This window comes from Arvicola amphibius, chromosome X (assembly GCF_903992535.2).
Source record: "Arvicola amphibius chromosome X, mArvAmp1.2, whole genome shotgun sequence".
NCBI classification, from domain to species: Eukaryota; Metazoa; Chordata; class Mammalia; order Rodentia; family Cricetidae; genus Arvicola; species Arvicola amphibius.
The window spans coordinates 34,200,327-34,272,415 of record NC_052065.1 but is presented as its reverse complement, the minus strand read 5'-3'; the positions used below and the strand labels follow the sequence as shown (position 1 = coordinate 34,272,415).

Below are 72,089 nucleotides of genomic sequence, written 5' to 3'. Positions count from 1 at the left end.
TGGCAGAGGCTTGACTCTAGAGGGGTTCCCAGGTGTCCAGGAAGACGCCCCCAGCTAGGTCCTTGGGCAGCTGAGGAGAGGGTGCCAGAAATGGCCAGATCCTATTGCCATACTCATGAATATCTTGCATATCACCATAGAACCTTCACCTGGCATTGGATGGAGAAAATGACAGAGCCCCACATAGGAGCACCGGACTGAGCTCCCAAGGTCCTGATGAGGAGCAAAAGGAGGGAGATCATGAGCAAGGAAGTCAGGACTGTGAGGGTGCGTTTACCCATTGAGACGGTGGGACAGATCTAACGGGAGACCACCAAGTCCAGTCGGAATGGGACTGATGGAACAGGGGACCAAACTAGACTCTCTGAATGTGGCTGACGGTGGAGGAGGACTGAGAAACCAAGGACAACAGCGATGAGCTTGAACTCTACAGCATGGACGGGCTCACTGTGAGCCTTGTCAGTTTGGTTGCTCACCTTCCTGGACTTAGGGGGAGCTGGGAGGACCTTGGACTTAACATAGTGATGGCTCTTTGGCTTGGAGAAGGAGGGAGTGGGGGTATGGGTGGAAGGGAGGGGAGGGAAGGGGGAGGAGGAGGGGAGGAGATGGAAATTTTTTATAATAAAAATAGAGAATTAAAAAAAAGAAAGAAAGTAAAAGAAAGAAAAAATATATTTTGGGCCTCTCAAACTACATTTTCTAAGGAAAATCTTTGGAAAAAAATTGTATAATCAAGAAAACAGGTAATTATTACAGAAATCTTCAATTTAAATTTGTTTGTGAAAGCAAGTAGCTATCAATTAAAGTGTTTGAGACAGTACATGAATTCACAATAAATAGCTAGTGTAGCTTTTGAAAAATAAATAAATTTTGAATGTAAAGGCTTCTTGGTTTCAGTATCTACAACCTTAGGACTTACTCACCTCCATCCAAAGTCAGTATACCAGAACTGCAAAGGCAGCTCTTTAGACTGCTTTCTCATGCTTAGAGCTGAAATTCAGTAATAAATATTCAATAAGACAAATCTGACATCAAACATTCTACCTCACTCAAAACAATCATGAGTTTATGCAAAGTCAGACAATTAAATCATGTTCTTGTAGTGCCTGACAAAGAGGCCCCAGCTCAGTGAAGTAACATTTATGTTACTGAGAGGCGATGGCACAGTAAATCCTACTTCATTGCTAATAAACTGAAGATCAAAACAATCAACCAAGCTCCACTGGTAATAAATTGAAGGTCAGTGGAGCACAAAATGTATTACTGTTAGAATTAATTTTGGCACAAAATGGGTTGTTGAGTTTTCCCCTTTTCTTAAAGCAAATCAACCCCAAGCAAATAGTTAATAAGCTGTTGAAAAGCAAATCCATTCTGCTAGTGGTATTCTAATGGAATTTGAATTTCATATTTTTTGAGCCCAATGTAATCATTTGGATTCTAGATTATAAGTATTTTGGTAAAGTTTTTCTTTTTTTAATGGAGCTTCCTGATTAAATTGTATCTTGAAAACTCAAAAAAAATGAGTGTCGGAATGTGTATGCACAAGTGTATGTATGTACACGTGCAAGTGTGTCTTCTGATCTCATTCTGTGTTTTAAATTTGAACACATTGAGATTGATAGAGGAGAAAGTGGGAAGTACTCTACAACAAATGGGCACAGGGAACCGTTTCCTATGCATAACCCCAGCTGCACAGACTTTAAGGGCAACATTGAATAAATGGGACCTCCTGAAGTTGAGCAGCTTCTGTAAAGCAAAGGACATTGTCACTAAGACACAAAGGCAGCCTACTGACTGGGAAAAGATCTTCACCAACCCTGCAACTGACAAAGGTCTGATCTCTAAAATATATAAGGAACTCAAGAGACTAGACGGTAAAATGCCAATTAACCCAATTAAAAAATGGGGCGATGAACTGAACAGAGAATTCTCAACAGAAGAAGTTCGAATGGCCAAAAGACACTTAAGGTCATGCTCAACCTCCCTAGCTATCAGGGAAATGCAAATCAAAACAACTTTGAGATATCATCTCACACCTGTCAGATTGGCTAAAATCCAAAACACCAATAATAACCTTTGCTGGAGAGGTTGTGGGGTAAGGGGCACACTCATCCATTGCTGGTGGGAATGCAAACTTGTGCAACCACTTTGGAAAGCAGTGTGGCGGTTTCTCAGGAAATTCGGGATCAACCTACCCCAGGACCCAGCAATTCCACTATTGGGAATCTACCCAAGAGATGCCCAATCATACAACAAAAGCATATGCTCATCTATGTTCATAGCAGCATTATTTGTAATAGCCAGATCCTGGAGACAGCCTAGATGCCCTTCAGTGGAAGAATGGATGAAGAAACTGTGGAATATATACATGCTAGAATACTACTCAGCGGTAAAAAACAATGACATCTTGAATTTTGCAGGCAAATGGATGGAAATAGAAAACACTATTCTGAGTGAGGTAACCCAGACCCATAAAGATGAACATGGGATGTACTCACTCATATTCGGTTTCTAGCCATGATTATAGGACATCGAGCCTATAAGTTTGGGATCCTTGAGAAGATAATAAGAAGAACCTCCACCTGACGATAGATGAAGAAAATGACAGAGCCCCACCTTGGAGCACCGGACTGAGCTCCCAAGGTCCTGATGAGGAGCAGAAGGAGAGAGAACATGAGAAAGAAAGTCAGGACCGTGAGGGAACCTCCAGCTGGCGACAGATGGGGAAGGTGACTGAGCCCCACATTGGAGCACTGGACTGAGCTCCCAAGGTCCCGATGAGGAGCAGAAGGAGCGAGAACATGAGGGAGAAAGTCAGGAACGAGAGGGGTGCGTTCACTCATGGAGACGGTGGGACAGAACTAATGGGAGATCACCAACTCCAGTTGGAATGGGACTGATGGATCATGCGACCAAACCCGTCTCTCTGAGTGTGGCCAACAGCGGGGGCTGACTGAGAAGCAAAGGACAATGGCTCTGGGCTCTGATTCTTCTTCATGGACGGGCTCTGTGGGAGCCTTCTCAGCTTGGTCGATCACCTTCCTGGACCTGGGGGGAGTTGGGAGGACCTTGGTCTTAGCATAGAGTGGGGAACCCTGATGGCTCCTTGGCCTTGAGAGGGAGGGAGGGGAGGTATGGGTGGAGGGGAGGGGAGGGAAGGGGGAGAAGGAGGGGAGAGAAAGGGGAGAAGGAGGGGAGGGAGGGGGGAGGAGGAGGGAAGGAGATGGTAATTTTTAAATATAAAAAAAAAATAAACCATGAGGGAAAAAAAAATAAATAAATAAAAAAAGATTGCTTTATTTGTTTATTTAATGTGTATGACTGTTTTGCCTGCATGTATGTGAGTGTGCCATGTGGATACCTGGTTCCCACGAAGGTCAGAAAAGATGACCTCAGATCCCCTGGAATTGGAGTTAAACATGGTTGTCATGTGGGTTACTTGTAATTAAACCCATTTTTTTTTTCTGAAAGAGCAGTGTGCGCTCTTAACCACTGAATCATCTTTCCAAACTCCTCCCTATTTTTTTAAAAAAAATTGTGTGTACACGTGTGTGTGTGCGCGCGCGTGGTATATGCACTTGAGTGTACACACACATGTGGAGATCAGAGGACACCTTTCAGGAGTTGGCACTCCCCTTCCAATGTGGGTTTCAGGGATCAAATTCAGATTGTCAGACATGCTGAGCCATCTCATTAGCCTATATTTTATAAGGTCACCAGGAGTCAGTCACAGTGACTCCACCCTAACATCTTAATTCTAATCACCTTCTAAAGTCTTTGCTGCTCAGCTCTTTTCCTCTTCATCTGTTCCTCTAGATCTAAACCCCCAGTCTCATTTCCAACACTGTGTCAGAGAACCTGCTGTGGTCTCCCTTTACTCTGTGACCCTATCCCCAAGGAGTCACAGGGATCTTCTCTCCTAACCTTCCTTCCCCCAACTCATCTCATTAACCCAGCCTCCAACATCAGCAGGCATTCCCTGGAGACACAGCAGCTGAGCAGGCTAGGGAAACAGGTAAGCCAATTGAAAACTTCACCATTCCCCTTCCCCTCCAAGTCCATTTCCCAGTCTCATCCCTATCTCAGCAACAAAACATCAGCTGCAGCCTTTCCTGCCCTCCCTGTTCCCATCTCCTGTGGATCTCATGGATCTTCCCCTTCTGGCCTCCCTCCCTTCTCCCACTTGTTGCTTTGTCCCAGCCCCCAACTCCAGCTGGCACCCCGTGCTAACCCACAGGCCATGCCTGTTAGAAATCAAGGTAGGCTGCTTGCAGATCTTCTCTCTCTGTTTCCACAGATCCAATCCCCCAGGACCATCCCAAACTCTGAAGCAGAACACCTGTGGCAGCCTTCCCTGCCCCCTGTTCCCATCTCCTGTGGGTGGCACAGATCATCCCCTCCTTACCCCTTCCCCCCAAACCCACCCCACCCCACCCCACCCCAATTGTTGCTTTGTCCCAGCCCCCAACTCCAACAGGCACTCTCTGCTAGCTCACAGATACCTCCTGCCAGGGAAGCAGGTAGGCTGTCTGTAGATCTTCCCCTCTCCTGCTGTTCCTCTAGATCCAACCCTCCAACCTCATCTCCAGCACTAGAGCAGATCTTCTGGGCTGACCTCTCTTCACTGTCACCCCCCATTATAATGACACAAAATAAGCATATCAAGGTGGAACACTCTGCTCTCCTCCCTCATGTGAACCCCTTCAAACCTCTAATCTATCCCCATTCCTAAGTGTCCGCTCCCAATATCCGGGAACACATTTTGTCTGGAACCCCCAGTGATCACAACTCTCAAGTTCAAAGAGGATTTCCTACCAGATAATTCACAACTATCACACTCTCTAAAAATTCAGAAATAAAAGAGAAACCAGGGAACAAAATACTCACCCATCAAAGACAAACCCAAAAATCAGCACCTAGACCTATAACCATCCAAAATTACATAATAGTGAAAAAATACAATTAATAGCAGCCAGGGCAAAATGTCTAAACCAAAGCACAGCTATCTGACCACAACAGGTCCTGAATGGTCCAACATAGCTGAAGCACAAGAAAAAGACCTTAAAACTGACTATAAGAAGATAATAGAGGTCCTTAAAAGAGGAAATTAAGAAATCCAGGAAAACAGAGACAAATACTTATGAGGAAATAAAGAAATGTAGGAAAATATAGTGGAAGGAAATGAATAAAACTGTTCAAGACCTGAAAGTGGAAATAGAATCAACAAAAAAAACCCAAACTGAGGCAATTCTTGAAATGAAAAATTTAGGAATTTGAATATAAAGTGCAGAGGCAAGCTTCACCAACAGAACAGACAAGATGGAAGAGAGAGTCTCAGGTATTGAAGATACAATAGAAGAAATGGATCATTGGTCAAAGAAAATGTTAAGTCAAAAAAAATCCCGACACAAAACATCTAGGAAATCTGGGACACCATGAAAAGAAAATAAGGATCCTAAGAAAAATAAGGATGGAGGAAGGAGAAGAATCCCAGTTCAAATGTCCAGAAAATATTTTCAACAAATCATAGAAGTTTCCTAACCTAAAGGAGATGCCTATAAAGGCATCAAATCCCTCCCCTCAGAGCTCAGGAAACCCCTCTGAAGCAGAAGCAGGAGTGTAAAAACCAGAGGGAATGGAAGATATCAAAACAAGGCCCTCAAAATCAACTGAGCAAGGTTCATATGAACTCATAGAGACTGAAGCAGCAAGCAAAGGGCCTACAAGGGTCTGCACCAGGTCCTCTGCATACATATTATAGCTTTCAGCTTATTATTTTTATGGGACTCCTGAGTGTGTGAATGAGAGGATCTCTGATTCTTGTGTCTGATCTTTGGACATTTTTCCTTCCGTTGGGTTACCTGGTCCAGCATCAATATGATGGTTTTTGTCTTATCTTATTAAACAGGATATAATAAATGAGAATAAGAATCTATTTTCAATAATAAAATAAAGTCTTCACTCTAAATAATGCTGTTAGATTAAATTTTCACTCTCGATGAAAATTAAAATTCAATACTTGAAGCCTTGGGAGATACTCACAAACTTCATCTAAATGACAACAATATGTCATTTTTGAAATGTCTTCAGTTATGGGTTGCCTATGTTGCCCCTTTCTTTTTGAGTTCCTTGTTTATATACTGGTTTGCAATTTTACACTGTAAATAAGAGGAATTTTATTTAATTTTTATTTTATTTAATTTTGTGCTTTGCCTCTTGATTCTAATGGCAGTATAATTTAATGAAGAATATCAATATAGTAAAATAAATCACCCCATTTTTTGAGACAAGCTAATACAAAAGTGGAGGATGGGAAGAGCTTGGGGGAATAGGATGGTTGGGATATAGGAAGGGTGGATATGGGAACAAGGAATTATATATCTTACTTAAGGGAGCCATTCTAGGGTTGGCAGAGGCTTGACTCTAGAGGGGTTCCCAGGTGTCCAGGAAGACGCCCCCAGCTAGGTCCTTGGGCAGCTGAGGAGAGGGTGCCAGAAATGGCCAGATCCTATTGCCATACTCATGAATATCTTGCATATCACCATAGAACCTTCACCTGGCATTGGATGGAGAAAATGACAGAGCCCCACATAGGAGCACCGGACTGAGCTCCCAAGGTCCCGATGAGGAGCAAAAGGAGGGAGATCATGAGCAAGGAAGTCAGGACCGTGAGGAGTGCGTTTACCCATTGAGACGGTGGGACAGATCTAACGGGAGACCACCAAGTCCAGTTGGAATGGAACTGATGGAACAGGGGACCAAACTAGACTCTCTGAATGTGGCTGACGGTGGAGGAGGACTGAGAAACCAAGGACAACAGCAATGAATGTGAACTCTACAGCATGGACGGGCTCACTGTGAGCCTTAACCTTCACCTGGCGATGGATGGAGATAGAGACAGAGCCCCACATTGGAGCACCGGACTGAGCTCCCAAAGTTCTGATGAGGAGCGGATGGAGAGAGATCATGAGAAAGAAAGTCAGAACCATGAGGGACGCGTTCACCCACTGAGACGGCAGGACAGAACTAATGGGAGACCACCAAGTCCACTTGGAATGGGACTGATGGAACATGCGACCAAATCGGACTCTCTGAGGGTGGCTGATGGTGGAGGCTGACCGAGGAGCCAAGGACAATGGCGATGGGCTTGGTCTCTACGACATGGACGGTCTCTGTGTGAGCCTTGTCAGTTCGGTTGCTCACCTTCCTGGACCTGGGGGGAGTTGGGAGGACCTTGGACTCAACATAGTGTAGAGAACCCTGATGGCTGTTTGGCCTCAAGAGGGAGGGAGTGGGGGTGTGGGTGGAGGGGAGGGGAGGGAAGGGGGAGGAGGAGGGGAGGAGATGGCAATTTTTAATAAAAAATAAATAAACTGGAAAAAAATGATAATGTTAAATAAGAATTTAAAAATGTTTTAAAAAGAATTAAATGTTATATTCTCTTAAAAAAAAAGAATACAGTTTCCATGTAATTATTTGGGGTAAAGCTAGCCGGGTGGCGGGAAGCGGCCTGCCACCTCCACACAACAGGAGCTGGCCATAAATTCAAGGATCTACCTTGTCTAATAGCTCATGGCCCTCATTCCTGAGATGTCCTACACCTGGAAGGAAGAAATACTAAATATATATAGAGAGAGCCCAAAAAAATCTGGACAGACCTGGCTGAGTCCTTCCTGCTCCAGCTATGCATTAGTCAGTTTTCTATTACTGTAAAACATGCACAAATGAGCGTGCATAATACCCCTCCCCCCACATTTCTGAGCCTTAAGGAGAGGAAAGTCTTAAGCTGGGTTGATGGTACATGCCTATTATCCCAGCACTTGGAAAGCTGAGGCAGGAAGGTCATGAGTTCTAAGCCAGCATGGTATATACATAATGAGACCTTATCTCAAAACAAGACAAAACAAAACAAAAATAAAAGCAAATTATGATGAACTTAGTTATAATCTGTTCAATTTACTTATGAAGTGTTTCTCATTGTACATTCACTAAGCATTTATATATTGTATCTTTTTAATATGTTTTTCTAAGCATTTCAATATCTCTATATCTTTTCAGTATATTTTAAAATGAGAATAGGAATAAAAGCTGCAACAAAAATTACTTTCAACATAATAGGACTCCTCTTCCCAAGCCACTAGTTATTCTTAGAAACCCCACCATCTCTGCCTCCATGACAGAAAGGAAGTGCAGACACCATCTGTCCCAAAACTCAGCAGCTGGAACTGGAAGCCGGCAGCCTCAGCCCTGTGGGTGGAATGTGGGAGGACAGCAGTCCTCACTGCTGATTTGCTGATTGTTGTCTGCAGTGACTTTTGTGTATGCTGGGATGTCACTCAGAAAATGGAAATGGGGCCCTCTGCTGGGCTATGCATAAAATTCCTTCTAGGAAATTTTCTGGACAGAAGTAAGCCATAGTGAAGGGCTCCTAAGAGCCAAAGAAAAAGAACCAAGTATTTATCTGAATTTGTATGCCAGTTGGAAACAGCTTAGATTTATTTGGATAATCAAATTAGAAAGCTCAGTCTCTCCCTCTTTTGTGTTAGTAACACATTAGTTGTATTAAATGTAAGTTTGTCTCTTAAAATGAATGAGTAAAATAGTGATTAAAAACATCATTCTGAAAAGTAAAATGGTGATTTTTAACACACTTAACTTTTTATCTTCAGAATATCAATGAAAATATGTATTTTGATGTTTAATAAATTTATTCATTTATTTATTGTGCATGTGTGTGTGTCTGCACATGCACACCATTGGGTGTATGCGGAGGTCAGAGGACAACTCCATGGAGTCAGCTGTTTCCTTCCACCAGGTGATCAGGCTTGGTATCAGACACCTTTACCCACTGAGCTATCTCCTATTCCGAACATTTATAGTTTTGCTTTTTTTTGTTTTTTTTTTTTTTTAAATATCAGACTTCAAATCTACCTGGGTAGCATACAACATGTTCTGATAGTTTTCTTCTCAGAGCCCTTTGTTTCCAGCCATATTTTGATCCAGGATGTCATAGAAATAATTGGATTATGAGTTTGAATCCTTTTGATACAGATATTTAGATATTATTAGTGTCAGTGTAAGGCTGATTCTTCACTCCTTACATATGTTATTAGTTAAAAAGATTAATAATTAAGGAATAATTGTGTTGAGTTCCATACGCTCATTAAACACATTCATTAAAAGAAATGCATTAACTTGGAAAAATGTTGTGTTATTTCCAAGTGAAGCCATGGGTAGCAAGCTAGTAAGCAGCATTCCTCCATGGCCTCCTGCTTTTATCCCTCTAAGATTCATATTCTCATTTTAAAATACACTTAAAAGATACAGAGATAAAAAATTCTTAGAAAAAACATTGAAAAGATACAGATGTATAAACGCTTGGTGAACATACATTGAGAAATAGTTCATAAGTTGAACAGATTTACACTACATAAACATCTCTGCCCTTGTTTTCGATTTAATTCCATACATCCAAGTTGCCTTTTCCTTCACATTTTGTGTTTTGGTTTGCATTTAAAGCTTTTATCCTTGTGGAGTTTTATTTTGGTGTGAGGACGAATAAGATACATAACACACATTTTCCTGGTTTTTTTTCAAGCGACTACTCGAGTAGCCTAGAAACATTTGGAAGCTATTTGAATTTCTCAGGGAAAGAACACAGGGAGAAAATAGTAGGAAAGTGTTTTCATGTCTAAATGCTGAGGAATGAAACCTTAGCACTCAGAAATTCTAGACAAATCGTTATACCACTAAGCTATGTGTCTTCAACCTCAGTGACAACTTTTAATGGAAGAAAATCTTCAAAACTCTTAGAATGATTCTGTTCTATAAGTAGGAAGACTATAGAACAAAAGACTATAGAACAAGCAATTAATCTAATCATTACCAAAAATAGACCTGTCTCAGGACATTACTTGAATAAAGAAAAGACACAACAATATGGCACCTTTTCTATCTTTCTTTCTTTCTTTCTTTCTTTCTTTTTCTTTTCTTTTCTTTTTACAATATGACATTGTAATGCATGCTATTTTAGCATCCAAAGTTCCAAACTGGTAAGGCAGAAGAAAATGGCATTGCCTTTATCTTATATTGGTAAGATAAGCTGGGAAAGGTAATAAGCACTGAGGCAAAAGGTAGATAAAGAGAAAAAGTTTAATTTAAGTTAAGAGAATTATCTAGAAAAGACCTAACCTAGACTGAGCATTCAAAACTAATATTAAGTATCTGTGTCATGATTTGGGAGATGGTTGGTGACCTAAAAGAAAAAGCCAGTAAGCACATAGTTAATATTAACAGAGCTGTCCTTTTCCAGAACTTTCTCAGGACAGACCAATTTAAACACAACTGTCTGACACATATTATAGGTTATATCTGGGAAAACACAAAATCAAGGAAGAAGGCCATATCCTGATTCGGAACACACTAAGGAAAGCACTCAGCATATTCTTTCACTAGATTGGGTTCTATAGCTGTGTTCCAAAATCCAGTAAAAATAAACATGTCTTATAAATTGAATGTAAATGTTTGTCTCTGGAGGCATGAAATCATGTCCAAGAACAATCCAGGGAACAAGATGTACTTGAGGTAAAAGGCCCTCCGCAGTTTTTAATAGAGACTCCAAGGCATTGTTCACCATGCATCATGTTCTGACAGCTGTAAACTTCCATATGGGTGCTGGGAACTGGGCCCAATTCCTCTGCAAGTGTAGCAAGTGTTCTTCACTACTAACCTGATATCTCCTGTTCCGTTCTTCTACATATTGAAACTCTTAGCAAAATATCAGTCACAATTTTTGTATATATAATACCATCCTAAAATATACATACAGAGCTTGACAAGACTTTGAATGTCTGCAATCCCAGAACTCATAAAGCTGAGAGGCAAGAAGTTTACTGTGAGCTCAAGGTCAGCTTGGACTACATAGTGAGTACATAGTCCAGCAAAGCAAACCCTCCCTACCCCAAAATATAAATTATAAAAAAGTTTTAATTTCTAGAATAACTAAAACAATCTCTAAAAACAGAAAGAATTTCTGTCCCCAAGGCTTCAAAACAATGTGTACCAGAGAAAAAAAGGGACACAGATGAATGGAAAAGACTAGAGAACTCAGAAATTGCCCCACACAAACATGACTGATTTTTGACAAAAGTGCAAAAGCCATTCAATGGAAGAATAGTTTTTTTTCCACAGAATTATGGTGGACATTCCATCAGCAAAGAAAACAAAGCAAAATAGAAAAAGATGGACCCTCTGAGCACTTTATACAAAAATTGACTGAAAGGTATCGTGGACTTTATTATAAAGCATGAAACAATACATTTTCAGGAAAGAGGTGAACTTAGGAAGCTACCTTGGAAATTAGAAACATTCCTGTGGTAAGATAAGTATCTTCCAAAAGTCAGGGTATGAACTGATGACAGCCTGTGTTGCTATTGAGAAATGGTGCAACATTATAAGGTGAGGCCTACTGGGAAGAAGCTAAGCCACCAAAGAGTGTAGCCCTGAAGGGGATATTGAGACTTCAGTCCCTTCCTCACTATCTGCTGCCTCTCTCTTGGTTTCTCAGCAACCGTTTGGTGAATAGTCTTCCTCCACCAAGCCCTCATGCCATGATGTATTGCATTGTCATAGGACCAAAGAAACAGAATGAAAGGAAGTGCTATAGATAAGATGGGGATTTGTAACCACACATTAGCAAAAGCTCTCTAGAAGAGTAAGCGTTCTCAAAACATGGCAGTAGTTGAGTGTTGTGGTGCACATTTGTAATTGAGACAGGGGAGCTGTAAATTCCAAACCAACCTGGGCGACATAGCCACTATTTGATAAAAGTCAGCCAAACAAATAAAATTAACAGTAAAGAGACAGTTGCAGAAAATAGTGGACAAAAGGAAGCGTAGAAGATATGAAAGGACATTTGCCAAACAGGACCTTCAAATGGCAAAGAAGCACATGAAAAAGATGGTTGATGGAATTTGATATTAAGGAAATATAGACTGCAGTCACAATAAGCTAAAACTCCTGCTAGAAGTCCAAACTGAAGAACAGTGACAATACTGGCTGCAGAGAAACTGGAGCACACAAACATGGCAGGTGACAATGGGAGATTAGTCTGGTTAGTCTGACTGAGCCAATAGCTTCCTCCTAAGGAGGGAATGTAGTTCATCCTCGATTCTTTTTAATGAAAGGTTTTGCAGTTTATTGATCCTTTCCTTAGAAATTGGTACCATCATGGCAGATGATGTCATTGCAGAATCTTTCCTTTTTTTACTGTTATCCAGTCCCAAGCTCACTTTTTGCCAGCACTATGGTTGGCCTTTGCTAGTCCCTTGACCTCCATCATTCTGTTCTTATGTTTCCTTTTGCTTTTTTCTTATTCTTTTTGCTGTCTTTTTTATTCTTGTGCAGTTCATGTCTCTCTTATGTCCATGTCTGGGCGTAAATGATCCTGAAGTCAGTTGTCTTGCCACCAACAAAATGGGTTCTGACTTCCAACTACAAAGCTGACATTTGGTGTAGTAGTACTTTCTCAGCAAAACTGCTGTCTCACAAATAATAACACAGAGACTTATTAATTACGAAAGCTTGGCTATTAGCTTAGGCTTGTCCTACTAGCTCTTATTATTTAAATTAGCCTGTCTATATTAATCTAAACTCTGCCACGTGGCTTGATTACCTGTTATCTGTTCTGTATGTCCGACTTCTTCAGAGCCTTCTGGTATCTCCCTGATACTTCCTCTTCCTCTCTCCCCCTGGAAATCCCGCCTATCTCTCCTGCCTAGCTAGTTGCCATTCACCTCTTTATTATTAAGCCAATCACAGTAACACATCTTCTCACAGCGTACAAATATCCCACAAACTATCTGGTGTGGTCATGCACATTTTGCCTAGTCTTCCCAAATTTCTGTCTTTTGTACTATTGCCTTCCCAGGGTGAAGGACATCAGTGACCATCTTTTCCCTCTGAAGTAGATGAGTGGTCATGAACTTCTTGGTCCAGACAGTGGTTAACTGTGTCATTCATGATAGTAATGATCATCAAGTAACCAAGGAGAAAAAGACCAATCTGGCTTCTTAATATTTATACCCATGAAAACATTTATTTTTCTCTAAGGTCTTCTGGTGTAGGACAATTCTGTATTCTGTCAATTATGTTTTAAATAAATGCTGACTGGCCAGTAGTCAGGCAGGAAGTATAGGCAGGACAACCAGACAGGAAGTGTGGGCGGGGGAATGAGAACAGGAATATTCTGGGGAGAAGGAAGCTCTTCCCACATTCCTGTCCAGACACCAAAGAAGCAGGATGTGACCTGCCCTGCTGAAAAAGGTACTGAGCCATGTGGCTAACATAGATAAGAATAATGGGTCAATGTAAGTTATAAGAGTTAATAAGAAGCCTGAGCTAATGGGCCAATCAGTTTATGATTAATGTAGACCCTCTGTGTGATTTTTTTGGGACCTAAAGACTGTGGGAACTGGGCAGGACAGAAACCCCAACTAACAGGCCTTCATATTACAGTCTTCTACCTCCACATTTAAAATTTAAAGTATTAGCTTTAATTTAAAGATTTGTTTTTTGCAGTTTTTGCCCTTTTCTACTCCTCTTCCTTTAGAAAAACTTGTGTGTGACTCCAGCTTGTCTGCTTGATTTAAAATTAGCTAATCTTAGGGACTGCTCACCAATCAATGTCTGTGAGTGACAGTCCTGAAAATATTACTCATCCTTACAAATGACATCTGCCAAGAGGCCAAGACAGGAGCATCCTTCTCTCCATTCTCCACAGAAATGGTTTTTCCAGAGAGCCAGGATTCTCTCACCAGTCCCAAAATCAATTGCCCCAGTCCTGCATCTAGTGAGCACAGTGAAGATGGCAGGTTGCTAAGGTCCAGGGCAAGAAGCAGAAGATGCAGAGTGTGCTCTCTCAGACACAGTCGTATGCACTCAGTGGTAGAGTTCAGAGATACAAGAACCTCAGACACCAACAGATGCAAGATCTTGCCAAGATTCTGAACCTCTGCTACATACAGGTTAAGATCTGGTCCCAAGACTATAGAAGGAAATGGAAAAAAAATGGCAAGAAAGCGAGTGGCCAGGTGACTTGGGAGCTCAGCAACTCCAGGATCCCCAGGTCTGGCATTATTATCCTCTGAGAAGTTGGCAAACACATCTGAAAACCTTCCCATGTAGAGTACCCAATTTCAAAACAGCTTAATTTGCATCAGTCAGATCTGCAATGGCCATTCCTGGAAGACTCAGACCCTGTACACCCAGGCTTGGGACAACCAAGCCCAGAACATCCCATTCCACCATCACTGCAGAGAGTAATTTCCAATCTCATCTGTGCTGCAGGACAAATGTCATCACTGGTTTGGAAGCCATGGTGTAAACATGTGGGGGAAACCCATCCAAATCTAATAGTGTGGATTCGTTTCTATATTCCTTAGCACATACACAGCCTGGTAGTGCGATGAGTACATTGTTCATTTTCAGACAAGCCCAATTCTTTTTTTCCTTCTTTTCTCCCTCCCTCCCTCCCTTTCTCCCTCATTCTTACAAATGTAGTACTTTCTCATCAAGACTGCTGGCTCACATTTCCTTTCTTCCTCTCTTCATTTCTTTTAGGACTTTGGTTTGGTTTGGAAGCCTGTATTTCCTCAACATCCTGCATCTCATTGTGCCTGCTGTGTCATTTTGGTGGTTGGCACATAACTAAATATGACCAAGTAGGTTTCAAAAATCTCTCCTGCTACAGACAGGATGTTTCTGACACCTACAAATTGGTAGGTCTCTTACAAGTTTGGGTGTCTTTAGGTATAGGTGCTAACTCCAAGTGTCTCAAAGGTGTGCAATAAAGGATTAATCATTTCTGTTCTTGGCCAATGAAAAGCTTTATTACTAAAAGACCAGTTGTCAGGTGAAGGGTTAAGTTCTGACATGCTTCATTGATTTACTCTACCCTTGAGGGCTCTGGGCTCCTCTACATCCACTATTTTGTTATTTTAAATGTTTTCAAAAATTACATTCAAGCTAGAACTGGTGGACTCCAGAGGACAAGCACAGCTCTGCCCCAGATCTAGGGAATTTCACCCATGAGTCAACCCTGCTGGGCAGTCAGGTACCATTATAGTGAGTGAGTACAGGGTGGCAAAATGGGAGAGACAGAGAGACAGAGAGACAGAGAGAGAGAGAGAGAGAGAGAGAGAGAGAGAGAGAGAGAGAGAGAGAGAGAGAGAGAGAGAGAGAGAGAGAGCATGATTCATGTGCATTCATGTGTTGGGGAGAGAGGCTGATCTGAAAACACAAGGGAGGTAAGGAACAAGTTGAGATCATAGATGCCCTGCTTGCCACCCAGGGCTGTGGTAATGTCTGGGCCTGAACTACTGACAAGAGCCATGACTTGGTTCGTGACTCTGGTGCATCTGTGGGGATCTGTGTTGATGTCAGTAGCTCCTGTTACCACCGAGGACCTTGTGGACACCTGCAGTCTGGGTCACTACCTGTGACCAAGTTGATGTCTAAGGGATGTGCCCCTACAGGGCCATGCCAATCCAGGATTCCTATGCTGCCACCAGTACCATGGTGACATCCGGTCCAGACTGATGCCAGGGTTCATGTCTGGGTCTGTAACCCTTCTGTAGCTGGGTTCTGAGTTGAAATCCATGGCTCTTGTTGCCATTGAGGGCTACGCAGAGTCCAGGCCAACACCTGAGACCATGTTGTTCTTAGAGGGTCAAGCTGCCACCAAGGCTATACAAGCCTGGGTGGCCAATGCTGCCACTCAGGACCATGGCGTCATCTGTTCCTGAACTGTGCCTGTAAGTCTTGTCTGGGTCTGTGACCCTACTGCAGGCAGGGTCTGTGTCAATGACAGTGGACTGGATCTTGTTACCATCAAAAGTTGAGGGATATCTGATTGGCATTTAGAGGCCATGCAATCTGCAGTGCCAACAAGGGCCATGGTGACAACTGGTCCCAAGGGTTACCAAGGACCATGTCTGGGTCTGTGGTATTATCACAGCCTGAGTCTATACTGATGATGACTATGGCTCATATTGCCACCAAAGGCCACACTGATGCCCAGGATCTGGGCCTTCACCTGTGGCCATCTTGGTGCCTAAGGGCTGTGCTGCTGCCAGGCTCATATATAGACCTGAGTAACATGTGTTGCCCCCCAGGGCCAGGGCATTGTATATGCCTGAGCTGTAGCCAGGACCACCTCTGGTTCCATGGCCCTGCTGCAAACAGGACCTGTGCTAATGGCCAAGACTTCTGTCACCATCAAAGGCATTGCAGATGCCCGGAACCTGGGCCCAGACCCAGGGTCATGTGGGGGTTTAAGGATCACACTGCCATTGGGTTCATGCCAACTTAAGTTACCTGCATTGCCAACCGGGACCATGCTGAAATCCGAGCTCAGGCTGCTGCCAAGAACCATGTCTGGGTCCATGGTCCAGCACAACTGGTGTCTATAGTGATATTTATAGCCCACATCCTTCGCACCACTAAGGGCCACATGGACATCAGGGGCCTGGGCTGCCACCTAGGGCCAGGTTAGTGCTCAAGTTTAAGCCTCTGCCAGAGCCATGAAGATCTGAGTAGCCTATGCTGCCACCCAGGGCATGGTGTCATACAGGCCTGGGCTGCTGCCAGGGCCCGTGTCTGGGTCCCTGGCCCCACCACAGCCACAGTCTGTGTTGATATCCATGGCTACTGTTACCTGCCCCTCACTACTGGCAGCATTAGGGATAACTGACCCTGCCCCTCATCAATTGCACCAGTCTGGAGAGAGCAGTCCGTGGACCGCCCAAGGGCAGCACAGTAGAGCTGTCTCTGCTGGCAGGGGTGGGGGTGTGCTGGACCTGAATACACAGAGTGGGAGAGCTGGCCCCATGGTCTGTCATGCGGTGGCATAGGTGAGGCAGAGATACCCCCTTGCTCCTCGCCCCTCACCACCTACTGTAGGCCGGAAAAACTGGTCCCAGGGTCAAGAGAGTGGAAAAGCTGATCCTGCCCCTCACTGGCTGCAGCACTCAGGAAAGTTGGCCTTGCACCTAGCCTGGGCAGCATAGTAGAGCTGACCCCATTGACAGAGGCGCAGGTGATTAGAGGTACAGATGATCCAGTGCAGCAAATGTGCATGGGAGATCTCTCCCTAACCTTCATCTGCCATATGGTGGAATGGGGAAGAGAGAGATGACCTCCTCTCTCCCACGCTGTTTACTGCCTTTGGTGGGTGGGAGAGCTGGCCCTGAGAGTTGGAGAACTGGCACTGTCCCCACCAGCAGCAGCACTCAGGAGAAAAGGTCCTGCACCTCTCTTGGGCAACACAATAGAGCTGACCCTGCTGACAGGGGTGCAGGTGAGTAGGCCCGGAGGACATGATAGTGGAACAACTGACCCTGTCCCCCCCTTGTCTGCCATGTGGTGGCATGGGTGAGGAAAAAAATATCCTCCCTCACCTCACCCTTTGCCACCCGTGGCAGGTGAGAGAGCTGACCCCAGGGCCATGAGAGTGCGAGAATTAACTCTGCCCCTCACCAGCTGCAGTACATGGGAGAGTGGGCATGACACTTTGCCTGGGCAGCACACCAGAGCTGACCCTATTGGTGGGGGCACAGGTGAGCAGGGCCTTAGGCATGAGAGCAGGAGAGCTGCCCCAGCCTCCTCCCCTTATGTCATGGAATGGCAAGGGTAAGGGAAATATGCCCTCCCCTCAACTCCTTGCCCCCTGCAACAGGTGGGAGAGCTGACTTCAGGAACATGAGAACAGAAGACCTGGCCCTTCTCCTCAGCAAGTGCAGCAATCCAGAGAGCAGGCCTTGCACCTCACCTGAGCAAAACAGTAGAGCTGGCCCTGGTGCTGTGAGTGCAGATGAGCTGGACCAAGTGTGTGAGAGAGCAAGAGAACTGGACCTGGCCCTTGCTGTCTGCTCCACTGGGTGAGCAAGCCAGGGCAGTGCTGGAGAGCTTACCTGGGTGGTGACAATGAGGGAAGTTGACAGGCTGACCATCCCAGCTACCACCCAGGCCCAGAACCAGGACTATGAGATAACCCACCTAACAGGGTTCAATTAAGGGTGCCATGAATAGCTAAAGGTGGGCTAAAAATCTGAGAGTAAAGATCTGAGGGGTAAGAAATCTACTCACAACAGGTTCTGTCTATCCATGTTTCTTTATTCTTTTCTCTTCAATCCATCATTTCTCATTGTTCCTTCTTATTCTCCCTTGTTATACATGGTTCTCAGTTCTACATCATTCTACCCATTACAAACATTCCCAGTCATATATACCCTTAAAATAAGCAATTCCTGAACCCTAGCAGGTTTCAGGCCAGAATTCTTGCTCCATAGACAATCAGACAATCAGATAAGGGTTTTCACACACACACACACACACACACACACACAAACACAGATCCAAGGGAGCAGCTAGTACACATCTGGTGCACTGGAAAAAGTTAGTTAAGAAAGGAATTAAATCACCAGGGATTCTAGAGGGAAGGTTAGTGTGCTGTGCTACATTTTTAGGTGGTAAATAAAAGGTTAAAGGGTTTATTTTCAATAAAATTATGAATAGGGCATGGATTGCTTAAATCAGTGCGTCACTTTTTTTCTCCCAGTATATGAAAAGAATCAGGTAACCAGGCAACCTACATAAGCAATACAGGAAGAAGCTGATGGCTCTTGATCAGATAGTACATATACCGGACACTGCAGTTTCTACAGGCCTAGGTCTGGAGTGAGACTTAACTGCTCTAAGCAAAAAAGAGACCCAGGCCTCTAAATGATTAGTTCCAGGCTGTTCTGTTATCAGCCGGTCTGATCACAGGTGTTGTGAGTTGCAGTTAATTATCTCTTCTGCTGTCCTTGACAGTCCTGACCTAAAGTCACCAGTAAGCTGAGGTGAAAGTGAGCACAAGGAGTTAAGAATCTTTTGAGTGGGATAAAACCAGAGCAGCAACTTAGGCAGGTAGTAATTCTCTATCCTTGGAGATCTGTGAATATCTTAAGTGAAATGCTCTATGCCTGGACCCTAAGCCCTGACCAAATGCCTGCTGATAAAGATAATTGCAGGAAGGCAGATCTCTGCGCTTACCTAGGAGAGAGGAATGAGGCCTGGCAGAGGGAAACTGTTCTGAACTGGGAATTAATTTCCAAATATGTAACAGAAAGGGAGTTCAGCTACAGTGAAAAATCTACAGCAAAGACACTTATTCACAAAGCAATAACTCCAAAAGCCTTGCTTTTTAGTAGCCTTTACCAGATCCCTTGGTTCTGATAAGTTGCTTGTGAAAAGATGACTGAGCAATTGCTTTATAATGTTGAGTTTGTAGCACCCACCCTAACTCCTACCTCATCTATGAACTGGTAGAGCCTGTGGAGGGGCCAGACCTGCAGTCCCAAAGGTGCAGGATCTCCATGACACAGGGCAACATTAGAATATCCAAGAGTAGTCCCAGTGATGGCCCAGTGAGGAGAATCCAGAGGCCTCGAACCAGACCAATGATTCATTGCAATGAACACTTATAAATAAAGATGTAAAAACTAAAAGGTACACCGTGTGACTCACTGGGCCACACTACAGCTTCCATGTCGAAATTTGTTGTTATTGTTGGTCTATTTGTTTGTTTTGTTTTTTGACTTTACTTTTAAATTTTGTTTTGGGGGACAGGTTGCAAAGGCAGAGGGCGGAAGCAAGAGAACAGGGAGATGAGTGGGATCTGGGTGCATGATGTGCAATCCACAAAAAAATCAATACAAAGTTTTTTTAATTACATTCAATTAATTATTACATGTGTTGGGGTAGGCATGTGGGGATCAGAAGATAATTCTGGAGAGTCAATTTACTTCTTCCATCATTTGAGTCCTGCGGTTTGAACTCAGCTTGCTAGGCTTGGCAACAAACCCCGTTACCTATTGCCCTTCTTGCCAACCCTGCTTGTTCAACTTGTTTCAAAAGAAGACTTTGAAAATGATGTTTTAAACTTGACTGTATTGTGATGAATCGGTACTGGTTTGCCTGAAATACAGTTGAATGAATTACAAATCTGACCTTGAGAAGAGGAGAACTTTGGGCTTTGAATTTGAAGGCTGCCATCGATGAGTACAGGAGATAAAAACTGGTTGGGCAGTTTTAGGCTGTCTTGGCAAACATTCTTGTCTTTGTCCTTAGCCAGAAGCCAAGGCCTCGGTTCTGTCCTGGGCAGAGGCCAGACATTCCAAATGTATTTGGGGGCTCTGGCTTCTGGTCTGGTTTCTCCTTATATGTCCTCTTTTGCATAGCTGCCTGGAAGCTGTACTTGATGATGTGACCAAATCTCCAGTTCAGACACCCATCCTTTTTGGTGAACAGCTTTGGAATTTGATCTCTAGATTTTCAGAGACAGCTTACATACATTAGAATGTTAGAAGTGACACTATTAATCTTGAGACTTTGTAACTGCTGTCTTAATGCTATCTCCTCTTGGTTATAGTCAACCTGCTGCATCCTTAATCTATCTGGATGGCTCCCTTTGATTCCACTTCGAAGGCCTGACAGCTAACAAGAGTAGAGACCCTAAACCTTTCCATGTCCCGCTTTCAGTTCATCTCCTAAGTTATTTTAGAGCCTCAACTTGTTAAAATTTTTCACTTGAAAATTTTAATTTATTTGTCTGCTTAGAAATTTGCACTATCATAGTTGATGAAGTCACCCCAGAATATTTCTTTTGTTTTCTACCAACACCAACATTGGCCTTTGCAGTCTTCCTGGCCTTCCTCATTCTTTTCCCATGTTACGTTCACTATTTTCCTGAGGCCTTTTTCCTCTCATAAAAGTCATGTCATGCAAGTCTGTGTTTAAGCTCATTTTTTTTTTTTGCCTAATCCAAAGGATCGCCGATTATGCCAAAGCCAGTCATCTTGTCACCACCCAAATTATTTCTGAATCCAAATGCAAAGATGACATCTGGTGTGGTTTTGTACACTTTAGCTAGCTTTTTCTAAAATTCTATCTTTGGTATTGTTGCCTCCCCAGGATAGTGGACATCAGTGATCATTTATTGCCTCTGAACTAGATAGTCATGAACTTCTTGGTCAGGATCCTCACTGTGTCATTCTTGATGGTGTGTTGCGGGGGGGGGGGAGGGGGCTAAAAACTGCCAAGGGACCTCAATTCTTGGTGTGGGTCGGTGTTATAAGAATTAGATTCAAAAAAAAAAAAAAAGAATTAGATTCGGAGGCTACTGAAGATGAATCGCTCCCTTATGATCTGCTTTGGTCACACTTCCTGTTTCCCTGGTAACACTAGAAAGGGAAGCTTCATACTTTCCCTTTAGGATTTAAAATACCATATGAAAAGATGGGAGTGTCAGGGCTTTACTGAGGCTCATTCAGGGAAAGTTATTTTCTCCTCGTCAGAGGAATGGAATTTGAGTTCTACCTCTGATCCTGAGACCCAGAGACAAGACACTTTGATTTGCTCCAAAGATAATATTATAATATTATATGCTATTATTGTCTTCTCCCTTAAGAGTTAATCCAACTGAGCCTGTCAATCACCTGGCCAGGAGATCATGCCTCAAGAAAGCTGATTCATCAAAGGGCATGGTAAGGAGATAGAAAGAACAATTTGAAGTAATGTACATACATTTCCCAGAAGCCTGTCCTCTGGTGTAGCTGTTCACAGAGTTTCTCCTATGCACCACTAAGCCTGCCTTGCTTAAAAAGCATAACTCCCCCTCATCTCTAGTTCTTTTAGGATACTGGCCAAAAGCCTAAGCATCTTTCCCTGACACTGGGTTTTCTTGCTTGCTCTCTGAAATTCCTTTTATTTGCCATGCTAACTTTCACTAATGAGCATGCCAACTTTCTTGAACTCTGACTCTTCCTTCACTTGGTAGCTGGCAAGATTGCAGCTCACCTGCCTTGTTGTGTTTCTTTTAAATTCTAATAAAATGGCCATTGAGCTTCCTTCTCAGTCTGTTTTAAAATTCTTTTATTAAGGAGACTAAGAATCCAAATGGGACCCCAATTTCCCCAGTAGCACTGAATCAAGTGTCTTGGCTGGAAGCCATAGCCTCAGCATTAGTAGGTTCCCTTCTCTCCAGGCAGCCCCCCAGGTGACCTGGCCCTACTTCGTAGGTCTGCAGGGTCTCTAGAGCAGCAGCTTGGTGCTTTCTGGCATCAGTCTTCACATTTGTCTGCTGAGGGTTATGTCTTCTGCCTGAAAACCATTCCTGTGGTGGCAACAGAGATAGTCTGGTGCAAGCAAACAGAGGCATGGGGAAGGATGACTCTAGGTGAGATGGACGCTAATTGCTTCCCACTTGGGGTGATTTCCTACCGGATTTGTGCAGCACTGGTGGCAGTGTGTGAGCGTGTGTGTGTGTGTGTGTGTGTGTGTGTGTGTGTGTGTGCGTGCGCGCGTGGAGTAGACCCTGGGACTCTAGACCGGCTTGGATTTGCGAAAAAGGAGAAAGGGGATGCAAAAGGAATAGGGAGAGATATTAACTGGTGAAAAGGACTTGGGAAGGAGACTGCTTCCTAGCACCAACAACCCCCCACTGCTGGCTCCTGAATCTTGTCATTTTGAGATGCCATTTAGGCATTTATGGGACCTGAACCAAGTAGTGGCAAGTCGCAGCGCTCAGAGACCTGAGAGTTTTGACCTTCCCTCAAGTCCCAATTCCTCTGCACGCATATAGGAAAATGGAGTCGATGACCCTGCAAATGCCACAATCATCAAACCCCCAAATGTTCGGTTCTTCTTGGCACCTCCTTTTAGAACCAGAATGTAGAGAAAGCTGCTTCATTCCAGAGGTTTCTGTCCGGAGGTTTCCGGGCGACAGCTCCAGATTAACTCCCACTGCTGAAGTACCCAGAGGGGTCTGGAGCCTTGGCTCAGCTGGCCAGCCATTCCGGGCTTCTCTTGGTCTGTCCATTCCCTCTAGGCCTAGTGACACCACCCAGTTCCGCAAAGACGTTCACGGGAGAGGACTTTGAAAGTAACACGCGGGAGGGCTCGAAGGGGCAGGGTGGGGAATGGACAGGAGAAAGCCCTGGAGACGCAAAATGGAGGAGGGGCGGAGAGAGGGGACCAGAAACTGGGGGGGGGGGGGGGGTGCGGCGTGAACGGCAGGGGGCGACAGAGACCGCTTTAGGCCAAGGCCAAACTCCGCAGCGGCGAGGGCGTGGCCAAGCAGTCTGCAGTCCCAGGGAGGGGCTTCCTCCCCGACTCGCCCTGCAGTGGTAGCGACAATTCTGCCGGCCTAAGCACCACGACCAGGTTCTGCTTTTGCTACGCGGAGTAACCTTCTGTTCCCTTTCCCATCTCTTAACACCTTCTCCACCTACTTTTCCATTCTCGTCTTCTCTTGATAAATATAGGTAGATAGATGATAGATATTAATTGGTGATAGATAGTTGAAAGGTATTTAAAAATACTTGTATTTGTAAAAGAGGAAACTTGAATTTCAAGCATCATGTGGAAAAATTTGGACTAAGAAATTAAGGAAACCCATAGTCTCTCTAGAATGCTATGAAACCATTAAAATATTACGAACACTTTGTAACAGCATAGGAAGATTTTTTTTATTAAAAAATTTCCACTTCCTCCCGCCTCCCCTCCCCCTCCCTCTACAGTCCGAAGAGCAGTCAGGCTTCCCTGCCCTGTTGGGAGTCCAAGGTCCTCCCGCCTCCATCCAGGTCTAGGAAGATGAGCATTCAAACAGGCTAGGCTCCCACAAAGCCAGTACATGCAGTAGAATCAAAACCCAGTGCCATTGTCCTTGGCATCTCAGCAGCCCTCATTGTCCTCCATGTTCAGGGAGTCCGGTTTTATCCCATGCTTTTTCAGACCCAGTCCAGCTGGCCTTGGTGAGATCCCATTATATCAGCCCCACGTCTCAGTGGGTGGGTGCACCACTCAGGGTCCTGACTTCCTTGCTCATGTTCTCCCTCCTTCTGCTCCTCATTAGGACCTTGGGAGCTCAGTCCAGTGCTCCAATGTGGGTCTCTGTCTCTATCTCCATCCATCACCAGATGAAGGTTCTATGGTGATATGCAAGATATTCATCAGTATGGCTATTGGATCAGGCCATTTCAGGTTCCCTCTCCTCAGCTGTCCAAGGAACTAGCTGGGGACATCTCCCTGGACACCTGGGAATCCCACTGGAGTCAAGTTTCTTGCCAACCCTAAAATATATAAAAGATATAAACTTCCCTGCTCCCATATCCACCCTTCCTTTATCCCAACCATCTCATTCCCCCAAGCTCTCCCCATCCTCCCCTTCTCACTTTTCTCTCCCCATCTCCTTTTACCCCCATCCCACCCCACCCCCAAGTTCCCAATTTTTGCCTGTCAATCTTGTCTACTTCCAATATCCAGGAGGATAACTATATGTTTTTCTTTGGGTTCATCTTCTTAATTAGCCTCTCTAGGATCACAAATCATAGGCTCAATGTACTTTATTTATGGCTAGAAACAAATTATGAGTGAGTACATCCCATACTCATCTTTTTGGGTCTGGGTTACCTCACTCAGGATAGTGTTTTCTATTTCCATCCATTCACATGCAAAATTCAAGATGTCATTGTTTTTTAATGCTGAGTAGTACTCTATATATTCCACAGTTTCTTCATCCATTCTTCCACTGAAGGGCATCTAGGTTGTTTCCAGGTTCTGGCTATTACAAATAATGCTGCTATGAACATAGTTGAACAAATGCTTTTGTAATGTGATAGGGCATCTTTTGGGTATATTGCCAAGAGTGGTATTGCTGGGTCCTGGAGTAGGTTGATCCCGAACTTCCTGAGAAACCGTCACATTGATTTCCAAAGTGGTTGCACAAGTTTGCATTCCCATCAGCAATGGATGAGCATGAGTGTACCCCTTACTCCACAACCTCTCCAGCAAAGGCTATCATTGGTGTTTTTGATTTTAGCCATTCTAACAGGTGTAAGATGTTATCTCAAAGTTGTTTTGATTTGCATTTCCCTGATTGCTAAGGAGGTTGAGCATGCCCTTAAGTGTCTTTTGGCCATTCGAACTTCTTCTGTTGAGAATTCTCTATTCAGTTCAGTGCCCCATTTTTTAATTGGGTTAATTAGCATTTTAAAGCCTAGTTTCTTGAGTTCTTTATATATTTTGGAGATCAGACCTTTGTCTGTTGCGGGGTTGGTGAAGATCTTCTCCCAGTCAGTAGGTTGCCTTTTTGTCTTAGCAGCACAGGAAGATTATTTTAAAATTCTATTAAAGTATAAAAGCAGGTGGTGGTGGCATAGCCCTTTAATTCTAGCACTCAGGAGACAGAGGCAAGCGAATCTCTGGAGTTCGAGGTCAACTTCACAGACAAACCTTGTCTTGAACCCCAGCCCCCAAAGAGGGTGGGGAATGCAGGGTACACACAGATCTCCTTATAAAAATGTCATCTACACAAAGAAAAGTGATAGAAAGCTTAATATAGTTTATCACTCCTATAATCCTCTACCTAGGGAGACTAAGGCAGGAGGATCACAAATTCCTGGCCAGCCTGGGCTATATAATGATATCTAGGCTGACCTGGGCTACAGAGACCCTGGACAGTACTTGAATTGTGTCAGGTATCACATACAATGCAAAAATGATTTAAAGTGTTTCAGAGGATGCATGTAGGCCACAGCAAGCATTATAACTTTCTATATAACAAGAGATTTGAGGCTCCTAGAACCCATTCCCTATGGACTGTACCCCTCGGCCTTAGGATTCAAATTTGCAGCAGTATGCTCTTTTACTTTATGAGTTTTTGATCATGAGTTGACATTTGTACTTTTTATTTTAATATTTTTATAGCTATTTTATTGATTCTTTGGAAATTTTCACATCATGCACCCCAATTACACTAATTTCCCAGTGTTGGGAACTGCAGAACCTCAGACCTTGACCTTTCTATGACCCTTTGCCTGCTGGAGTGAACAGCTGGTTTTCCTGTGCTTGCAGCTGCTCTGAGCACAAGACCCTCATGAATTCCTGATGGCAGGCAAGTGGTTTCTGGTGGGTTTGCAGCTGAAAATCGCAAGAGCTGGGGCATGGCCATTAGTTAAGGAGAATCCTATATAAGCTGCTCTGAAACACAATAAAATTGGCATTCTTGTTTCAATAATGACCCGAGTCTCTGTGTGTTTTTCAATCTTCAGCCCCTTGCCCAATTCGCGAACTGTCCCGTAGTGCAGGCGCTACAGCTAGGTAGTGTAAATCTGTAGGTTAGCTTTTGCTAGTCTGAAATAGATCATTATAACCTTAACTTTTTATTACTATGCAAAATATATTTTAAAGCAGGGTTGAATCACATAGACAGTATGTTGTAATAGATCTAACCTTATATTGTTTATCATCATTTAAAAGTATATACCAATTTAAAATATTTGAAACTTGTTTTCCTTGTATAGGAGATACAATGAACAGAGTTTATTGATACTGTTTAAAATATTTTAAACAATAATTATATGAACATATATGCACAGTTGGAATTTAAGTTGCATATATAGATACACATAGAGAGTTAAAGCTAACTTGTATTTACAGAGATAGGGTTAAATCAAAAGTCACATGCATACTTAGTGAAAAGAAGCTGGCTTTTTCATCTTTGACTCACAATTTGTAACAAACAGACATGGCATTGAGAGAGAGAGAGAGAGAGAGAGAGAGAGAGAGAGCAAGAGAGAGAGAATGAAAGAAATTGGAAAATCAAAGCCGCCAGTGAATGAGAAAGCAGATTTGTTGTAGGTGGGAGAGACAAGATCCACTGTAGCCGTGGGGTTCCTGCGTGAGAGTAGGGTCCCTGCATGAAGAGGATGCTGTGGTGGGTCCTGCCTAAAAGCATGGCCATGTGCAAGCATGCCACATGCATCAGAATCAGCATAACAGGAAATTAGAGGCAGAGACATAAGTAAAAGATGAGACAAGATAAAGCATAAAGGTATCTTGTGAAAGGTCATGGAAGAGCTCTGGCTGTGGTGGCAGCCTGCTGCCAGTTCTGTTTGTCTAGGGGCAGAACCTCAGGAGTCTGTGACTCCTCTCTGTCCCAGTTGCCACCTGGGGCTGAGTGGCTCAGGGGCAGTAGTCATGTGGCTACCCTTAGCAAAGACGGCAGTTAAGACATCTGACCTGTCCTTAGCTAAGATGGCACCTACTCACATGTTGTAACTCCTCCCATTTACACATCTGCTGGCAGAAGATAGAAAAGTCCTGTAAAAATTTGGGATATGGTTTTGTTGCCTTGTTTCCAATGGGTGAGGCAGAAAGATGCTAGCTAGCACAGGTCGTTAATTCATTCATCAACAAAATAACAGGGTTTCGTGAGGGCACAAAACCCGAAGGACTCAGTCTGAAAAGGCACAAAGCTGAAAGCATAAAGCCAAATTAGGGCCATATCACAAAGGCACAATATCAAAGGCACAAAGCTGAAGTAGGGCCATAGCCCAAAAGGACCTGTAGGTCTGAGAAGCGAAGGCGCTGCTCAATGAGAACAGTGCTAGGGCACTAGGCCTGAAAGTGTCACTCATGGGAAGTTTGCCAGAGGTGATAGTAGGTGAAAGGGACAAGATGTAGTCCTGGTGGTGGTGGCTGGGGGGAGGGGAACTCACCCATTGTAGCTGGTATTGTGCAGAGTATCCCAGCAGATGGGGAGTTGGATAGTGGTCTGTCAGTCTGTGTATAGGATCCCTGAGTGTCTCAGGCCAGGAGGGAACATGGAGAGAATCTGGTTGAGTCAGGCACCAAAGTTATGATTATGGCTAATTAGGACTTTGGCAGGTGATAGCCATGGGCAGGAGACATATATACCATGCAGACAGAGCCTGAGTGCAGAGTTAATTGATAGAAGGGTGAAGGAGAGGAAAGAGAGAGAGAAACAGAGAGAAAAGGAGAGAGGGAGGGAGAAAGAGAGAGGGAAAGACCAGCTTGCCTCTTCAGAAGAGCAGCGGGAATAGGGAGCAGGAACAGGCAGGGCTTGTCTCGTAAAGGGGCCTTTGCACCTGCACACAGTCAGGGAATACTTGCCATGTGCAGAGGGGTGACACATTGTGCCAGGTTCCCAAGGGGCAGGGCCAAAGTGTGCCTGAATACTAACAGAGCCTCTCAGAACTTCCCTTTTCACTCCGTTCTTACAAAAGCAGTGAGTCTCACTCACTTTCCCAATCATTTTACTTTTCCAGTAGATGGGCATGGAAGGGTGAATGCAAGGAGGCAAGACATATTTTCCTAGGAAAACAACATTAGGCAATTTAATGGTAAAGACAAGAATTGCTCAGAATGAGTCCTGGATTCTTTTTACAATAGATTTTTTAAACTTCTCATTCATTTTGTCCTGATCATTTGCCCAGGGAGAAACCTAAAAAGTACAATACAACCCCTTGTTGTTGATAATCACATTAGGAATGTGTGCATCACAGGAAACAGGGGCTGAGAGGCTACTAGTCCCTTAGTATGAACTATAACTAATCTATAAACAGAACACAAGTCAACAGTGAAGAGATATCTCCAAGAAGAGTCTCAAGTCTGATACATGGGGAGTGGGTACTGTTATGCCCAGGTCACAGAGTCCCCCCAAAACCAACTAGAATACCGAGTCCTATATGTAAAAGCAAAGAGCCTTTATTCTTACACAAGTTTCCAAACTCTGACTCTCCATGTGTCCAACAAATTGGCACAATCAGAGAACCCCGAGCTCAGTTGGAGTGGAGCTTTTATAATAGCAGAGGTTGGGGTGAGGGATTTCTAAGGTTCAGGACTCCTGGTTAACTTACATTTGTCTAGGGGTGTCCTGGTGAAAAGCGAAGGGTGTGTGCTGGCAGGGTGTGATCCTATCTACAATGGTTGGAATGTTAGAAATTTCCTTTAGATGGTCTGTTTCTGGATGGTGCCTGGGTGGTCTCAGTTTGAGGTCTTTCTTAGAATCAGGTATTACCTTAGGATAAACTACTGACGTTATTCTTTTGGTTGGCCCTTTAAGGGGCAAGCCACGCCCACTCCCAGCGACACCTCCCCCACCCCTCTCGCAGCCATCTTGAATCTCTTCTCTTTCCCTGCCCTTGGCATGTGCACGCGTGTCTATCTCTCTGTCCCTCTCTCTCTCTCTCTCTCCTTTCTCTTCTCTCTTTCTCTCCTCTAAGTAATAAATGTCCAGTTCTACGCCTGCCTACTGTGTCTATATGCCTTTTACCCACCGCATGTCCAAACCTCCCCCACCCTCCCCCACCCCACCCCCCCCCCCCCGCCCCCGCTCGCTACATGGCGGGACCAGCTCACCCGGGATGAGCCACTGCTCATAAACCACCTGGGGATCTTGGGCGACCCGCTGGGGACCCATGAGTCTCTGCCTTGGGACTGGCTGCTCCTGGAGCCTGCTGCCTGCCAACAGCTGCCGCCTGGGACTTTATAGCATGTTTTAAAAAGAACAACAGCTGAGACTTAGGTCTCTATTGTCTGTTTGCTTGTTTTCAGATAGGCACTTGCTAACTTGCCCAGGCAGGTCTGGTACTCATTATGTATTTTAGACCAAACTTGCACTCCTCTTGCCTGACTACAAGAATATAGATGTTTACCATTACACCTGGCTTTTTTTTTGTTGTTTAACCCTTTAAGCCTCTGCTTTACCACAAGCCTTGCTATAGTAAGGGAAATTGGTTTTTCTGTTTTCCTTCCAACTGGAGAAGAGAGCAATGCAAACTTGAAATGTTTTCTTTGTTTTTGAGACAGCCTCACTATACAGCTGTAGAGTTAATGAGTTTAGATAAAAGCACTTGAGAAACCAGAATTGCTAAACATACAGGCTTTTTTCTCCAACAGAAGTAATCAATACCTGTTTTCATTCAGAAGGCTGTGAACGGATATGTGTTGATACCAGGTGATCTTTGCTATTCAGTAACTTTCCATCCCAAGCCCCCTTCCCTGGGAGTTGCCTCAATCATCCACCATTGAGAAAGCTCACCAAATGATGACCCCTCCCAGAGATGCTCAAGACCACTCCCACAGGGTATTTAAACTGCCCCCCCCCCCTCGGAGAACAAACACGTGGTTTTCTGGTCTGCCTTCCCTGTCTCCTCTCTGGGGGGCTGGAAGGCCACCCAGGGGCATTGATAACCATTAAACCTGCTTTTTTTAAAATTTGGTTTGATTTTGTCTGATTTGGATTATTCTATCAGCTGAGAGTCCTATGGGGCACTGAAACTTGGAGGTCCCACCAAGGGGGCTGTTTTTTTTTTTTCACCAGCCCAGGGCCACATGTTGGAAAACACCCTCCCTCATACTTGCTCTCCGCCAGGCTGAGATTGGCTTCACCTGGTAGGTTTCGAGTTCCAAGTCATTGCCTTAGAGGCCCAGGGCCTCCTGTGATTTTTTTCAGGCTGTCCTGCAGTGTTGGGGGCTGCAGACCCCTGGCCCCTTGGCTTTCTTTGCCCGCCTCAGACCCTTTGCCTGCTGGAGTGAACTGAGCAAAACAACTTGTTTTCCTGTGCCTGCAGCTGCTCTTAGCACAAGACCTTAAAGGGTTCCTGATGGCAGGGAAATGGTTTCTGGTGGATTTTACAGCTGAAAACTCCAAGAGCTGGGGCATGGCTATCAGTTAAGGATCCCTATATAAGCTTCCCTGGAGCACAATAAAGTTGGTGCTCTTGTTTCAAGGATGACTCATGTCCCACGTCTCTGTGTGCACATGTGCGTATTTTTTTAAATCTCCAGTCTAGTTCCTGGCTTGCGTACCATCCCATAGTGCAGGCACTACACTTTACACTGCAGAAGATGTGGCCGTGCCAGTCACCTGACCTGACTGAGTCAAGGGCCTGCCTTGTCCCTGTGGAATTCCTTTTTCAGGAGACGTCCTATTCTAGGTATTTCTCATACTACTCTTTTATTGATTCAAAGTCTACCACAATGGGTGCATTGTGCTAGGCTATGGGTCCTGGCATAGACTTGCAAAATGGGTACCTACAATTTGAGACCTGGTCCCCAAATGCCCTTGGGCTGCCTTTTACAAAATCCTTTTAAATTGGGCTATCTGACATCATATATCTTGGTGCCTAGAAATTTTGCCAGCGTAAAAACTAATAAACAAACCACCCATATGCCCTTGGTTTCTAGATGCTATGCTCCCACTCCCCTACCCAACCCCCTTCTCTGCTTCTCTCACCATCTGCTGTTTGTCTGAATTCCTGGCATATAATCTGGGATTCTCTCTACCTGGGGATTCCTTCCCCTGCCCCCCAACTTTGAACTGCATAAGTGTTCTGTCCTTATGTTTATCTTCTCCCTTACAGAATCTGCTAATCTGGCTCTCAATGGGATCACCTGTACTCTTGCCTGGCTTTTGCAGCCTACTCCAATATTTTTAAGTTGGTCAGCTGACAGTTTCCTGGAAAAAAGTTTTGTTCATCTGTCTGCTAATATAATGTGGCCATAGTATGCTTGTTTTATGTCTCTGTGTGTATGTGTGCTTGTTTTAAAACCTGTAAAACTTGTAACTCCAGATTACAACAGCTCTGGAAAAATACAAACACATGCATAGCCGCCATTTTGGTTGAGGTCAAAGTAAAAACCTCAGCACCATCTTTGGTAAGAGTACCCACATGTGCTGGCCCTACCAAGGAGACATTCCACCTTCAATATACTTTGGCTTACTAAAAATATTCATTCTAATCTTCTTGCCTCTACTAGCATTGGTAAGCTGTGACTGGGTAAACTATATGTTCAAATTTAACTTATGTCTAATTTAGATATACCTGACAGGTAATGGTACCCAGATTCTCAAGTGCCTTTACAGATCTGAGAGTATGACGTTTATTAACACAAGAGCTTCTTATGACAGAGACATGCCAGCTCCTACAGCATCCTGTAGCTCCTCCAAGAAGATGCATGGTTGCAGGAGACCTTCCACCTGGAAACTTGCCTTTGGATATTGCAAAGCCACCCACACAGCAAAAAGATGTCTTCTACCTCATCAGCTTTCTGGACACTACACTGGGGGATCAATCATCTCATCTTGCCAAGACAGGTAGACTGAACCCTACCTCCACAGGATAATCCATCAGGCCTCCTGGGCTCAGCAGCTAAAGGCAAGTACTGCTTCTAAGACTGGTATTCAGCAAAGACCTTGGAGAGACTTGGAATTGCCTGCATAGCTGAAAAAAAAAGTTGTCTTGCTTCTGCTCAGTTACTTATCCCTTTTAGACCTGTCTAATGGCATTTGATGACTTAGGGTACTGGTAGCTCATTACTTCATTTGTTAAGTTTCCTGCTAAAATTACAGACAGATGTGCCTCTTTCACAGGCTTCATAGTCCAGAATTAACAGGTTTCAGATGTATCTTCAGAAGTTCAGACTTTCCAATTTCCTTTCATTGTCTTCTAAAGTGTTCATGCCTTTTAACCTAAAGCCATAGACTTTTGCTATGACACCAAGATGTAAATCTGTTCCAGCTGTCTTACTGATACCTGCAGGTTCCTGGGAAAAGTTCTGCTGCTGTATTAAGAAATCTGGTCTGGTAAAAACTAACAGTCTCCAGAGCCTATTTTGACCCCACCTATTTTCAAGCATATTTTACAGGTCACTCCTCCTGACTGCAGAGGGTTCTCCAAATAATGCCAGCACATACACTAGTTCACCAGCTTCTAGGACTTCACCATTGGTACCACCTCTCCAGGCTCAAATGGGCACCTATCCAGCAACTGAAATCTGGTTTTAAAGGATGTATCTGTTCTTATCTCATTCATTCACCCTTGCCTCTCCTGTACAACCAGGGCACTTCTCTGTCTTCCCATGGCTAGCCCCGTTCATAGGTCCAATAATAACAATTTATTTTGTCTCCTAGCAACCTGCCTTTAGCAACCTGCCTTCTCAGTTCTCTCAAGAACAGATGCCTGAGGTCTCCAGGATGGCAGTAAGCTCTCCAGCCACACCTCTCACTGAGTGTGAGTGCACCAACTCCAAACTCTCTCTTCCCCCATGTTGCCCCATGCCTGCAGTAAGTACCTAGACTTGAGCCAGCTCCCTTATACCCAAAGAGTCTGGAATGTTTGGGTGGAAACGTCACCTCAGCCTCTGGCATTCATATACCCAAAGATTATGGGATGTTTGGGTGGAAGGGTCACCACAGTCCCTAGCATCCATATATCCAAAGAGAATGGAAAGTTGCGGTGAAGTTCCATCCCAAGCTCCCTCTCCGGGAGTTGCCTCAATTCAGACTCCACCTCAGAGAAAGCCCACCAAATGATGACCCCTTCCCAGAGATGCTCAAGACCACTCCCATAGGGTATTTAAACTGCCCCCCCTCAGAGAACAAACATGTGGTTTTCTGGTCTTCCTTCTTGGCTTCTCTTGGGGGGGGGTGCTGGAAAGGCTTCGGGAGCATTGGTATCCATTAAACCTGGGCTTTTAAAAAATTCTGTTTGATTTGGTCTGCTTTGGATTATTGCATTGGTGAAGAGGTTTATCCGGGTGCAAAGAAACTTTTCACCAGCCCTTGTGAATCCCCCAGAATCCTTAGTGTTATTTCTCAGTCAATAGGACCCATCCTCATAAAAAAAAAAGGTCCTGTGTACTTTGTTATGCTTACCTTTTCTCCCTAGGCCCTGACTTCTATGCCCCAGTTCTGTGTCAATAGAACCCATTCATGTGGGAAAGGGTCACAGGTGCTTTGCTAAAGAGATACTTTGCAAGGGAGTTTCAGTGTAACCATGCCTAAAACTTTGTGAAAATTGTCACGGGAAAACTTTTTCCAAAGTTTTACTATGCTTAAATATATAATAAATACAGTAAATGACTTAGTGTCCGACTCCAGAAGTTTTGGTCCAGCCAATGCTAACTGAAGTCGAGTTGAACGTAGTCGACCTTACCTTTCCTGGATTGGTCCCCTGCCATCTGTGGCACTAGCAGGCACTCCTGCATGCATATTTCACTGGCATGAAATTTTCTATGTAGGCAAGCCTGGCTTCAAACCCACAGATATCTCTCTGTTCTGCCTCATGAGTAAGGGGACTAAAGCACCCCCCCACACACATACTTAAACGTTTCTGATTCTTCCAAAGCCCACCTTTGAAAATTTTTACAAACTCTTCCCCCACAACCCACTGCAAGAAGAAAGCAGCTACTAACACATTTTTATTGCCTCTAGCTCACTGGAAACTTATTTGGAAGGGGCAATAGAGCCCTTTCTCTTCTCACATGAAACAGAGACTATGTGGTGCTTAGAATGAAAATGGTCCCCATAGGCCCGTTGAGAGTGGCACTATTAGGAGGTGTGGCCATGTTGTAGAAAGTGTGTCACCAGGGGTTGGCATTGGGGTTTCAGAAGCTCAAGCCAGGCCTAGTGATCAGTCTCTCTTCTTGCTCCCTGCAGATCCCTACAACCTCTCAGCTACCTCTCTAGCACCATGTCTGCCTGTGTGCTGCCGTGCTTTCAGCTATGACAATAATGGACTAACCTCTGAAACTGTAAGCAAGCCACCCGAATTAAATGTTTTCCTTTATAAGAGTGGTGGTAATCACAATGTTATCTTTACAACAATAAAACAATAACTAAGACAAACTACAATTTAAAGTTATCATTTGAGTTGTATTTTCTCCTCCCTTGAGCTGGCAAGGACAAAAATAGGTGAGGGATCTAGGAAGCCACTGTCAGTTATTGGATTTATTATTTTCATATATCATAGATAAGAGCTGGGTATGGTGGTAACAGTCCTATGGTACCTACCAGCTTCTCAGAAGGCTGAGGCAGGAAGAGCTCTTAGTCCAAGAATTTGGGGCAGCCTGGGCAACATAATAAGACTTTTTACTTAAAACAAAATCTTTGGTAGCTTTTATGTTTATAAAAGAGATTAAAAACAGCTCAGGGCCAGGCGGTGGTGGCGCACGCCTTTAAACCCAGCACTCGGGAGGCAGAGGCAGGTGGATCTCTGTGAGTTCGAGACCAGCCTGGTCTACAAGAGCTAGTTCCAGGACAGGCTCCAAAGCCACAGAGAAACCCTGTCTCGAAAAACCAAAAAAAAAAAAAAAAAAAAAAAAAAAAAAAAAAACAAAAAAAAAAACAAAAAAAAAACAAAAAAAACAAACAAAAAAAAAACAGCTCAGGGGTGGAGAAATCAGCAGCTAAAATAATTGCTGCTCTTGCTGAGGACCTGGGTTCAGTTCCCAGTACCCACATGGTAGCTCACAACCATATGTAACTTCTGTTCCAAGGGATGCAATAGCTTCTTCTGACCTCTGCATGTACCAGGCTCACAGGTGGTTCACATGTATGCAGGCAAAACACTCACATGAAATAAATAGACATTTTATAAACCAGCTTTGTTGCTGATTTATAAGTAACTCCACAACCATTTAGATACCAGGAGTCTTTCATGTCTTGAATCTATTTCTTTATAATTTTTATTGCTTTGTAAATAATACCATTCAAAATTCCCACCTCCTCCCCTCCTCCCATTCCCCTCCTGCTCCTCTACTCACCCTCTCCCCTCCCACTCCAATCCTAAGAGAGGGCAGGGGCAGGGTACCCTGCCCTGTGGAAAGTCCAAGGCCCTCTATAACACCCGATTCTGTGTTACCCTCTCAGTACAGTTCGCACGCCACTGTACCATACACGAACTGGGCACGAACTGGAGATTGAAAGAACACACAAGAGACCTGGGTCATTTGAAAGGAGATCAGCCAAATGCCTTTTATTCAACTTTGGGGAAATCCTTAAATACCTAGCCGCTGCACAAGGAATTCCCTCCAGGCAGGTGGGAAATTGCCACGCCCAAGATAGAGTAAACAATGCCCTACAGCTAAATCACCAGGCTGGGCAGAGGGAGCACTAAAACAAACAATGTTTGAGCAGGCTGACCAGAAACTGTCCTCAAGATGAACCCCAGGTGCAGGGGTAGACCTGGGCCCTACATCCCTCTCTCCTCCATCCAGGCTTAGGAAGGTATGCATCCAAAGAGAATAGGATCCCAAAAAGCCAGTACAAGCAGTAGAGACAGATCCCAGTGCCATTATCATTGGCTTCTCAGTCAGCCCCTATTGTCAGCCACATTCAGAGAGTTCAGTTTGATCACATGCTCATTCAGTCCCAGTCCAGCTGACTTTGGTGAGCTCCCATTAGATCAGGCACACTGTCTCAGTGGGTGGACCAACCCCACGTGGTCCTGACATCCTTGCTCATATTCTTCTTCCTTCTGCTCTTCAACTGGACATTGGGAGCTTAGTCCAGAGTTCCGATGTGGGTCTTTGTCTCTATCTCCATCTGTTACCGGACAAAGGTTCTATGGTGATATTCAAGATAGTCATCAGTCGGACTATGGGACAAGGCCAGTTCAGGCACCGTCTCCTCTACTGCCCAAGGACCTAGCTGGGGACATCCCCATGGACACCTGGGAACCTCTCTAGAGCCAAGCCTCTGGCCAACCACTTGGTTTTCTAATTAAACCATTTGCAAGCCATATGCAGTAACACATGTCTATAATCCTAGCACTTGGGAGGTGGAAGCACAAAGTTATTCCTACAAATTCAAGGCCAGCCTAGCCTAATACAGAATTCCAGGACAGCTTGGGCCACAGAATAATACTGTCTCACAAAAAGAAAAATAAACTTAAGTCATCCATATAAAAATAACCACACAAAATTAAACTGTTTCTGTGATTGAAGGTGCAGAATTCCTGACACTGAAACAGAAGCTCAGGGGTTCAAGATCATTCTTGACTATGTAACAAGTTTGAGGGCAGCCTGGACTAGCACTATACCATCTAAATAAAACAAAAATTAAATTGCTCAGGACAGTCACACGGACAAACAGCATTAAAGTATTTGGAGGTACAACCGCAGATACTACCATGACTGGTAGCTAAAATAATGTAATGAATGACTGTCTGGGATCATCTGGTCCCATCCTGAAGATCCAGAAAATTTTTTTTTTTTTTTGGTTTTTTCGAGACAGGGTTTCTCTGTAGCTTTGGAGCCTGTCCTGGAACTAGCTCTTGTAGACCAGGCTGGTCTCGAACTCACAGAGATCCGCCTGCCTCTGCCTCCCGAGTGCTGGGATTAAAGGCGTGTGCCACCACCGCCCGGCCCAGATCCAGAAAATTTTAATCATCCTTATAACCAGGAAGACCGTGACATATTACAACCAGGGACAAGGAAAGCCTCAAAATACATGAGAGGATTTGTAATACACTAGTGTTGAATTACCTCGGGTCGAGAAGTAACCAGACTAGCTAAAAGATAAAACAATTATATTTTTATTTATTATAAGGGGCAAACCCACGAAACAGGAATGAGAAATCCAAGCTCAGCTGTGCTGCTAGGGAACCACAGAGAGAATGCACCTGGGCTGCACATGCCCATTTTTTCTCCAGGTCCCAGAAAGCCACACCCTAACTTGGTCCCACCTCTTAAAGATTGACAAAGAATCCCAATCACACTGGGTCAAAATTGTAAAAACTAAAGACAAACTTCATGCAGCAACAACCTACAGGTGTCTGTTAGCTAGTACACCTGTGGGATGGAGTAGCAAATAAAATAGCCTTAAATGATCATATAGAGGTCCAGGTGAGGTGAGGAGGAGGAGGCAGTGACAGGGCAAGAAGGAAGGGGAAGGGGCAGAGAGGCTGGGAGTTGGGGGTGGCAGTCCGATGATGACCCTTCTCCCGGGAGCGGCAAGGATAAACCAACAGACATGGCTCTGGAGCAGCAGCCACCACTGCTGCCAGAGGACTCATCCCTGAGCCCCAGCGCCACCCTCCCTCCCCGTGGGCCTGTTGCAACTGGCTGTGCTGTTGCAGTACTATGAGCAGTTAGAGGCTGTCTGCATACAAGAAACTCATCTCAACCTCAAAGACAGACATCGTTTCAGAGTAAAAGGTTGGGGAAAATATACCAATCAAATGGACCTAAGAAACAAGTGGGTGTAGCTATCCTAATATCTAACAAAATAGACTTCAAGCTAAAATTAGTCAAAAGAGACAAAGGACATTTCATATTAGTCACAGGAAAAATCCATCAAGAGGAAATTTCAATACTGAACATCTATCCCCCAAATACAAGGGCACCCTCATATATCAAAGAAACACTTCTAAAGCTTAATCATATATTAAACCCCACATACTAATAGTGGGAGACTTCAACACTCCCCTCTCACCACTGGACAGGTCAGTCACACAAAAAAATGAACAGAGAAATAAGAGAAGTAACAGATGTTATGATTCGAATGGACTTAACAGACATCTGTAGAATATTCCATCCAAACAGAAAAGAATATACCTTCTTCTCAGCACCTCATGGAACCTTCTCAAAAACTGACCACATACTCGGTAACAAAACAAACCTCAACAAATACAAAAAAAATGGAATAACCCAATGTACCTTATCAGATCAGCATGCTTTAAAAGTAGAAGTCAACGGCAATACTAATTCCAGAAAACCTACAAACACATGGAAATTAAACAATGCTCACTTGAATCATCAATGGGTCAAGGAAGAAATAAAGGAGGAAATTAAAGACTTCCTAAAATTCAATGAGAATGACCACACAACATGCCCAAATTTATGGGACACAATGAAAGCAGTGTTAAGAGGAAAGTTCATAGCACTAAATGCCTACATAAAGAAGCTGGAAAAAAAAATCCCACACTAGTGCATTAACAGAACATTTGAAAACTTTAGAATAAAAAGAAGCAAGCTCACCTAAAAGAACTAGATGGCAGGAAATAATCAAATTGAGAGCTGACGTCAACAAAATAGAAACAAAACAATACAAAAATTAATGAGACAAAGAGTTGGTTCTTAGAGAAAATCAACAAAATAGACAAACCTTCACCCAAACTAACCAAAAGGCAGAGAGAGAATATCCAAATTAACAAAATCAGAAATGAAAAGGGGGACATAACAACAGACACGGAGGAAATACAGAGAATCATCAGGTCATGTTTTGAAAACCTGTACTCCACAAAATTGGAAAACTTAAAGGAAATGGACAACTTTCTGGAAAAATATCACTTACCAAAATTAAATCAAGACCAGATAAGCAAATTAAACAGACCTATAACTGCTGAAGAAATAGAAAAAGTCATCAAAAGTCTCCCAACCAAAAAAAAAAAGCCCAGGACCAGCTGGTTTCAGCTCAGAATTCTACAAGACTTGCAAAGAAGAACAATACCAATACTCCTCAAATTATTCCACACAATAGAAACAGAAGGAACATTGCCAAGCTATTTTTATGAGGCTACAATTACCCTGATACCAAAACCACAGAAAAAAAAACAAAAAAGAGACTTTTTACTTTTTATTTTTAAACTATTTTTATGACTGTTTATATGCATTTTTTCTTTTTTCAGCACCTAAGCACATTTTTAATCATACTGTACCTTTTTAGAGGATTTCTGTATCTGGAACTGGCTTTAGTAAGCATCCTATGCATTCTCTGATCATGAGACAAGTCTTAAACTGTTAGCCAGCAGTTAGGCCCTCTGCTTTAAGCCTCTGGTTGCTGGCTTCACTAAGAGCCTAGCCTCATAACAGCAGGTACTGGCAGGAGCTACATTTACTGACAAAGCTCTGGGAAGTTGCTGAGCCCGCTTTCCTTTTCATGAGTTCCCATGAGTGGCAACTGACTGTTGTGAATGCTCACAGAAAGGCCCAGGTGGTGACTGCAATGGTGCCTGCTGGTGTTACTTCTCTGTCTGTGTAGTTATGCCCCATGTTGCAGAGACAAATATAGCAGTACTTTTTCATTGGAACTCTCAGCCCACAAATAATGACATGGAGACTTATTATTAATTATGAAAGCTTGGCCTTAGCTTGTTAGGTTTGTTCCTAACTAGTTCTTTTTTAATTATTTATTTATATTTTTTGTACATTGGTGTTTTGCCATGGGTGTCTAGTCCCCTGAAACTGGAGTTATAGACAGTAGTAAGTTGCCATGTGGTTGCTGAGAATTGAATCCAGGACCTCTGAAAGAGCAGCCAGTGCTCTTAACCACTGAGTCATCTCTCTAGCCCCCGCCCTAACTACTTCTTATAACTTAAATTAACATATTATTTTTTAATCTACATTTTTCCCTTTAGCTCATTACCTCATTTCCATATTGTCCATCCTGTTTCTTCTGTATCTGGCTGGCAACTCCAACTTTCTTCTTCCCAGAGTTCTCTCTCTGCCTGGAAGTCCCTCCTATACCTTCTGCATAGCTATTGGCCATTTGACTTTTTATTACACTAATCACAACAATACATCTTCACACAGTGTACAAATATCCCACAACTGAGCTTTACTCAAAAGCAAAACAAGCTGGTGGTGGCACATGCCTTTAATCCCAGCATTTGGAAGGCAGAAGCCAGTGGATCTTTGTGAGTTTACCAACCTGGTCTACAGAGCAAGTCTCAGGACATCTGGGACTATTACACAGAGAAATGCTGTCTCTAAAAACAAAACAAAAAACAGTTAAAGAAATAACAAGTTCAAGAAAGCAGCATAGTTGTAGAACACTTCTAGAACCTGACTGCATCCCTAGGCTTCAGCCCCAGCACTGAAAAAGAAGAAAAAGAAAAGAAAAGAAAAGAAAAGAAAAGAAAAGAAAAGAAAAGAAAAGAAAATGGAGGAGTACTTCTTACCTCAACTGATCTTCCAGGTTTTTCTGGAATAAAGGCACGAAATCTCTGGGGTGATTTCTCATTCACTGGCATGTTCACCTAGGGTCTCAGCCCCTACTTCCAAAGCTGAAGAGTATAGAAGATTCTGCATCCTCAAATAAAGTTGTAAAGTTCAATGGGTCCACAGAGACACAAGAAAGAAACCCTAAAACAATACCATTCATGTGTCTTAGTTACTGTTCACTTAAAAAAAGAACAAATTTCTAAAGGATGGACTTGCACATTTAAAGAATATTTTTAGTTTGTTTTTTTAATGAACTGTGATGTAGTCCAATGGTACAACATTATCCTATTATACATAGGGCCTTGGGCTTTATCCCCAGCTCAGTTAGTTAACAATTTTGTTTTTTGTTTTTTGAGACAGCGTTCCTCTGTAGCTTTGGAGCCTGTCCTGGAACTAGCTCTTGTAGCCCAGGCTGGCCTCAAACTCACAGAGATCTGCCTGCCTCTGCCTCTGCCTCTGCCTCTGCCTCCCGAGTGCTGGGATTAAAGGCCAACTGCCCAGCTATTTAACAAATTAATGTCCAGGTCAGGCATGGAGGCACATTTTAATCCCAGATCTCAGGAGGCAGAGACAAGCAGATTTCCATGAGTTTGAGATTAGCCTGATCTACACAGCAAATTTTAGGTGAATCGGGGTTGTATAATGAGACCATGCCTCAAAAAAAAGCAAATACTGCAGAATAATCCTTTTGTACACTATGATTATGTGTTGCTCTCATTGATGTAATAAAGTGCTAACTGGCCAGTAGTAGGCAGGAAGCAATTAGCAAAAACTGGGAGAACACTGGGAAGAAGAAAGGCAGGGTCACTAGCTAGAAACAGAGGAAGCAGGAGATGAACATGCTGTACTAAAAAAAGGTATAGCCATAGATAAAGCATAGATAAGACATATAGGTTAATTTAAGTTTAAACAAAGCTAGTTAGTAACAAGCCTAAGCTATCACTCAAGCATTTATGATTAACAATAATTCTCTGTGTGGTTATCTGGGGAGTCAGCTGGTGGGACAGTCTACCTACAAAAACAAAAAAAAGATGTCTATTAGAACTCAACATTGTTTTGTAAGTTCTATATGATATGATCAGAGTAAATACTGAGAAGAAATGATCATTGTAGTTTTTGACAATTATATGGTTTATTTCTTTATTTTACATGTATGAGTATTTATCTGCATGTATGCATGTGCACCACATGTGTGCAGTACCCACAGAGGCTAGAGGAAAGCACAAGAACCCCTGTGTGCAGCATGTGGATGCTGGGAACCAAATCCAGGTCCTCTGCAAGAGTATCAAATGCTTTTAATGGCTGAACCATCTCTCCAGTTCCATGATTTTTCTTTTTTTCTTTTATACAGGGTCTTTATAAATACATAGCCCTGGTTGGCCTGGAACTCACTAATGTAAACCAAGCAGGCCTAAACTTGTGATGATCCTTCTACATTTGCCTTCTTAGTGCTGGGATTACCCAACAGGCTCTGCTGAAAGGTTACTAGGATTCCTAATTTATATTGATAAGGAACTGGATACAAGATAATATTAAAAGAGCATGTTTTGTTGTTATTGTTTTGTTTTCTTGTTTTTCTAAACAGGGTTTTTCCATGTAGCTCTGGCTGTCCTGAAACTCCCTCTGTAGATTAGGGTAGCTTCAAATTCATAGAAATCCTCCTGCCTCTACCTCTCTACCTCCCAAATTCTGGGATTAAAGGTGTGCGCCACCACCTTCCTGGCTAGAAGAACATTTTTTTTCTCTGTAATAGTTATGTAAATAGTTATGAAAATGTAAATGATTTTAAAGTCCATTCATAAAATAGCAATACATGTAGTAAATAATATTTAAATATTATATTATACTAAATAATAAAATACCAATAAACTTGCAGGGCTGAAGAGATGACTCCGCAGTTAAGAGCACTTGCTGTAAAAATGGCTGAAGAGTACTCACTGCTCATCCAGAGAACTTAGAAATCAGTTCATAGCTCAAAATTGCCTGTAAATCCAGCTGGTCTCTGAGAGCACCTGCAGACACATGGCACACACTTAACACTGACAAATATACACAAATAAAAATAAAATAAATATTTTTAAACCTTAAAAAGGGAATAAACTTGCTAAAAGAGTTGGACCTGTGCAATTAAAAAATTCTGTTCTTTAAAAACAAAAATGGGTTGGGGCTGGAGAGATGGCTCAGGGGTTAAGAGTACTGGCTGCTCTTCCACAGGGAGCACACACATGGTAGCTCCCAACTGCCTGTAGTTCCAGTCCCAGGGCACCTAACACCCTCTTCTGGACTCTTCAGGCACCAAAGATGCACATGATGCAAGACAAATATTCAGGCAAAACATTCATAAACATAAAAATAAATTAAGTAAAAATTTTAAATAGGTTGGGGTTGTAGTTGAGTGATACTAGCTTATTATAAGTATGCAAGACACTGCAATTAATTAATGAGTTAATTAATAAATTAATAAATTCATCATGCACATGAATTAATCCACTAATTAACTTAAAAGGTAAAAGATGGTTTAGGGAGATGATTCAGGAGTTAAAGGCACTTAGTGCTAATCCTGATAATCTGAATTCAATTCTGTGCTACAGGGACTAGCATCCACATGCTGGAAGAAGAGAATTGACTCCCTAAAGTTGTACACATACACACATACACACACACACACACACACACACACGCATGCATGCATGCATAAACAAAAATGCAATTTTAAAAAAGAGACTAAAAATAAATAAAAATAAATAAATAAAAAAGAGGCTAGAAAGGACAACTATAGTGGTGCACATGTGCACATCTGTAATCCTAGTACGACAAAACAGTCTGGGGTACATGGAAAAGCCCTTTCTGTTGACCGAGGTTTTCTGTCCTACCTGGTCCTTGTCCTGCCTGGTTAAGTCCCAAAGAATCACACAGAGGTCTACATTAGTTATAAACTGATTGGCCCATTAGCTCAGTCTTCTTATTAACTCTTATAACTTATATTAGCCCATTATTCTTGTCTATGTTAGCCATGTGGCTCAGTACCTTATTTGGAGAGCAATCACATCTTGCTTCTTCTGTGGTGGGGTCATAACTGTGGACCAAGCTTTCCTCTTCTCCTGTTCTTGTTGCCCTGCCTCTACTTCCTGCCTAATTGTTCCACCTATACTTCCTGCCTGGCTACTGGCCAATCAGCGTTTTATTAAAATGCAATTGACAGGGTACAAACCATTGTTCCACAGCACCTTTCTATTAAATTAAATTAAAAACAAACAGGGACATTGGTGGTGGCACATGCCTTTAATCCCAGCATTTGGCAGGGAGAAGCAGGCTGATCTCTATGAGTTCCAGGCCAGCCTGCTCTACAAATTGAGTTTCAGGACAGTCAAGGCTACACAGAGAAACCCTGTCTTGGAAAAAAGAAAAACAGGGGCTGAAGAGATGGCTCAGAAGTTAAGAGCACTGGCTGCTCTTCCAGATGACCCAGGTTCAATTCCCGGCACCCACATGGCAGCTCACAACTGTCTGTAATTTCCATTTCAAGGTGAAAAGACCCTCGTTTTCAAGGGTGGCGATTTCCCCCCTTAACTTGATGACCCAAACCAACAGATGCAATTAGCATGAGGTTATTTTATTAATTTCACAGGCGTCTGTGGGTGAATCAGCAGGTCTCGCCAACTGATCACACCGATCCGGCTTTTTGTTCAGCTTTTATAGGTTTACAGGTTACATGGGCGGGGGCTTAGTAACAGTAATTCTATTGGTAGGGGCTTGGGTCATCTTGGGGACAGTCCCATTTGTCTGTTCCCAGGTTTTCTCGCAAGGTATACTTCATCAATTTGACAGCTGTGATAAGGAGGTCTGAGATCTTAGTCCGGTCAGCTAATCTCTTGACCAGATGTATCCCATAAAATACCCTGCTGTGGTGCCAGTTGTCCATAACGGAGACAGTATCTGACCCAAAGGTCACCTTATCTCTGTCTCCTAAAGGTTAGCTCAGTTCACCTCTGTCGTTTATCAGGACTGGCCAGGACACCATTCTAAATTTATAGGGGGGCGTTCTGGTCTTGTAAATGAAACAGCCAGTCGTAAAATGACCTAAGCTTCCCAAACATCTGAGAAAACAGCTCCCTGTGAGTGAATGATCCTTGATCTGCTGGAAAAGCTGCTGATGGTCTGTTCTCATTCTCCCAGACTTGCAACTATATATATATATATATATATATATATATATATATATTTCTCATTTTTTGGAATCCATATTTATTTATTTCTTGGACTCTTCAAAGGGATCTGCCACCTTCATTCACACTTACATACATGCAGGCAAAACATGAATGAACATATAAAAATAAATATTTTTTTAAAAAAAACACAAAAATTAAAAAGAACAAAATTGACAAACACAAAATAGTCAGATAGACACGGCATAAGTTGATTTGCAAAAAAAAACGTCAACCCTTTGCAAGGCACATGTCTGGAGTCCTACCTACATGGGAGGCTGAGACAAACATAGGAGTATCACTTGAACCACAATAGGCTAGCAAAACTCCATGCTAATAATAATAATAATAATAATAATAGTTGGGGAATAGTTGGGGGCTGGGAACATGGCTCAGAAATTAAGAGCATTATTTATTCTTCCAGGGGTCCTGAGTTCAATTCCCAGCAGTCATATGGTGGCTCGCAACCATATACAATGAGATCTGATGCCAACAGTGTATATATAATAAGTAAATAAGTAAATCTTATAATAAAAAAATAATAGTCAACCCTCCCAAAAGTACATCAAAAATCAACCAGGGTAGGTGAGGGGTGAGAAACGCCTAAGGACCTGAATTTAATATTGAAGCCCATAGAAAGGTGAAAGGAGAGAAACAATTCAACAAAGTTGTTCTCTGATTGCCACATCTACCCTTTGGTAGGAGTTCCCCTCTCTACAGAAATAATAAAAATTTTAAAAAGAATCGGTCAATAAGATTGACCATAAAGCTCAATGATAATAAGATAACATATACAAAATACCGCTAGAGAGACTTTGTTTTATCTCACTGGGTAGCCCGGGTTTGCATCAAACTTGAAGCAATCCTCCTGCCTCAGCCTCCCAAGTGCTGGTATTGTAGGCCAGATTCAAGGAGAAGTAAGTGTTTTTTTTTAAAAAAAAATAAAGGCTGAACATTAATAAATTGACAATTTTAATAAATTGACAATTAATAAATTGACAATTTGTAAGTTAGCAAAAGATAAAATAGTACAGTTAAGAGTCAAAATTTAGGAAAACAGAAAACAGAGGCTTCCCAGACATGGTAGCACTGAGAAACAGTCTCAAAAATAAAGAAAGGAAGGAAGGAAGGAAGGAAGGAAGGAAGGAAGGAAGGGAGGGAGGGAGGGAGGGAGGGAGGAAGGAAGGAAGGAAGGGAGGAAGGGAAGGAAGGGAAGGAGGGAGAGAGGGAGGAGGGAGGGGGGAAGGAGGGGAAGGGAGGGAGGGGGAGGGGGAAGGGGAAGGAAGGTAAGAACTAGAGGAAGGGAGTCAAGATGATAAAGTACACTCTAATCAATCAGCCAGAGCTGCTAGGAAAGATTCCCTCAATCTCCACAACCATGAAAGATAATAACCAAGCAGGGCGCTATTGGCGCTGTTGTACCTGTGTCCTAAGACCCTCAAACCAGACCACCACAGAGCCACAGCTTCCGGCTAGCCTGGACGGAGTTTCAACACCCTGTCTCATGAATGGAGAAAACAGCCCCTGGCTTTAGGGTATGGGGTTTTTTAAAGGAACAAACCACAAAGCAGAGTGGCAAAAGCCTTGGTGTTTTAGGATTGGGTATGCAATCTTTAAAGTTGGATATAGTGGAATTTTAAAATATTAGCTGTCAGGAAGCAAAAATTTCAAGACAAGAGTTTGCTCTGATGCCCACAAGGACATCTGAGTCTATCAGATGTAAGCAGATGTTGTTTGGGTACCCTGATAGGGTCATTCCGACCTGTACAGACATAGTGGGTGACTTTTTCCTGTAATTGTTTGTGACTATGATAATGGTGGTGGTATTTTGTCAGAGTCATATTATTAATTAAAATTAAGAAACTTTGGAGTTTCAATGTAGTAGCAGAATAGCAAGAGAAAGAAATCTGAAATGTCCAGTTAGCACAAAGAGTCGAGGCAGACAGCCAAGCTGCTAGTAATCTCCTGTTGCCTCAAACTGAATTCCAAGCCTCAAGCAGTTTGCGGGTTAACTCTTTCCTTTCCAGTGAATACAAATAGCCATAGAATTCCTGACAGAAAACGACATTGAAATTCAGGACTTAACAATAAGATTTAATGACCTGTGGCATAAGAACAAACAGGAGGACCAATGGAACCGAGTAGAAGACCCGGATATCAATCCACACATCTTCAAACACCTGATCTTTGATAAAGAAGCAAAAAATATCAGATGGGAAAAAAGAAAGCATATTTAACAAGTGATGCTGGCATAACTGGATATCAACATGTAACAGAATGAAAATAAACCCTTATCTATTACCATGCACAAAACTCAAGTCCAAATGGATCAAATACCTCAATATAAAGCCAGCCACACTGAACCTTATAAAAGAGAAAGTGGGAAATACACTTGAATGCATTGGCACATGGAACCACTTCCTAAATAGAATCCCAGCAGCTCAGACACTGAGAGAAACAATTAATAAATGAGACCTCTTGAAACTGAAAAGCTTCTGTAAAGCAAAGGACATGGTCAACAAGACAAAACAACAGCCTACAGAATGGGAAAAGATCTTCACCAACCCCACATCAGACAGAGAGTTCTGATCTCCAAAATATACAAAGAACTCAAGAAATTGGACACCAAAAGATCACATAATCCAACAAAAAAAATGGAGTACAGACCTAAACAGAGAACTCTCAACAGAGGAATCTAAAATGGCTGAAAGACACTTAAGGAAATGTTCAACATCCTTAGTCATCAAAGAAATGCAAATCAAAACAACTCTGAGATTCCATCTTACACCTGTAAGAATGGCCAAGATCAAAAACACTGATGACAACTTATGCTGGAGAGGTTGTGGGGTAAAGGGAACACTTCTGCGTTGCTGGTGAGAGTGCAAGCTGGTACAGCCCCTTTGGATGTCAGTGTGGCAATTTCTCAGAAAATTAGGAAACAACCTTCCTCAAGACCCAGTAATACCACTTTTGGGTATATATCCAAAGGATGCGCAATCGTGCCACAAGGACATGTGCTCAACTATGTTCATAGCAGCTTTGTTTGTCATAGCCAGAACCTGAAAACAACCTAAATGTCCCTCGATCGAAGAATGGATAAGAAAAATGTGGTACATTTACACAATGGAGTGCTACACAGCAGAAAAAAAAATAATGACAGCTTGAATTTTGCAGGCAAATGGATGGAGCAAGAAAACATCATTTTAAGTGAGGTAACCCAGACACAGAAAGACAATTATCACATGTGCTCACTCATAGGTGGTTTTAAAACATAAAGCAAAGAAAGCCAGCCTACAAACCACAATCCCAGAGAACCTGGACAACAATGCAGACACTAAGAGAGACTTATATAGATCTAATCTACATGGGAAGTAGAAAGTAGAAAAAGACAAGATCTCCTGAGTAAACTGGGAGCATGGGGACTGTGGGGGAGGATTGAAGGGGGGGAGGGAAGAGGCAGGAAGGGGAGCAGAGAAAAATGTAGACCTCATTAAATATCAATAAAAAAGGAGAATGGATATGAAAACAGTATCCAATATTCTGCTGTTTACAAGAAGCACACCTCAACCTCAAAGACAGACACTACCTCAGAGTAAAGGGTTGGGAAAAGGTTTTCCAACAGACCTGAGAAACAAGTGGGTGTGGAAATACTAATATATACTAATATCTAACAAAATTGATTTCAATATAAAATCAATCAGAAGAGATGGAGAAGGACACTTTATACTCATAACAAGAACAATTCATCAGGATGAAGTCTCAATCCTGAATATCTATGCCTCTAATATAAAAAGACCCACATATGTAAAAGAAACATTAATGGAACTCAAAGCATACATCAAACCCCACACTCTAAGAGTAGGAAATTTCAACACTCCTCTCTCACCAATGGACAGGTCAGCCAGACAGAAACTTAACAGAGAAATAAGAGAACTAACAGATGTAATGAACCAAATGGACTTAACCCAAACAGAAAAAAATATACCTTCTTCTCAAAATCTCATGGAACCTTCTCAGAAATTGATCACATACTCAGTAACAAACCAAACATCCATAGATACAAAAAATTGTAGTAACCACCTGTGTACTATCCATTACCATTGAATAAAGTTGGAATTTAACAACAATTCCACCCTCTGAAAGCCTACAAACTCATGGAAACTGAACAGTCAACTACTGACCACCCCTGGGTCAGGGAAGAAATAAAGAAAGAAATTAAAGTCTTCCTTGAATTCAATGAAAATAAAGACATAACATACCCAAACCTATGGGACACTATGAAAGCAGTGCTAAGAGGAAAGCTCATAGCACTAAGTGCCCACATAAAGAAAACAGAGAAAGCTCACATTAGAGACTTAACAGCACACCTAAAAGCTCTAGAAAAAAAAGAAGCAGACTCAACCAGGAGGAGTAGAAGACTGGAAATTATCAAACTGAGGGCTGAGATCAACAAAATAGAAACACAGAAAACAATCCAAAGAATCAATGAAACAAAAATCTGATTCTTGGAGAAAATCAACAAGATTGACAAACACCTATCCAAACTAATCACAAGGCAGAGAGAGAACACGCAAATTAATAAGACCAGAAATGAAAAGGGGGACATAACCACAGACACAGAGCAAATTCAGAGAATCATTAGATCTTACTACAAAAGCCTGTATGCCACGAAAATGGAAAAATAAAAGAAAAGGACATTTTTTTAGATAAGTACCATATACCAAAGTTAAACCAGGACCAAGTGAAGAATTTAAATAGACCTGTAAGTCGCAAAGAATTAGAAGCTGCTATCAAGAACCTCCCTACCAAAAAAAGCCCAGGACCAGATGGTTTCAATGCAATTCTACCAGAACTTCCAAGAAGAGCTAATACCTATACTCCTTAATGTATTTCACAATATAGAAACAGAAGAGTCATTACCAAACTCTTTTTATGAAGCTACAGTTACCCTGATACCAAAACCACACAAAGACTAAACCAAGAATGATAGTTACAGACCAGTCTCACTCATGAACATCAATGCAAAAAATCTCAATAAAATACTGGTAAGCCAAATCCAAGAACACATCAAAAATCCCAGAGATGCAGGGCTGGTTCAACATACAAAAATCTATCAATGTAAACAATGACATCTTGAATTTTGCAGGCAAATGGATGGAAATAGAAAACACTATTCTGAGTGAGGTAACCCAGACCCAAAAAGATGAACATGGGATGTACTCACTCATAATCGGTTTCTAGCCATAATTAAAGGACATCGAGCCTATAAATTTGGGATCCTTGAGAAGATAATAAGAAGGTGAACTCCCAAAAAAAGATATAGTAATCCTCCTGGATATTGGAAGTAGACACGATCGCCAGGCAAAATTGGGAACTTGAGGGTTGGGCAAGACTGGGCCAAGGGAAGATGGGGAGAGAAAAGTGTGTAGGGAAGAACGGGGGGAGCTCGGAGGAATGGGGTGCTTGTGATATAGGAAGGGTGGATATGGGAGCAGGGAAGCATATATCCTAATTTAAAGAGCTACCTGAGGGTTGTCAAGAGACTTGACCCTAGAGGGGTTCCCAGGTTTCCAGGGAGATGCCCCCAGTTAGTCCCTTGGGCAGCTGAGGAGAGGGAGCCTGAAAAGGCCAGTTCCTATAGCCATACTGATGAATTTCTTGCATATCACCATAGAACCTCCACCTGACAATAGATGAAGAAAATGACAGAGCCCCACATTGGAGCACCGGACTGAGCTCCCAAGGTCCTGATGAGGAGCAGAAGGAGAGAGAACATGAGAAAGAAAGTCAGGACCGTGAGGGAACCTCCAGCTGGCGACAGATGGGGAAGGTGACTGAGCCCCACATTGGAGCACTGGACTGAGCTCCCAAGGTCCTGATGAGGAGCAGAAGGAGCGAGAACATGAGGGAGAAAGTGAGGAACGAGAGGGGTGCGTTCACTCATGGAGACGGTGGGACAGAACTAATGGGAGATCACCAACTCCAGTTGGAATGGGACTGATGGATCATGCGACCAAACCCGTCTCTCTGAATGTGGCCAACAGAGGGGGCTGACTGAGAAGCAAAGGACAATGGCTCTGGGCTCTGATTCTTCTGCATGGACGGGCTCTGTGGGAGCCTTCTCAGCTTGGTCGATCACCTTCCTGGACCAGGGGGGAGTTGGGAGGACCCTGGTCTTAGCATAGAATGGGGAACCCTGATGGCTCCTTGGCCTTGAGAGGGAGGGAGGGGAGGTATGGGTGAAGGGGAGGGGAGGGAAGGGGGAGAAGGAGGGGAGGGTAGGGGGAGGAGGAGGAGAGGGAGAGGGGAGGAGGAGGGAAGGAGATGGAAATTTTTAAATATAAAAAAAAATAAACCATGAGGAAAAAAAAAATCTATCAGTGTAATCCACCATATAAATAAACTGAAAGAAAAAACATATGACCATTTCACTAGATGCTGGAAAAGCATTTGAAAAAATTCAACACCTCTTTATGATAAAGGTCTTGGAGAAATTAGGGATACAAGAATCATACCTAAATATAATAAAAGCAATATACAGTAAGCCGACAGCTAACATCAAATTAAACGGAGAGAAACTCAAAGCGATTCCATTAAAATCTGGAACAAAGCTAGTTCCAGGACAGGCTCCAAAGCCACAGAGAAACCCTGTCTTGAAAAACCAAAAAAAAAAAAAAAAAAAAAAACAAAAATAAAATCTGGAACAAGACAAGGCTGTCCACTCTCTCCATATCTCTTCAATATAGTGCTTGAAGTTCTAGCAATAGCAATAAGACAACATAAGGAGATCAAGGGGATTCTAATTAGAAAGGAAGAAGTCTTCTTCACAGACCTTGAGAGAACAATGATCAACTTTATATGGAAAAACAAAAAACCCAGGATAGCCAAAACAATCCTATACAATAAAGGAACTTCCAGAGGCATTACCATTCCTGACTTCAAACTCTATTACAGAGCTACAGTAATGAAAACAGCTTGGTACTGGAATAAAAACAGAGAAGTCGACCAATGGAATCAAATAGAAACCCGGATATTCACTCACAAATCTATGAACACCTGATTTTTGACAAAGGAACTAAAAGTATACAATGGAAGAAAGAAAGCATCTTCAACAAATGGTGCTGGCATAACTGGATGTCAACCTGTAGAAGAATGAAAATAGATCCTTATCTATCACCATGCACAAAACTCAAGTCCAGATGGATTAAAGATCAAAATATCAATCTGACCACACTGAACCTGATAGAAGAGAAAGTGGGAAGTAGTCTGCAACACATGGGCAAAGGAGACCACTTCCTACATATAACCCCAGTAGCACAGACAAGAAGAGCAACAATGAATAAATGGGACCTCCTGAAACTGAGAAGCTTCTGTAAAGCAAAGGACACTGTCATTAAGACAAAAAGGCAACCTACTGAATGGGAGAAATTCACCAAGCCCACATCAGAACAAATGTCTGATCTCCAAAATATATAAATAACTCAAGAAACTAGACATTAAGATGCTAACTAACCCAATTAAAAATGGGGTACTGAACTGAACAGAGAATTCTCAACTGAAGAAGTTCAAATGGCCAAAAGACACTTAAGGTCATGCTCAACCTCCTTAGCGATCAGGGAAATGCAAATCAAAACAATTTTGAGATACCATCTTACACTTGTCAGAATGGCTAAAAATCAAAAACACCAATGATAGCCTATGCTGGAGAGGATGTGAAGTAAGGGGAACACTCATCCATTGCTGGTGGGAATGCAAACTTGTGCAACCACTTTGGAAATCAGTGTGGTGGTTTCTCAGGAAATTCGGGATCAACCTACCTCAGGATCCAGCAATACTACTCCTAGGAAGATACCCAAGAGATGCCCTATCATACTACAAAAGCATTTGTTCAACTATGTTCATAGCAGAATTATTTGTAATAGCCAGAACCTGGAACCAACCTAGATGCCACTCAATGGAAAAATAGATAAAGAAAGTGTGGCACATCTACACATTAGAGTATACTCAGCGTTAAAAAAATGACATCTTGAAATTTGCATGCAAATGGATGGAAATAGAAAACACTATCCTGAGTGAGATAACCCAGACCCAAAAGATGAATATGGTATATACTCACTTATTAGTGGATTCTGGCCATAAGCAAAGGACATCAAGCCTATAGTTCGTGATCCTAGAAAAGCTAAATAATAAGGTGAACCCAAAGAAAAACATATATAGATCCTTCTGGAAACTGGAAGCAGATAAGATCGTCAGGCAAATGTTGGGAGCATGGGGTTGGGGTGGGGTGGGGAGAAGGGGAGTGGGAGAGAGAGAAGGGAGAAGGGGAGGACTGGGGAGAGCTTGGGGGAGTGGAATGGTTGAGATGGAGGAAGGATGGATATGGAAGCAGGGAAGAAGATATCTTAATTAAGGGAGCCATTTTAGAGTTGGCAAGAGACTTGGCTCTAAAGGTGTTTACAGGGATGTCCCCAGCTAAGTCCTTGGGCAGTAGAGGAGAGGGTGCCTGGACTGGCCTTGTCCCATAGTCACACTGATGACTATCTTGAATATCACCATAAAACCTTCCTCTGGTGACAGATGGAGATAGAGACAGGGACCCACACCGGAACACTGGACTAAGCTCCCAAGGTCCAGTTGAAGAGCAGAAGGAAGAAGAATATGAGCAAGGATGTCAGGACCGCGTGGGGTTGGTCCACCCACTGAGACAGTGTGCCTAATCTAATGGGAGCTCACCAAAGCCAGCTGGACTGGGACTGAATGAGCATGTGATCAAACTGAACTCTCTGAATGTGGCTGACAATGGGGACTGACTGAGAAGCCAATGATAATGGCACTGGGATCTGTCTCTACTGCATGTACTGACTTTTTGGGATCCTAGTCTGTTTGGATGCACACCTTCCTAGACCTTGATGGGGTGGGAAGGGCCTTGGACTTCCCACAGGACAGGGTTCCCTGCCCTTTCTTAGGACTGGAGGGGGAGGAAGGAGGGTAAGTGGGGGAGCGGAAGGGAAATGGGAGGAGGGGAGGAAGTGGAAATTTTGAATGGCTTGTTTATCTAGGCAATAGGGACTATTTTAGACCACTTTGAGATCAGAGCCGAGGCGATGACTCACCAAATAACATCTTGACTAAGAATTTATTTATTTATACTTTGTGATTTAAAACTTTGCTTATGCTATTAACTAAGAGGCATGTGGACTAACTTTTTAAATTTATATGACCACTTTCTTATAAGCTAGTTTGATGTCAAATAAATAATATAAAAACATAAGCACAGGTAACAATATGTACAATACCCATATACAAAGGCAGATTTAAAAGTCAGTGAGATTGCTCATCAGGTAAAGGCATTTGCTTTGAAAACGTAATGACCTGAGTTCAATCCCTGGAAGCAATATGAAGGTGCAAGGATATAATCAATTCCTTAAAGTCATTCTCTGACTTCCACATGTCTACTATAGTACATGCAACCCCCCACATATACATTATTTACATATACATACATACAACAACAATATAATAAAATTTTATTGATATTTATTGAGCTCTACATTTTTCTCTGCTCCCCTCCCTGCCTCTACCTCCCCCTTCAATCTTCCCCCAAGGTCCCCATGCTTCCAATTTACTCAGGAGATCTTGTCTTTTTATACTTTCTACTTCCCATGTAGATTAGATCTATATAAGTCTCTCTTAGTGTCTGCATTGTTGTCTAAGTTCTCTGGGATTGTGGTTTGTAGGCTGGCTTTCTTTGCTTTATGTTTTAAAACTACCTATGAGTGAGCACATGTGATAATTGTCTTTCTGTGTCTGGGTTACCTCATTCAAAATAATGTTTTCTAGCTCCATCCATTTGCCTGCAAAATTCAAGCTGTTGTTATTTTTTTCTGCTGTGTAGTACTCCATTGTGTAAATGTACCACATTTTTCTTATCCATTCTTCGATCGAGGGGCATTTGGGTTGTTTTCAGGTTCTGGCTATGACTAACAAAGCTGCTATGAACATAGTTGAGCACATGTTCTTGTGGCACGATTGCGCATCCTTTGGATATACACCCAAAAGTGGTATTACTGGGTCTTGAGGAAGGTTGTTTCCTAATTTTCTGAGATAATATTATAAAATTTAAAATGGATTTTTAAAGATGTAGTGTGTGTGTGTGAGAGAGAGAGAGAGACAGAGACAGAGAGACCAAGCAAAGGTGCATGCAGAGATCAGAAGAGGACCTCATACCTCCTATGACTGAAGAACTGAAGTTGCATGTATTTGTGAGCCTGAACTCTGAACCCCTAACTCTATCCTTAACAAGAGTAGCAAGTGTTGTTAACCACTGAGTCCTTTCTCCAACCCCTAAAAATTAGATATAAAAAAACTAACTGGGTGGTGGTGGTGCATGCCTTTAATCCCAGCCCCTGAGAGGCAGAGGGAAACGTATCTCTCTGAGTTCAAGGCTAACCTGGTCTATACAGTGAGTTCCAAGACAGCCAGGACACAGAGAAATCCTGTCTCAAAAAAAGACAAAAACAAACAACAACAACAACAAAACCCCACACCGTGCGGTAGTGGCACACACCTTTAATCCCAGCACTCAGAAAGCAGAGGCAGGCAGATCTCAGTGAGTTTGAGGCCAGCCTTGGTGTACAGAGCAAGTTCCAGGACAGCCAGAGATGCAACACAGAGAAATCCTGCCTTAGAAAAAAAAAAAGACGGTTGCTGTAGTTTTTTCTGAAGTTTATTACTTGTAGCTTTTGGACTGCTTATCTGCCTTTTCTTAGCTTTAAGTATTTTTTCATCTACAATCTATACGTTTTTTTCTCATTTACTCATTACTTGTAATTTTTTCAATTTTTAACTCTTTTTTAAATTTTATTTCATTTAAAACAAACTATCTTTTCTAATTTTACATACCAATTCCAGTTCCCTCCCCTCCTCCCATCACGTCCACTCACACACCCCTACCCCACTCCCATACACTCCTCAGAGAAGGTAAGGCATATGGCTTTGGAGAAGGTCCAAGGCTCTCCCTACTACATCTAGGCTGAGCAAGGTATCCATCCAAAGAGAATAGGTTCCCAAAAAGCCAGTACAAGCAGTGGTGCCACTGCCAGTGGCCCCTAAGTCTGCCTCAACTATGCAAATGTCACCAACTGCAATCTATACTTTTAAAGACATGACTGTGAATATAAGTAGAGATTTTAGATCTCAAAGGCACAGGTCCTCATCTAATTATTATAAGGGTTTTTTTTTTGCCTCAGACTACTTTTTATTTGCAGCTACATGATTTCACGCAATTCTTCTAAACAATGACATAAAATAGTTTTCCTTGTGTATAAATAACTTACATACTATCCATAAAGTCAATGATCAAAGGTGTTAGAACACATTGCCCACTTCTACAGTGTTTTTGTATCCAACAGAGTCAATGCACAATATATAAATACTTAAGTCCAATATTAAAAACTCAGGCATTTGACTAACTTTAATAAAGTTTCTCAAACTATTTCAATATATCTAAAGTGAATATATATATATATATGTACATATATATATATATATATATATATATACTTTTTAAAGAAAGATCATTCTCAATAACTTTTCTTTCTGAGACAGGGTTTCTCTGTAGCTTTGGAGCCTGTCCTGGAACTAGCTCTTGTAGACCATGCTGGCCTCGAACTCATGAAGATCTGGCTGCCTCTGTCTCCCAAGTGCTGGGATTAAAGGTGTGAGCCCACCACCACCCGGCCTAATGTGTTCTTATAACTTAAATTATTCATTTATATTAATCTTCGTTGTGTCACATGACTCATGGCTGTTACCTCTCCTCATCCTGCTTGCTCTGTGTCTCCTGGTATCGCCACCTTTCTGCTTCCCAGAGTCTGTTCTGTCCCCAGAGCTCCTGCCTATACATCTGTTGGACCCTAGAGTCCAAACACTGAGGAGGAGTCGCCCCCAGAGACCACCTCTCACACCACAGCCGATGCAAAAGCATGAGGATTTTATTAATTCTGTCATGACAGGGTCCCTCAGCATTCGGGAAGCCAAGAGACCCCGACTAGCTGGTGCAGGCTACTTTTAAAGGAGAAGGCCATAGAAGCAAGGGGGGTTGTGATTGGCTTATTTGAAAGGGCTATTACCAATAATTGGCTGGAGAGCTGTTGCCAGATCAGATGAGTTAAGAGGTCATTTTGACCCCGTTTCCCAGGGGACTGAATCAAAACATACGTATATGGGTAATTGTTCAGGAACTGAGTACGTGCATGTGTAGCTGTTAGGTCCTTGGTTCCCAGGGGAGGAGGGGAAGCACTAAGGCACGGAGGCTGAGAGGGTTCAGAATTGTCAGAAATGGCTTCAGAATTGTCTTAAAGCCTTACATTCCCTCCTCTTATTTGGTCAAATATCTCAATCTTGAGATATTAGTAAATTTGGAGGACTAATTGGATCTGTATACAGAAATTAGCAAACCAGTGTTGTAGGCCCATCATAGATCCATAGAGGGCACCAGGTCCTGTCGTCCTGGGAGTTGGGAGAGTTTGTTGTCCCCAATTATAGGACGTATGAGAGGCGATATGGTTGAAACTGTCAGATGAGGCGATTTCCTCATTATAGGGAGGTCCTGTTGACAGGCATAGCCAGCAAGACTGTTTTAAGCTGGGGTCAGTACTATTTAGCAAAGAAAAGGCTCCCATTATCAGATTAAACAGTTGCTGGCCTGTATTAGAGCTTGCCAGCAGTGAAGCAGGGGTAGCAAAAGGGTTCTTAGGACTAGGAGTGGGGCCCAGTGCCCTGGCAAGGGGGGCTACCTTGGCAGGGGCTAGCTGGCCCTGGTCAGGTAATGCCGGGTTGGGCCCTAGTACTATGGTCATGGGAGGTGTTACAACTCACAGGGTGAACAGAATCCCTATGTCTTTCCTTCCTGGATCATATAACCATAAACCCCAAGTATTGCTTGTTAACCGGTTAGCTCTTTTTTCCTCCTCAGTGAAAGTGACTGTGATTTTAGATCCTCCTGGTGTGGTACAGGGAAAGAGATTAAGTCCTTTTTGTTAACCTTCAATCAGGAGACATTGACATTGGTTTTACATCCCCAGGCAGCACAATAAAATACTTTAGGCCACCCAGTACTGCAGAGTTTGCTTCCCCTCCTCCCCCCGGACAAATATATCATTCAGAATATTTGCATGCAGGATAAAAGTTTCCAGGGGTTGACTCTAGAGGGGTTCCCAGGTGTCCAGGAAGACGCCCCCAGCTAGTTCCTTGGGCAGCTGAGGAGAGGGTGCCATAAATGTCCAGATCCTATTGCCATACTCATGAATATCTTGCATATCACCATAGAACCTTCACCTGGCATTGGATGGAGAAAATGACAGAGCCCCACATAGAAGCACCGGATTGAGCTCCCAAGGTCCTGATGAGGAGCAAAAGGAGGGAGATCATGAGCAAGGAAGTCAGGACCGTGAGGAGTGCATGTACCCATTGAGACAGTGGGACAGATCTAACGGGAGACCACCAAGTCCAGTTGGAATGGGACTGATGGAACAGGGGACCAAACCGGACTCTTTGAATGTGGCTGACGGTGGAGGAGGACTGAGAAACCAAGGACAACGGCGATGAGCATGAAATCTACAGCATGGACGGGCTCACTGTGAGCCTTGTCAGTTTGGTTGCTCACCTTCCTGGACTTAGGGGGAGCTGGGAGGACCTTGGACTTAACATAGTGAAGGGAACTCTGATGGCTCTTTGGCTTGGAGAGGGGCAGAGTGGGGGTATGGGTGGAAGGGAGGGGAGGGAAGGGAGAGGAGGAGGGGAGGAGATGGAAATTTTTAATAAAAAAAAAGTTTCCAGGGGTTTGCTCAGTATCCTCCCAAGAATCTTTTGCTAAAACACACAGGTCAAAGGTTAGCTGGGGGAACCAGGTATCCAGGGGATGAACTAGCCTTAAGTTCATCCTTAAGGTTGGCCCAGTCTCAAAGTTAGTCAGGGTCCAGGTTGAGTCCTGAGATACAAACATCAGGGCAAAGATCAACAAGCCTGGCAGAATCAGGCCTCCTTGAGAGGATTTTGGGTACACTGAAGCTTTCATTTGGAAGATCCTGGGTCGTCCTGTGGAGGTGTAGGCTTGATGTGAGACACGTGGATCCAGGCTGCAATACCGTCCACTTTGAGGGTAGTAGGTGTCATAAGAAGCATGGTGTAGGGTCCCTTCCAGCGAGGTTCAAGGTTCTGGGACCGGTGTCTCCAAACGTACACAGAATCGCCAACCTGGAAAGGGTGTGAGATTTCCGGTTTCCGGACTGGTGTTGGGAGGTGCCGGCAGAGAAGCAGGGAGAGTAGCTTAGTCCAGCGGGCAGCAGCAGAGATAGCTAGGGCCCCTTTAGGGAGGGTCTAATCCAGCCGGCAGCAGCAGGCCCTGGTCAGATAGTAGACAGTCCTGCTACTTGCCCCTGGGAGACAAGTGGGGGAGATGTCTGGACCCCCCGCATCCGAATATTTCCTCCAGGGGAAAATCTTCTGCCAGCCTCCAGGGGCAGCTGTGGGGGATATGCATCTTGGATATCCCAGGAGGCTAGCCCTGCTACTAGTTGACAGAAATCAGGGGTGAGGGCAGGGGTATCAAAGCAAGGGCTTGAGGAGGCATGGATTGTAGGTATGAGCGGGCGGCTGCTGTTCTGGCTGTGGTGTGCTGTGATTTTCTCATGTCCCTCCGGATATACCCCAGGCGTCAATTCTGGAACAAATGCGAGATTTCCGGGTGTCAGGGTGGCCAAGGGTCTCTACGCCTGGGCTTAGAGGTCTGGAGAGCCTTTAACTGTGCCTGCAGATCGGGTTTGTAAACAGATGGGTCATGAGGGGCCTTAGGAAGCCAAGGGGGGGAAGTCCCCCATATTGGATCTCATAGGGGGGGTTAGTCCAAGCTGAGATGAGGTGTTTCGCACACAGAACGGGGTTGGGGGAGGAGCTGTACCCAGTCTTTAGTGCCAGATTTCAAAGGCTAATTTGGTAAGAGTCTTTATTATGGTTTTATTTATCCTTTTTACCTGTCCTGAACTCTGGGGTCTGTATGCACAACGTAATTTTCCCCATTCTTACCCATGTCCTGACTTTTCTGGGCAACAAGGCAGTTTTACCATCAATCCCGATTACCTTGAGCAGGCCAAACCTCAGGAAGATTTCTTCTTTGATCTTCTTAGTCCTGGTAAGAAAAAAAACTTCTCAAAAGGGTCCATGTCCCTTTAAGTAGGCTGCTCAGCTCGGCCACCATTGTTGTCCTGCCTTTTTCAGCAAATCCTACCAGCATGTGCCACCAAAACCGACTCTGCTTGAGCATTGCTGTACCCCAAGCTTCCCAAAGCTGCGGTCTGGGAGCTGAGAGCAGTTGTTCTCTGTGAAACTTGCAAGCAGCTCGGAAAGGCTGTTTGGAATTGGGCTCCAGCATCTCCGGGGCCCCTCCTCGCTTCAGTCAGTCGCTGCCTACAGGGGCAGGCAGGTGGCTGTAAGCAGAGTTCCCAGGCTTGGGCTGTGACCAAGGCAGCTGGGAGAGGAGGATTCAGCCGGCAGTGGCTACAAAGCCTTTCTCAGCGAGGTGGGCATGGCGAAGGCTGAGAGCAGTCTACTTTTCTTTACAGCCCTGGAGAACAGTAGGGGAAGTCAAAGTCTCCAACAGGTCTTTTTCTAATAAAAGCTTGGGACACTCAGGAATAATCAGCAGTCCTTGTGTCCATAGTCAAATGCTTTAGACACAGCGAGGGGGAACCCCTCCCCTTTTTCCAGTACACCCCAGAATCAGACACCTGGGTGCACAGCATAAGCAAGGGGGGGGGGGGGAATTTCAGTACTGTCACGGTGGCCGCTGCATAGGCCTCTCAGGTGGGCAGAGCGCTGCTTCAGTAGCCAGCTGTGCTCAGCGCTGTTCTCTGACCCGCTTCTGCTCAGCAGCTGCTTTGGAAAGTGTCTCGAGCCCAGAGTCCTGTAGGACCATTCCTCCTCATTGAAGTCCACATTTGGCCACTCAGGGACTGCTCTGTCTGAGGTGCGCAGTCTCTGCAGCTGTCGTCTTCTGTTGCCTCCCTATCTGTCTAATTTTTTTTGCCCTTTATTAAGTCCTGGAGGGAGCATCTCTACAGTCCCTCCATTCTCTGCAACTTGCTACAAATGTCTGATGCTGACTGGCCTATAAAAGACGTCATTACATTGGCTTGGCGATCTGCTGCCATGGGATCAAAATGGGTGTACATCCTGTACCCCTCCAATAGTCTTTCTAAGAATCCTGTCGGAGTACTATCAGACCTTTGTACTATTGCTCTTACCTTAGCCAAATTAGCAAATTAGTGGGGTGCTTTACAACCCCCCTTTTTTTAGACCTGCCAATCAGAATCTGGGAATAAAGACGGAGCTGCTCCCTACCAGCTGGAGTATTAAAGTCCCATTCGGGTCAAGTCAGAGGGAAGGTGTCCCATCCTCTATCTCGTTCGGTGATTGGGTTGGCCTGCTGTCAGCTCCTGGGACATTCTTTTTAGCTTCAAAGAGAATTCATTGTTTTTCCTCTGTGGTTAGGAGCACCTGTAAGAGCTGCTGGCAATCATCCCAAGTGGGCTGATGGATAACCAGAACAGATTCTATAAGCCCAGTCACGGCATAAGAGTCCCAAGAAAAGGAAGGGTTATAAGTAAAGATTAGAAGCAGAAAAAGGCAGTACTGTAATTGACCTGCTATTGAGCGAAGGGGAAATGCTTGGGAGGTCACTCTCTCCCTAGAGGACGCCCCTCCCCTGTCCCAGCATAGACGCTGAGTACTGAAGTTTTCAGGGCTAGGGCCCGACCAGCAGGGCTCCTTAGGAATGAAGTGCTTCCTCCAGGGGAGGAGGAGGGAGAAGTCTGCCAAGCCGGAGCACTTGACTGCATATCAGGAAGAACCGGAGGTGCCTGGATTCTGGGTTTCTTTCACTCCTGTACAGGAAAGAGAGAAGACAAAGGGCTCAGGGAGGGGCAGCCATCGCCTCCTCCTGCGGAGGGGCTGCTTTTGGAATCAGGGGAAGTGATGATGGCCAGGGAGCCAGTGCCAGGTTCTGAATTCCTGCAGGTGGATTTTTAACAAAGACAAACCGACATACAAAAACAAAAATACAAAGAGACAGACACAAACTCAAAACCAGAAGCTGGTGCTCTCACCACCACTCTGTTGCAGAACTGAAAATGCACAAGAACAAAAAGACAGACATAGACTCAAAATCAGAAGCCGCGGGTCTTTGGGGCCACAAAATCCCACAGCCCAGCCTGTTTGGGTGCCTGACCAGGAATTGAGTGCACCCAGGCCGGTGGGAGGGCCCCTGTTTCAATAGCCTGCATTCAGCAAGGTAGGCCCTTTGTCAGCGAGCTGCTTGGCCAGCAAGGAGACCTGACTGTCTACCAGAAGATTCACCATTCATTGGGGTGAGTGAGGAGTGAGTGCCTGAACCGTGGCAGCCGCCCCGAGAGGCACCACCGACATTCCCGAGCACTCCCCCCCCCCACACACACACACTTCCTGCTCTTCCTGCAGGGGTTATTCTCCCCGGATACTGCCTCTCTCTTCCTGTCCCTTCCGAGCTTGCACCCAGAAACCCCCCCACTTCATCCTCCTGTCTTTGGGGCCACAAAATCCCACAGCTCAGCCTGTTTGGGCACCGAGACCAGGAATTGAGTGCACCCCGGCCAGTGGGAGGTTCCCTGCTTCAATAGTCTGCCTGCAGCAAGGTAGGCCCTTTGTCAGTGAGCTGCTTGGCCAGCAAGGGGACCTGACTGTCTACCAGAAGATCCATCATTCATTGGGGTGAGTGAATTGAATTCATTGGGGTGAATTGAACTTCTAAAAGAAGACCCAAAGGGGATTATTCAGAGGAAGAAATGGGCAGGCGCCAATGCAAGAATTCCTCCAACAATTTGAAAAACAACATGAAAGCACCAGAACCCAGCGAACTTATAACAGGAGGACTTGAACACACTAATCAAGAAGAAGTAGAAAAAATTGACTTTATGAAAGTAATAGAGTCCCTTAAACAAGAGGTGAAAAACTCCCTTAAAGAAATGGACGAGAAGAATAACAAAAAGTTTGAAGAATTTAGTAAATCTGTAAACGATATCCTAGGAAACCAAGAAAAAACAATCAAACAGATAATAGAAACAGTGCAAGACTTGAAAACTGAAATGGAGGCAAGGAAGAAAACACAAACCGAGGGCCAGCTGGATATGGAAAATCTATGTAAATGAACAGAGACTACAGAAACAAGCATAACCAACAGAATACAAGAGATAGAAGAAAGAATCTCAGATTCTGAAGATACCATAGAGAAAATAAATGCACTAATCAAAGAAAACAACAAATCCAACAAATTCTCATCACAAAACATTCAGGAAATTTGGGACACAATAAAAAGACCAAACCTAAGAATAATAGGCGTAGAAGAAGGAGAAGAAATACAGCTCAATGGTCCAGAAAATATATTTAATAAAATTATAGAAGAAAACTTCCAAAACCTAAAGAAAAATATTCCTATTAAGGTTCAAGAAGCTTACAGAACACCAAATAGACTGGATCAAAAGAATCATCCACTTGCCATATTATAATCAAAACACAAAACATACAGAATAAAGAAAGAATATTAAGAGCTGCAAAGAAAAAAGGTCAAGTAACTTATAAAGGTAAACCTATCAGACTAACACCTGACTTCTCTATGAAAACCATGAAAGCCAGAAGGTCCTGGATAGATGTTTTGCAGAAACTAAGAGACCATGGGTGCAAGCCCAGAATACTATAGCCAGCCAAGTTTTCATTCACTATAAATGGAGAAAACAAAATCTTCCAAGATAAAAACAAATTTAAACAATAGGTAAGCCGGGCGATGGTGGCACACGCCTTTAATCCCAGCACTCGGGAGGCAGAGGCAGGCGGATCTCTGTGAGTTTGAGACCAGCCTGGTCTACAAGAGCTAGTTCCAGGACAGGCTCTAAAGCCACAGAGAAACCCTGTATCGAAAAACAAAAAACAAAAAACAAAAAAAAAAAAAACAAAACAAAACAAAACAAAAAAAAAAATACGTAGCCACAAATCCAGCCTTACAGAAAGTAATAGAAGGAAATTCACAAACAAAGGAGTCCAGCATTGCCCAAAATAACTCAGACATCTAGCGACCCTTCACCAGCACATCTCAAAGAAAGGAAACACACAATCTCCACTACCAAATAAAAAAAAATGACAACTGGAGTTAAAAACCACTGGTCATTAATATCACTTAATATCAATGGATTCAATTCACCTATAAAAAGGCATGGGCTAAGAGATTGGATACGAAAACAGGATCCAACATTCTGCTGTTAACAAAAAACACACCTCAACCACAAAGACAGACATCTACTCAGAGTAAAGGGTTGGGAAAAGGTTTATCAAGCAAATGGACCTAAGAAACAAGCGGGTGTGGCCATACTAATTTCTAACAAAGTTGACTTCAAACTAAAATCAATCAGAAGAGATGGAAAGGGACACTTTATACTCATAAACAGGAAAAATCCATCAGAATGAAGTCTCAATCCTGAATATCTATGCCCCTAATACAAAATCACCCACTTATGTAAAAGAAACATTACTAAAACTCAAGGCAGCAATCAAACCAAACACACTGATAGTGGGAGACTTCAACACTCCTCTCTCACCAATGGACAGGTCAATCCGACAGAAACCTAACAGAGAATTAAGAGACTTAATAGAGGTAATGAACCAAATGGACTTAACAGACATCTATAGAACATTCCACCCAAACAGGAAAGAATATACCTTCTTCTCTGCGGCTCATGGAACCTTTTCGAAAATTGCCCACATACTCGGTAACAAAGCAAACTTCCACAGTTACAAAAACATATTAGTAACCACCTGCCTTTTATCGGATCACCATGGATTAAAATTAGAATTCAACAACAATGCTACCCCCAGAAAGCCTACAAACTCATGGAAACTGAACAGCCAACTACTGAACCACACTGGGTCAAGGAAGAAATAAAGAAAGAAATTAAAGTCTTCCTTGAATTTAATGAAAATAAAGACACAACATACCCAAACCTATGGGACACTATGAAAGCAGTGCTAAGAGGAAAATTCATAGCACTAAGTGCCCACTTAAAAAAAAAAACGGAGAAAGCACACATTGGAGACTTAACAGCACACCTGAAAGCTCTAGAAAAGAAAGAAGCAGACTCACCTAGGAGGAGTAGAAGACTGGAAATTATCAAACTGAGGACTGAAATCAACAAAATAGAAACACAGAAAACAATCCAAAGAATCAATGAAACAAAAAGCTGATTCTTGGAGAAAATCAACAAGATTGACAAACCCCTATCCAAACTAATCAAATGGCAGAGAGAGAACAAACAAATTAATAAGATTAGAAATGAAAAGGGGGACATAACCACAGACACAGAGCAAATTCAGAGAATCACCAGATCTTACTACAAAAGCCTGTATGCCACAAAATTGGAAAATGTAAAAGAAATGGACACTTTTTTAGATAAGTACCATATACCAAAGTTAAACCAGGACCAGGTGAACAATCTAAATAGTCCTGTTAGTCGCAAAGAATTAGAAACTGTTATCAGAAACCTCCCTATCCAAAAAAGCCCAGGACCAGATGGTTTCAATGCAGAATTCTACCAGAACTTCCAAGAAGACCTAATACCTATACTCTTTAACGTATTTCATAATATATAAACAGAACAGTCATTGCCAAATTCCTTTTATGAAGCTACAATTACCCTGATACCTAAACCACACAAAGACTCAACCAAGAAAGAGAATTACAGGCCAATCTCACTCATGAACATTGATGCAAAAATTCTCAATAAAATACTGGCAAACAGGATCCAAGAACACATTAGAAAAATTATCCACTATGATCAAGTAGCCTTCTTCCCAGAGATGCGGGGCTGGTTCAACATACGAAAATCTATCAATGTAATTCATCATATAAATAAACTGAAGGATAAAAACCATATGATCATCTCATTAGATGCTGAAAAAGCATTTGGCAAAATTCAACACCCCTTTATGATAAAAGTCTTGGAAAGATTAGGAATACAAGGTCATTCCTAAATATAATAAAGGCTATTTACAGCAAGCCGACAGCTAACATCAAATTAAATGGAGAGAAACTCAAGGCCATCCCACTAAATTCAGGAACACGACAAGGCTGTCCACTCTCTCCTTATCTCTTCAATATAGTGCTTGAAGTTCTAGCAAGCAATAAGACAACACAAGGGCATCAAGGGGATTCGAATTAGAAAGGAAGAAGTTAAACTTTTGTTATTTGCAGATGATATGATAGTGTACATAAGCAACCCCAAAAACTCCACCAAAGAACTCCTACAGCTGATAAACTCCTTTAGTATCGTGGCCAGATACAAGATCAACTCCAAAAAATCAGTTGCCCTCCTATATACAAAGGATAAGGAAGCAGAGAAAGAAATCAGAGAAGCGTCACCTTTCACGATAGCCACAAATAGCATAAAATATCTTGGGGTAACTCTAACCAAGGAAGTGAAAGAGCTATTTGACAAGAACTTTAAGTCTTTGAAGAAAGAAATTGAAGAGGATACCAGAAAATGGAAGGATCTCCCTTGCTCATGGATTGGGAGGATCAGCATAGTAAAAATGGCAATTCTACCAAAGGCAATCTATAGATTTAATGCAATCCCCTTAAAGATCTCATCAAAATTCTTCACAGATCTTGAGAGGACAATAATCAGCTTTATATGGAAGAACAAGAAACCCAGGATAGCCAAAACAATCCTATACAATAAAGGAACTTCCAGAGGCATTACCATCCCTGACTTCAAACTCTATTACAGAGCTACAGTATTGAAAACAGCTTGGTACTGGCATAAAAACAGAGAAGTCGACCAATGGAATCGAAGACCCAGATCTTAACCCACAAACCTATGAACACCTGAATTTGGATAAAGGAGCTAAAAGCACACAATGGAAGAAAGAAAGCATCTTCAACAAATGGTGCTGGCATAACTGGATGTCAACCTGTAGAAGAATGAAAGTAGATCCGTATCTATCACCATGCACAAAACTCAAGTCCAAATGGATTAAAGACCTCAATATCAATCTGAACACACTGAACCTGTTAGAGGAGAAAGTGGGAAGTACTCTACAACATTTGGGCACAGGAGACTACTTCCTACGTATAGCCCCAGCAGCACAGACCTTAAGGGCAACATTGAATAAATGGGACCTCCTGAAGCTGAGCAGCTTCTGTAAAGCAAAGGACACTGTCACTAAGACAAAAAAGGCACCCTACTGAGTGGGAAAAGATGTTCACCAACCCCGCAACAGACAAAGGTCTGATCTCTAAAATATATAAGGAACTCAAGAGACTAGACTTTAAAATGCTAATTAACCCAATTAAAAAATGGGGCACTGAACTGAACAGAGAATTCCCAACAGAAGAAGTTCGAATGGCCAAAAGACTCTTAAGGGCATGCTCAACCTCTTTAGCAATCAGGGAAATGCAAATCAAAACAATGTTGAGATACCATCTTATACCTATCAGATTGGCTAAAATCAAAAACACCAATGATAGCCTTTGCTGGAGAGGTTGTGGAGTAAGGGGTACACTCATCCATTGCTGGTGGGAATGCAAACTTGTGCAACTGCTTTGGAAAGCAGTGTGGAGGTTTCTCAGGAAATTCGGGATCAACCTACCTCAGGACCCAGCAATCCCACTCTTGGGAATCTACCCAAGAGATGCCCAATCATATTACAAAAGCATTTGTTCAACTATGTTTATAGCAGCATTATTTGTAATAGCCAGAACCTGGAAACAACCTAGATGCCCTTCAGTGGAAGAATGGATGAAGAAAGTGTTGAATATATATATATTAGAGTACTACTCGGTGGTAAAAAAACAATGGCATCTTGAATTTTGCATGAAAATGGATGGAAATAGAAAACACCATCCTGAGTGAGGTAACCCAGGCCCAAAAAGATGAACATGGGATGTACTCACTCATAATTGGTTTCTAGCCATAAAATAAAGGACATCGAGTCTATAATTCGTGATCCTAGAGAAGCTAAATAAGAAGGTGAATCCAAAGAAAAACATATAGTTATCCTCCTGGATATTGGAAGTAGACAAGATTGCCAGACAAAAAATGGGAACTTGGGGTGGGGTGGGATGGGGGGATGGGAGGATGGGGAGAGAAAAGTGTGAAGTGGGAGGATGGGAAGAGCTTGGGGGAATAGGATGGTTGGGATATAGGAAGGGTGGATATGGGAACAAGGGATTGTATATCTTAATTAAGGGAGCCATTCTAGGGTTGGCAGAGACTAGACTCTAGAGGGGTTCCCAGGTGTCCAGGAAGATGCCCCCAGCTAGTTCCTTGGGCAGCTGAGGAGAGGGAGCCAGAAATGTCCAGATCCTATTGTCATACTCATGAATATCTTGCATATCACCATAGAACCTTCACCTTCATTGGATGGAGAAAATGACAGAGCCCCACATAGGAGCACCGGACTGAGATCCCAAGGTCCCGATGAGGAGCAAAAGGAGGGAGATCATGAGCAAGGAAGTCAGGACCGTGAGGGGTGCGTTCACCCATTGAGACGGTGGGACAGAACTAACGGGAGACCACCAAGTCCAGTTGGAATGGGACTGATGGAACAGGGGACCAAACCGGACTCTCTGAATGTGGCTGATGATGGAGGAGGACTGAGAAACCAAGGACAACGGCGATGAGCTTGAACTCTACAGCATGGACGGGCTCACTGTGAGCTTTGTCAGTTTGGTTGCTCACCTTCCTGGACTTAGGGGGAGCTGGGAGGACCTTGGACTTAACATAGTGAAGGGAACCCTGATGGCTCTTTGGCCTGGAGAGGGAGGGAGTGCAAGTATGGGTGGAAGGGAGAGGAGGGAAGGGGGAGGAGGAGGGGAGGAGATGGAAATTTTTAATAAAAAAATATTTTTACCACTCAAAAAAAAATCAGAAGCCGTGCAGCAGCAGATCTGAAAATACAGATGGAGGACCACGCCTCCCCTGGAGATTAGGGCGACCTGGTCACCCTTCCCTCCATTAATGCCCATGAAACGTCTTTCAGGGCTAGGGCAAGGGATCTCAGGACACGTCTGCCTCCTCCCTTAGCCCCGTTCAATACAGACCCTGCACAAGTACAATTTTCAAGTTACTGATTCACAATTACACAGAAACAGAAACATAATACACAGACAGACATAAAAATGAGCTCGTTTCTTTATACCTCCAACTGGGTCTAGAGTGTGTCTGGGAGCTACTCACTTCCCGGTCAAGGAACCAAATGTTGGACTCTAGAGTCCAAACGCCGAGGAGGAGTCGCCTCCAGAGACCACCTCTCACACCACAGCCGATGCAAAAGCATGAGGATTTTATTAATTCTGTCATGACAGGGTCCCTCAGCATTCGGGAAGCCAAGAGACCCCGACTAGCTGTTGCAGGCTACTTTTAAAGGAGAAGGCCATAGAAGAAAGGGGGGTTGTGATTGGCTTATTTGAAAGGGCTATTACCAATAATTGGCTGGAGAGCTGTTGCCAGATCAGATGAGTTAAGAGGTCATTTTGACCCCGTTTCCCAGGGGACTGAATCAAAACATACGTATATGGGTAATTGTTCAGGAACTGAGTACGTGCATGTGTAGCTGTTAGGTCCTTGGTTCCCAGGGGAGGAGGGGAAGCACTAAGGCACGGAGGCTGAGAGGGTTCAGAATTGTCAGAAATGGCTTCAGAATTGTCTTAAAGTCTTACACATCTTGCCTAGTTTTTGACCATTCAGCTCTTTATTACAGCAATCAGCACAGCACAGAGTGTACAAATAGTCCCCAACATCTTCTGTTTATAACATGAACATTAACTTCTGTCTTGTATATGGGTACCATATAACTTGTGTTTAGTGTTACAGGACACACTTAAGAGACCGCCTTCTTCGGTCTCAAAAGACTTTGATATTTTAACATGTTGGAAGTGTTAAAGACTATGTTGACTTTTGAACTTGGACTGTATACATTTTGCATTATGAAATGACCATGAGGGCTGAAGAGATGGCTCAGTGGTTAAGAGCACTGCCTGTTTTTCCAAAGATCCTGTGTTCAATTCCCAGCAACCACATGGTGGTTATTCCCAACCATCTGGTGCCCTCTTCTGGCATGCAGTTAGATGTTCAGGCACAACACTGTATATATAATAAATCAATCTTTTTTTAAAAAAAAGTTTGGAAATGATCATGAACCTATAAGAACAAGATGAGAAAACTTATCTTTTAAAAGTGTTGTGCTGGGTGGTGGCGGCACACGCCTTTAATCCCGGCACTGAGGAGACAGGCAGATCTCTGTGAGTTCAAGGCCAGCCTGGTCTACAAGAGCTAGTTCCAGGAAATGCTCCAAAGCTACAGAGAAACCCTGTCTCGAAAAAACAAAGCAAAACAAAATAAAAAGTAATGTGTTTGGGCTGCAGAGATGGATTAGCCATTAAAGGCTAAGCACACAACAAAAATATGAAAGTGATGTGTTTGTGGGGCCTGGAGAAATGGATCAGTGGTTTAGAGTATGTGTTGCTCTTGCAGAGGGTTTGATTCCCAGAACCCACACAGTGGTTCACAGCCATCAGTAACTTCAGTTCCAGGGTTTCTAATGCCCTCTCTTGATCTCCGTGAACATTAGACACACACATAGTGCACATACATACATTCAGGCAAAATATTCATACATATAAGATAAAATAAATCTAAAATATAAATAATGTGGCTGTGTGTCAAGTGAACAAATGGTGGAGCTATGATGTTTAATATTGATTCTCAACTTGACAGGATTTAGAATCACCCAGGATACTAGCTTCTAGGCATGGCTGTGAAGGATTATCTAAAGTAGCTTAATTGAGGTTAGAAAGACCCACCTTAACTTTGAGCAGCACTATTTTCAGGCCCAGGGTCCTGAATTGAGTATAAAGGAAAAAGTAGAGCTGGACTAATACATGGTGTACTCTTCCAGAGGATCCAGGTTCCATCCTCAGCACTCACATAGTGGCCCATAACCCTCTGTAACTCCAGTTCCAGGAGACCCAAAACCTTATTCTGGCCTCTGGTGGCAGTGCACACACATGGTGTACAGATATATGTCTAGGCAAAATATAGGTACACACAAAATAATTTTTTTCTCTTTCTTTCTTTCTTTCTTTCTTTCTTTCTTTCTTTCTTTCTTTCTTTCTTTCTTTCTTTCTTTCTTTCTTGTGGTTGAAAAGACAGCCATGAGTGCTGGGATACACAAAATATTTTTTTTGGTTTTTTTGAGACAGGGTTTCTCTGTAGCTTTGGAGCCTGTCCTGGAACCAACTCTTGTAGACCAGGCTGGCCTCTAACTCACAGAGATCTGCCTGCCTCTACCCACTGAGTGCTGGGATTAAGGCGTGTGCCTCTACTGCCTGGCCCAAAAAAGTAATCTTTTTTTAAATTTTTTTTAGTAATCTTTAAAAATTTAAAGGAGCTGAATATCAACACTTCTTCCTCTCCTCTTCCCGACTGTGGGCATAATATGAGCAACCACCTCGCACTACTGCCTCCATGATGTCTTCACTATAATGAACTTTATCTTCCAAAAGTTCAAGCTCAAATAAACGCTTCTCCCCATGGGTTGCTTCTTGTTAGGTATTTTGTCACAGCAATAAGTAACTAATATAGTTAGTCTGGCTAGGGGTCTGTCAAGATTTATTCAAAAAAATCAAGTCTTTGACTGATTCTGTGTATAGTCCCATTAGTCTCATTTTCATTCATTTTCATTCATTTCATTCATTCATAACTGATTTTTGTTACTTCTAGGAGCTTGAGAAACATGATTAGAATATTTAGATATTTCTGTTTTGACTTTTGTGTTTTTTAATCTATTTTTTAAGATTTATTTATTTATTATGTATACGGTGTTCTGACGGCATGTATCCCTGCAGACCAGAGAGGACACCAGACCTCGCTACAGATGGTTGTGAGCCACCATGTTGTCACTGTGAATTGAACTCAGGATCTCTGGAAGAGCAGTCAGTGCTCTTAACTTCTGAGCCATCTCTCCAGCCCATTTTGTTTTTTACATAAACACACTTTAGTCTTTCCTTTTAGAACTGTTTTTCCTGTATCCTAAAACTTTTGGTAATTTGTGCTTGCATTTTCGTTTCTTTATAGAAATTTGAAAATACTACTTTTTAAAACTGTATCTTGCCAC

At 43.1% G+C, this 72,089-nt stretch overlaps 1 pseudogene; it reads right to left on the bottom strand.

Annotated features, from left to right (window-relative positions):
• Positions 1-12,286: 12,286 nt before the first annotated feature.
• LOC119804195 lies at positions 12,287-22,258 on the bottom strand (annotated as a pseudogene).
• Between the last annotated feature and the right edge of the window lie 49,831 nt (positions 22,259-72,089).